Source organism: Physella acuta, unplaced genomic scaffold (genome assembly GCF_028476545.2).
Source record: "Physella acuta isolate Inbredline_101_S28 unplaced genomic scaffold, ASM2847654v3 ptg002288l, whole genome shotgun sequence".
In the NCBI taxonomy this organism is placed as follows: Eukaryota; Metazoa; Mollusca; class Gastropoda; family Physidae; genus Physella; species Physella acuta.
This window is the reverse complement of record NW_026733786.1, coordinates 74232-146320: the sequence shown is the minus strand read 5'-3', so window position 1 is coordinate 146320 and position 72089 is coordinate 74232. Positions and strand designations below refer to the sequence as shown.

Genomic DNA, 72089 nt, shown 5'->3' with positions numbered 1-72089 from the left:
AACTGATGGTGTATTTTGACATTGATATTATGCCTTGCAACAAATGAAATGGATTGTTTTAGGTCAGAGACTTAATGAATTCTGCTTTTAACATTACAGTTAATATTATATCAATAATAATGATTCTTATCTAATTCATATTATTGCTGTAGAATAACACAAATGTTGAAATTTTTAAACAAATGGACAAAATTTTAAAAAATATATTTATTTAGAAGAAATTGCTGAACGCTAGATCTTTATAGTTAATTTCTTTGTCAATTAATTGTTTACATTGTTACCTTATTTCTAATAAACTGCCATTAATTTTGTGTGTTTTGAACGGTAAAATTTTACTCAGGCTGAAAGTGGCCATACTGAATTAAAACATTTTCTTCTATTTTTCACATAGTAAGTCTTTGGATGCCTCCCTATGATAAGTGTACACTGTGGAACACAATAAGCTGATGCTAGTGTGGCATCATTGTTTTATGGAAACAGTGCATTTTGAAAATATTAAATCATTATAAACAAGTACATATCTGTTTTTTTTTTAGAATTTGGTGTTGTAATCACTCAAGCCTACACAATCACTGCAAAAATAACCTACTTTTTAAAGTTATCAGTTTCATCTGTTCTTTGGAAGAAGGGGTTTGACCCCTAGTATTAGAATCTTATTTTAACCTTTTTTGACTTCAATATTTTATCTTTTTTTTTTAACTTGATTAAAATAGTAGTTATTTCATTGCTTGTTTTTCTTTTTAAAGTGCATAACTTCCTTTCCATTTAAAAACTGATCCATATTTGTAAGTTTTTTTAATGGGTTGGAGTAGCGTGATGTACTTGCTTTTCTTGCTGAACTTGAAACCTGTATAAAAGGACCAACTTGTTACATTTTAAAATTTTTCATAGACTTGAAATAAAGTTTGTGTTTGTAAAAACGGAGCCTTCATGCTTATGTGATGTCACCTGGCAATAATTTTGGTGTGATAGTTTCAATCAAGGTAATTGTGAAACCAATACGAAATAAAATTTGATAAGTTATGTTGCTTTGGCAGTGGAAGTTGTTGTAAGTCCTCCTATGTGAACAAATGTATTTGTTGTTTGATCAATCATTGGTATGTAAAAATGTTGTAAGTATTGTTATATGCCAGTTAATGTGTTAATAAATATAACAAGTTAGACATGTGGAAGTTGTAGGGACAGCTTGAAACAAGAGTGTAGTGGGTTTTCTTTTGCTGATCTATTAATAATAGCAAAAAAAAATTAATAAAAAAAAAGTCAAAGAATATCAAGTCTCTTGGCAAGTCAAAGAATATCTATTAATTTTTTTTACACAAAAATATATCAAGACTTTTTTTTTGGCAAGTCAAAGGATATAGTCCTTTCTGGAAGTCCTATTTGACCAAGTACAAGGTCTTAAAAACCTACCATGACTCCCCATCCAGCAAACTATTTCTTCAAGGCCATAGTTAGTCGAACAGATCTAACCTTTACATCTATCGCTCTCATTTTGGTCAGATGGTAATAACAGAGTAAAACAATTGATGTTTAGATACTGTGTCTTCAGCTTTAACGTGGAACCCTGGGGTGCTTTTTGACTTAGGTAATTCCTACAGGGGTAAAACCATACAATAAAAAAGTAATAAAGTCTTACATATTTAAATTTTTTGTTGTGATGCATAATTTAATTGTATATGACAGGTTTTGATTTAATTAACTACTCTGGTACAAAATTCCGCATAGATTTAATTTTATCCGATTTAACGATTTATAAAAAAATATCTCCTATGTTCCCTTGTTATTATAGTGCTACTACTATAAGAACAAACGCCGGGTAAAATGTTTAGATACAATTGGAAGAATCGTATGGTATATGTTGAACTATGCTTTGGAAGTTATTTTTTGAATACTTTATGAATAGAATGGTTGATGATTTCAGTTCGAAATAAAAAAATTAACTATAGAATGTTTTCGTTATTTTTATAAACACAGGTAGCCTATAATTGGTAACATTGGCACCGAGAATTTTAGAAAATCTCTTTAGTGCATGATTTTAAATTACAAAAGAAGCTAATAAAGAAGATAAATGAATGTGTTGTAAAAACTGATATAGTTAACAGTATTTTTTTTTTAAATAGACTCTATATATGAAAAAAATACACACACAACCATACAGAAACAACATAACCAAAATGGAATGATAACACAGTGTGTGTATTAAAACTTAACACAGAAAGTGCATAGTAGTTATGAAATTTAAAACAATTTATATGAAAACAAATTATATCCATGTAAACTGGGGGTGCCATTTGAATCAGTACTCAAACAGCACAGAAGTGAGACAAAATATTTTTGAGTGCCATTTGAAACAGTATTCAAACAGCCGTCAGACCAATTTTTTTTAGAAAGTCTGTGAATCCAGCCGGTTGGCACACAGCATGGCCCCGCCCCCCAGGGCCAGAAGCACAGCCCCAGCGATGCAAAGAAAAGCCGAGTAGCCGACATCAAAGCCCGCCTGTTCGTAGGTCGAGTGGACGTCCACACCCCAGACGATGATCAGAATGGTGATGGCCGTGACTGTAAGGATTAGAAAGTTAAGTTTAGTATTTGGATTCGAGTTTGTAATCTCGCCAAACTTGTATGTAGTGGTGTATGCAAGGGGGGTTATAACCCCTCCCATGGTCCCCCAACCCCAATAAATAAAGCCTATATATACTATATATATATATATATATATATATATATATATATATATATATATATATATATATATATATATATATATATATATATATATATATATATATATATATATATATATATATAATTGTATACAAATGGGAAAATTGTTGAAGCCCTCCCATGACCAATTCCTGGCTACGCCACTGCTTGTATGGACACATATTGACATCTTTATTTTTTAATGTCAAGAGTATTAATTGTACTAAGCATATTTAATACACTCAATTTAAAGTACTGTAGATATTAACATATTTTCAAAGCCATATAAAGAGTTTTAATCGAAATATATAATATTTGTAACCACACATCGTCAACTATATCACATGACGTGAACGAACTGTAGAGTGTTCGACCTCTAACCCAAAAGTCTCGAGTTCTGATCCCGGTCGTCCCTGAGTCAACCCAGCTCTGGTGGGTACCTGACTTACGTTTGGGAAGCCAAGGCTGACCACACTGACCAAGGCTGATCCATTTATATGTCGTGACTACGGAAAGAGGTGAACTCTTCTTCCCCCCCCCCCCCCCGGGCCCCATACACACACGCGCGCACACACACACACACACAAACACACACACATATGCATCCAGTACGTAGAAAAAGAATGGCTAATAAAAAAAAAAAAGGGCTCACACGAAGCGAAACATGCAGCCGCTGACAGCTTTGGGAGCAAAGTGATCGTGTCTTTATCCATGAGTGACCTGACGATGTGCACCCCTGACACGACAACCCCGGTTGTCCCCTGGAGCAACCCGATGATTGACAGGGCCTGACACGCCTGGTAACTGGCTGGGAGAGAAAAGAGGTGTTCTGGCATGATGTGAGATATAACTAGGTCCTTACAATATGGCATGATGTGAGAGATAACTAGGTCCTCACAATCTGGCATGATGTGTGAGAAAACTAGGTCCTCACAATCTGGCATGATGTGAGAGATAACTAGGTCCTCACAATCTGGCATGATGTGAGAGATAACTAGGTCCTCACAATCTGGCATGATGTGAGAGATAACTAGGTCATCACAATCTGGCAAGATGTGAGAGATAACTAGGTCCTCACAATCTGGCATGATGTGAGAGATAACTAGGTCCTCACAATCTGGCATGATGTGAGAGATAACTAGGTCCTCACAATCTGGCATGATGTGAGAGATAACTAGGTCCTCACAATCTGGCATGATGTGAGAGATAACTAGGTCCTCACAATCTGGCATGATGTGTGAGAAAACTAGGTCCTCACAATCTGGCATGATGTGAGAGATAACTAGGTCCTCACAATCTGGCATGATGTGAGAGATAACTAGGTCCTCACAATCTGGCATGATGTGAGAGATAACTAGGTCATCACAATCTGGCAAGATGTGAGAGATAACTAGGTCCTCACAATCTGGCATGATGTGAGAGATAACTAGGTCCTCACAATCTGGCAAGATGTGAGAGATAACTAGGTCCTCACAATATGGCATGATGTGAGAGATAACTAGGTCCTCACAATCTGGCATGATGTGAGAGAAAACTAGGTCATCACAATCTGGCAAGATGTGAGAGATAACTAGGTCCTCACAATCTGGCAAGATGTGAGAGATAACTAGGTCCTCACAATATGGCATGATGTGAGAGATAACTAGGTCCTCACAATCTGGCAAGATGTGAGAGATAACTAGGTCCTCACAATCTGGCAAGATGTGAGAGATAACTAGGTCCTCACAATCTGGCATGATGTGAGAGATAACTAGGTCCTCACAATCTGGCAAGATGTGAGAGATAACTAGGTCCTCACAATATGGCATGATGTGAGAGATAACTAGGTCCTCACAATCTGGCATGATGTGAGAGAAAACTAGGTCATCACAATCTGGCAAGATGTGAGAGATAACTAGGTCCTCACAATCTGGCAAGATGTGAGAGATAACTAGGTCCTCACAATATGGCATGATGTGAGAGATAACTAGGTCCTCACAATCTGGCAAGATGTGAGAGATAACTAGGTCCTCACAATATGGCAAGATGTGAGAGATAACTAGGTCCTCACAATCTGGCAAGATGTGAGAGATAACTAGGTCCTCACAATCTGGCAAGATGTGAGAGATAACTAGGTCCTCACAATCTGGCAAGATGTGAGAGATAACTAGGTCCTCACAATCTGGCAAGATGTGAGAGAAAACTAGGTCCTCACAATCTGGCAAGATGTGAGAGATAACTTGGTCGTCACAATATGGCATGATGTGAGAGATAACTAGGTCCTCACAATCTGGCATGATGTGAGAGATAACTAGGTCCTCACAATATGGCAAGATGTGAGAGAAAACTAGGTCCTCACTATCTGGCAAGATGTGAGAGAAAACGTGTTCCTCACGAAAACTGGATCTCCTTACTAAAAAGGCATCACTGGATTTTATCAGAACCCAATCCTCAAACTAATAAACATCGTTATGACAATCATGTGAGACCACTTAGCGACCAAAGGGATGCAACCACACCTCTCTATCATACTTGGTTTCGGGTGATTCCTCAAAGTCTGGCCCACGACATCCCGACTGCTTCTGCGTCACTGACAACTGATCTTCCATTGTTTATTTTGGTCTACATGGGACTAGGAGACTAGAGACTCGAAATTGGAGTCAGTAGAACGTCCCTGAGTCCATCCAGCTCTGATGAGTACCTTACTCACGTTAGGAAAAGTAAAAGGGACTGGGCATAGTGCTGACATACATCCCCCTTCATATGCCAAGGTTACAGTAACAAATGAACTCTACTTCACTTATCCCTTTAACCATAAGGTTCGAAAAGGGAACAATTTTGGCCTACATACTTTCCCCTTTCATTGGGGAATCCAATCTATGCCTGTCTGGTGGTGTTGCTAATAGGGCTTGTAAAACTACGGTCTCGAAATCTACTAGCTGGCAAGTACGAGAACGAGAAGTTGCGACCTACTTACAAGTCCTATTGTGATGTATGGTTATTGTAAGCGAAGTACGAGAACGAGAAGTTGCGACCTACTTACAAGCCCTATTGTGATGTATGGTTAATGTAAGTACAAAATACACACTATTAGAGTTTCTTCCCGCGGAGCCCCCCCCCCCCCCCCCAAGAAAGTCTACCGCCCCCCCCCCTCGAAGGAAATGGAATTTATATAGAAAACATATATTTTTACTAGTGTCCGCCCTCCCCCCCCCGAACGAGATGGATTTTATATAGTAAACATACACTTTTACTACTGTCCGCCCCCCCCCGGAAAATTTTGACCGCCCCCCCCCCCCCCTCCGAAAATATCAAGTGTCGTCCCGTCCCCCCCCCCCGTCCCCGCAGAAAAAGTCTGAAAGAAACACTACACACTATAAGAGTATATAAAAGTACCTGTATTGAAGGAGCTCCCCACGATGCTCACACAGACAGAGGCGGCACACTGGGACCACAGACCGTAGGCCGTCTTGAGCGGGGGGTAGACGGACCAACCTGGGGTCACCACCCCTATGGCATGCAGCAATACCCCTATGGCTGCCAGTAGCACAGCCAGGATCATAGCTAGCCTCCACGAGTCGGACATCCCCGCGGGTCACGTCTGACGTCACAGCGAGTCACGTCTGACGTCACAGCGGGTCACGTCTGACGCCACAGCGGGTCACGTCTGACGTCACAGCGGGTCACGTCTGACGTCACAGCGGGTCACGTCTAAGGTAACAGCGAGTAAGGTCAGAAAGCAAAAAAATAAATCAAATTTCATTATAGGTTAATTGGATATAACATTTATGACAAAGGCTATGGAAGCTAATCCAGAAAGAAAAGAAGGCTGAAATAGGAGTAGACGGCGATATGGCGCATAACAAGTTGACACGTCATACTTAATAATTGTGTTGGGGAAATCTTTTCCTGGATGACGACGAGGAAGAAGAAGATGCGGTTAACGTTTATAGAGTAATTTGATATAACATTTTAGTCAATCCCCGGCACTGTGGTGTACAATTATTTTCATTGGTGAACGTTCTTTATCAGTTAAGTTCCGTCATGAGCATGCGTTATATATTCTTTCTCCGGGGATCGACTCTTCTTATATATGCCTGGTACGGTGTATGCGATCAAACACAAGTCCAGTTGAAGATAATAAAAATATTTTTATTTACCCATAAATCTAATTCTTCTAACTACAACTAACTCTCGACATCTCCCTACACGCTCCCATGGCCAACAATAACAGTACACTATCTACATTTTAACTCTCTACATCTTTCCTCTAGCGCTACCTATCTTTAACTGCCGACTCACGCTTCAGTGGTCAACTGACCGTCTCACGTGACCGGTCATCTCCTGTAAATCTACCTTACTACACTATGCTCTGTTTCTGCTATCTTCTGCTTGACCTCTATGACGTATAACTTGCGTCATTACAATATTTATATATGTACAAAAGTGTGTCGGCAAAAAGTTCATGGTTGATAAATTCGAACAGTCTCGAGTTCAAACCCACTGGCAGATAAATCTCGATCCCCTTCAACACTAAAAATTAAGAACGAAGAAGAAGAAGAAGTGTACAGCCTCCTGGATCGCCTCTTCTAACTCTAAAAAATGTTTATCTATTAAGATTATTATTGTTTTAATAAATAGGCGTCTAAAAATAATGTCTACCGTAAGTTATCAAACTGAAAATTAAATTTTCATTTCTGAAACGTCAAATTACACACACAATGGGCTAATATATATACAAATGTAGCAGAAAATTAGCTGTTGACTTACCAGATAAACGCACATTCCTTATAAACAAACCTCAAGTTGGAGACCACAGTTATGAGAAGCTCAAGTAAAGATTACATTTTAGTCCCTCAATGCTGGAGATTTGAATCAGAATTCAGACCAGCGCCTTGTTTGTGAGATCAATAGTTGTCGATGAAAATTACCATCATCGATCTAGCAACATTCATTATTTGGTACACGAATTTATTCAATAGACTGAAATATTTAGGTGCATTGGAATAGGTAGACAGGCAGAGCAACTAAAGCACCTTATATACTATCGAGTCCCATAGAGATGGATGAATGGATAGCATCTTGATTATACAGCTTCTATGAATTTGAATTAAAATTAAAATCCAGTCTAGTAAAAAATGCAGCCTTCCCACGGCGCAGTATTCTTCACTGCTGCTGTTCTCGAATATTCTATATGTCTCTGCTGAAGCGTAAAAGATCGATACACAAGGACATCGATTGATAAATCGATCACTTAATAAACAGCTCGGTAAATGTGAGTAGAATACTTGTTATTTGAGTAGCTTTAGAAACATTTGACTATTTTTGTTTGATTTACCATTGTATTAGCTGGTTAGTGTCTTTTATAATAATAAAATTATATATAGGCCTACATAGGCCTATATATATGTATATATATATATATATATATATATATATATATATATATATATATATATATATATATATATATATATATATATATATATATATATTATATTTATATTTATATATACAGGCCTACATAGGCCTATATATATGCATATATATATATATATATATATATATATATATATATATATATATATATATATATATATATATATATATATATATATATATATATTTATATATATATATATATATATATATATATATATATATATATATATATATATATATATATATATATATATATATATATATATATATATATATATATGTTACGGTCAAAGCCCGAAGTGCAGCCAAACCCCGGATTGGCCGGCCAATGCGCGCATTGGCCGGTTCTCTTGGCCAAAGCACGAAGAACTTAGCACTAAGAGCGTATTTCGTATATTGGCCGGCCAATGCGCGCACTGGCCGGGACGCATTGGCCAAAGTCCGAAGAGCTTAAACTTGACAGCGTATTTTGTACATTGGCCGGCCAATGCGCGCACTGGCCGGGATGTCCTGGCCAATGTTCTATCTAAACTAAATTGTGATCGCGTTTTCATTATTCTGGGTGCTGAGGACACAGAAACTGGTGGACTCTATTTCACCTGCCCATTGTCCCACCAAGTCCCGATAGGCAACTTTATCATAGTAGACTACCCGTTATTTAGTTAGATAACTGTGGGTTTCGGGGGGGGGGGGGGGGTCATCCATAAATGAAATCACGTCTGGCACTTATCACAAAATAACCACACCCCACACTCCAGAAGACGTTTTTTTTTCTTTTAAAAACACCGGTTTCGGCTGAGCATGGGTCTGACCACACTATCCCTTCATATACTGACGTCACAGGTAAACTACTATACTCTACTTCACCTGCCCAGTGTTCCGCCAAGTCTCAGACAACATGTTTTTATCGTTTAAAAACGATTCCGGCCGAGCATGTCTCTGACCACACTATCCCTTCATATACTGAGGACAAAGAAACAGGTGAACTCTACTTCACGTGCCCTGTATCCCGCCAAGTCTAAATAAGCAACTTTATCATTCACATTTAAAAAAAAATGAAAATTCACATGATGTGTCTAGAACTCGTGCCACCCGCATGGAAGCCTATTACACTAACAACTTAGCTATCTAGGCTCGTGACATTATTGAACGTTTTTTTTTGTGCTATATAATAATACTTTGAGTCTCCTTATGAAACTTGATTTAGGCGCATAAGCCCTAGATTTAGATCTAGATCTACTATCTTTAAAATTAAATTTTATCTTTTATATTTTATTTTTAGCCAATTGCATAACTATACAAACAAAGATTTATATAAAATAATAAAGGTCTGAAATAGTTTAGTATAGAAACTCATTATTATCTAGATCTAGATAGAATTATCTAGATCAGGGTTCTCCAAACTCTTCAGCCCGAGGGCCTCATTAACTATCGAATATCAGTTCGGGGGCCAACGCAAAAAAAAAAAACCCAACGAAATATAATTTCTATAGTAATAATGTATAAAATTCAAGTGCCCCCTCCCCCGGTAAAAAATGTGATAGAAACACTGTCGGTGGCCAGAAATACAATCAAAGTCCAAGTTTGCTCTCAAATTATCTTTCACGTATTTTATCCTTGAAAATTTTTCTTCACACAGGCACGTTGTTCTAAAATATGAAAGGTACTTTGATGAAAAAGTTTTAATTTTAGGAAAGTCTTTCATGGGCAGAAACTTATAAAAACCCACACGCACTTCTGTGAAAGTGTCTCTAAGGAGGTCATTTGCTTACGATTCAATGACCTCCAGCTGCAGTTCATCTGGAAAACTGGCCACATTTGCTTCACTTCTTCTGCCTTTAAATTCTAGTCAGAAAACCGCTGCTGAAACTGCAGCTGGAGGTCTTTGATGATCTCGCATGCAAATGACGTGGGTAACTCGGTGGTTGCTTCAGCCGTAAAGACCTTGCACTGCTGATAGTGCGTCAAGTTGTTGGCCTGTACTTGTTTTGAAAACATGACAAGTTTAGATCTGAAGACCTTTAGGTGGGTGAATAGAAGCTAGATTTCCCTCTCTTGTAGTTTTAGGTTCAGAAAATTTAAAGGACTAGTTATGTATGCAGCGGGGGCCAATTTCTATACCCACTCTTGTTCAGGCATTAATGGCTGTAGATTGCCTTTACTTTCCAGGAAATCACCAATTTCCTTTCTTAACTTAAATACTCTGCTCAGAACTTTCCCACAACTTTTTTTTTTGGACCCATATTGTTTTGAATTTTCTGGACAAAGTTCCTCAGCCACCTCTAACAAACATTTTTCCATGGACATAAAGATCTCCGCGGGCCGGATGAGAGGACCTCGCGGGCCGCATCTGGCCTGCGGGTTGTAGTTTGGAGACCCCTGATCTAGATTTTACGACTGAATTGATTAAGTCTATATTTTTGCCGTAACTCTTGCTAGATCTAGATCTAGAACTTAGATAGAAAATCACTTGTATTCTTGAATTAGATGATCCGTGAAGCTAAAAAGCAAAGAATTATATCAAGTATTTAAGGACTAAAATAGTTTAATAAAGACATTCAAAAATGTATTCTGATTTTAAAAGGAATTGTATTTTTATTTAATGAATATTGGTTTTACCTAGAATCTAGATCTAGTTCTATAAATAACTTTCTTCAACAGCTGATCTTTAGATTGCAGAGCTAGAGAAATGTATTGTATAAGTATACAATAAATGAAAAAGACTTTTGAAAATTGATATAAGTGTTGGAACGTATCGTTAAAGTTATAGCCGACAGAAAATTAGCTTTAGAACCTGTTAAATATTGGAATGGGCAACACAGTCCTCCATGGAAGCCGCCATTATTGTACTAAAAAGTAAACGAATCGTGTGACGTCACTATTCACTCTAAGTAAAGTCATTGTTCTGAACTTTTATAATTAATGTGGTTAATGTACCAATGAATAAATCAATAAATTAATTAAGGTCTTTAAATAAATTTGTGATTAACAGTCTGTCTGAAAACAAAAATTGTTCTCTACCTAATTACTATTTTACAGCTCTACACATGAGCAGATTCTCTCCTGTAACCAAACGGACAAACAAAAAAAAAAGAAAACAAACAAATAAATATTCAAACATGTAAACAAACTTGAGTTTTAGTAGTATATAGATAGATAGATATACAATAATTGAGCTTTAATTTGTTGATTGCACTCGAAATAATCATTTAAAGAATCCTACAGCTTTTGAAGCTTTTTTTTACTTAATTTGAAAATTGTTAGATAGGTTTTAGAAAATTTTGGAATCATCATTATATACAGATTTAAGTTGATAGAGGCACCAATGAATAACAATAAATCCTGGAAATCATAAATTAAAAACCCATACTTTTCTGGAATAATCCACGTGAAATTGTATATGAAAGTAACAAGGTACACTGGGAACAATCTTAGTGTAATCACACAAGCGCAGAGTAGTAGTGTAAATTTAACAGCTTTTAAATCTTTAGTTCTCTTTTCAAGAGTGTTGGACGAAATCCGTTTGATGTTTTTAGAAGATTTGACTAATTTCATTATCATCAAAATAGAACAGACAGTTATTGTTATGGGCGGGAAGCCCATGTCTAATACAAGGTCAACAAAGGTTTCGTAGTAAAAATACAAAATTCTGTTGTCAATGGCAAACTTAGAAAGAACATATGATGCAAATGTTCTGTTGTTACCGGGAACATAAAACCATACAACCCTAAACGGCAAACAATAAATAACAAACAATCCAATGAATGCTAAGACCAGCACAATTACAGCGATTGTTGTTCTCTGTGTTGTGATCAACTGTGCCGCCTTGAAGGGAAACATTATAGCTATCGTCCTCTCTATTGCCATAACGATGACGATGTAAGAGCTAAGAGCTAGTGTACAATTGATCCAGGGTTCAACGTAAACGATGTGAAAGGTGTTTACAGTTGTTGTCAAAACGACATCAAATTCACGTATCAATAATACAACTACTTTCATCATATCTGTTATTAGAAAAAGTATGTCGGAAATCGACAGTGCGACCATTAAAATGTTAGTTGACTCCTTTAATTTATGAAACTTCATGATGAGAAGTATGAAAATATTGCCTAGGACACCATATGCACAAACACTCGGTTTGATAATATAACTGATTAAAATGTTAATGTAAATCCTTGACTCTCGTAGAAGAGCATGGCCATCTGTGTTTGTTTGTAGCACTTCTCTAGAACTGTTTAGTAGTAAGTTGGTTCCATTGATTGCCATTTTTTCTCTGCGTTGGCGCAAACTTCCACTATTTGCTTTATATATATATATATATATATATATATATATATATATATATATATATATATATATATATATATATATATATATATATATATATATATATATATATATATATATATATATATATTACAGAAAATCCATCTCCTACACAAAAAATTTAGGATTTTTCAATTCAATTGTCAAGACGATCGTATTATGTGGAGCCGAGACATAGGGAGTCTCCAAGACCATCAGAGATACCGACCTTCATTAACAAATTTCTCCGACAGATTCTGAAATTGAGGTGGCTGGACGTAGTGTCTAATACAGACCTATGCAGAAGCACAAGGCAGGAGCAGGACAGTGCAATTAAGAAGGAGAAAGTGAGCCTTGGTGGGACACTCAAATGTGACACGCCAGGCGCTTGAAGATAGACGTTTATATACGTCTTCTTGAAGAACTGGAGACAGAAGGGATGTTTTAGGAGACTGCAAAATCATTAGCCAGGGACGGAACAAAAGTGAAGGTTATGGTTGAGGCCCTATGCTTCAAATAGAGTAAAGAGAATTATGTCAAATTAAATCAAATGATTCAAATATGATAACACTACCTAGTACGTGAATAAAACATTTTAGTAAGACTATAGCGATAATGCTTACATCGTTGAAAAATACAGCAACAAATTCTTGGTCAAGTTTATTATTTGTAATGTTTAAGTACAACTGCAGAACATAATTAACGTTGGCTGGAGGTTTGCACATACAAGGAACGAGTGGGGCGACATGGTATTGCGTTTCGCTACTTGCCCAAAGGTCTCGAGTTCAGATCTCAGTCGGGACTCGGGACTGTAGGATGATTTCATCAACTCTGATGGTTTCCATCCCTTCCTATGCCGAGGTCAAGAAACATATTAACTCGACTTCATCTGCCCTAAGGATTCGTAGGTTGGAAATGGAAGCTGTAATAAACAGGGAAAGAAGAGGTGAATATCTAAATTACGGATGGACATTTAGCTAGGTATTGAGTTTTCTGTACATTATGCGATTCTTCATTTTCAGCATTGATTTCTGACACCCTTCTACAACTATCTCACTTTGGTGTAATCCACCAAGATAGTTTATTTTAACAACAATAGTTACAAAGATCAACAAGCTGTATGCGACGCTAATACATCCTAAATACCTTGCTTAAATTTGTGCATTGTCATCTGCATGGTGCAGATTAAGTAGAGTTCATCTGTTTCAATTACCGCAGCATACGAGCGATTAGTGTGGCCAGTATTATGCAAGTAGTTTTCCTAACTTGAGTCAGGTTCCATCTGCATGGTAACTGTCATACTATCATTTCGACCAGCTGGGCGCATACACTCAAGTGCAAATATATTGGGGTAGTTAACTAAGCATTGTATAATATTAATAAAGTTATAGTACGCAAATTATTTTTAATATTTAATGATACCCTAATTCAGCCAATTCCATTGCTAAAGAAACATAGATTTATATACAATCTGCTGCTGGCTTAAGTATAGTTTATCTGTAGATGTAGCTCTAGCTAGATCTACAAAATCTAGATAAATACCTTGTGTTCTCGAATTTGATTATCTGTGTAGCTAAAAATCCGTGAAGATTTATATCAAATATTTGAGGACTAAAATACCTTAAAAAAGAATTTATTTATTGTGTTTTTTTTTTGGTTTGGCCTATTGGTTGATCTAGAATCACTAGATATTGGTTAGATAAATTTATTGTATAGTCAAATTGGAAGAACTGCCCTGCGTATTATATTAAAAATTGATGATAGTGTTGGAACCTAATAAAAATAGCAAATAAAAGTATTGTTAAAGCTATAGCCGATAGAAAATTTAGCTTTATAATTCGTTAATATTTTGAATAGGCAATATGAAAGCCGCCATGTTTGTTGTAAAAAGTAAATACATCATGTGACGTCACAATTAATAAAGGCATTGTTCTGAACGTTTATAATTAAAGTGGTTTTCCTACCATTGAATATATCAATAAATTAATTAACGTCTTTAAATACATTTGTGATTAACAGTTTGGTAAAAACAAGATTATTCTGTACCTAAATACGTATTTTAAAGCTATATATATATATATATATATATATATATATATATATATATATATATTGTGCAGATTCTCTCCTGTAATAAAACAGACAAACAAACAAAAAAAAACAATAAATAAATATACAAGCTTGTAAACAAACTTGAGGTTTAGTAGAATTTAACTAGATAATCTAATTGCGCTTTTAATTTGTTGTTTGCACTCAAAATTATCATTTTAAAAATCCTACAGCTTTTGAAGTTTTTCTGTTGAAAATTGTTAGGTAAGTTTTAGAAAATTTTGGACTCATCATTATATACAGATTTAAGTTGATAGAGGCACCAATAAATAAAAATAAATCCTGGAAATAATAAATAAAAACCCCATACTTTTCTGGAATACTCAAAGTGAAATAGTATATGAAAGTAACAAAGTACACTGGGAACAATCTTAGTGTAATCACACAAGCGCAGAGTAGTAGTGTAAATTTAACAGCTTTTAAATCTTTAGTTCTCTTTTCAAGAGTGTTGGACGAAATCCGTTTGATGTTTTTAGAAGATTTGACTAATTTCATTATCATCAAAATAGAACAGACAGTTATTGTTATGGGCGGGAAGCCCATGTTTAAAACAATGTCAACAAAGGCTTCGTAGAAAGATATCCCTATTAAGTTGTCAATGGCAAAGTTAGAAAGAACATATAATGCAAGTGTTCTGTTGCTAATGGAAAAATAAAACCATACAACCTTAAACGGCAAACAATAAATAACAAACAATCCAATGAATGCTAAGACCAGCACAATTACAGTGATTGTTGTTTTCTGTGTTGTGATCAACTGTGCCGCCTTGAAGGGAAACATTATAGCTATCGTCCTCTCTATTGCCATAACGATAACGATATAGGAGCTAAGAGTTAGTGTACAATTGTTCCAGGGTTCAACGTAACAGATGTAAAAGGTGTTTATAGTTATGCCCAAAAAGACATCGAATTCACGTATCAAGAATATAACTACTTTCATCATATCTGTTATTAGAAAAAGTATGTCGGTCATCGACAATGCTACCATTAAAATGTTAGTTGACTCTTTAAACTTATGAAACTTCATGATGAGAATTACGAAGACGTTGCCTAGGATTCCATAAGCACAAACACTCGGTTTGATAATGTAACTTATTAAAATGTTAATGTAAATACTTGACTCTTGTAGAAGAGCATCGTCATCAGTGTTTGTTTTCAGCACTTCTCTAGAACTGTTAAGTAGTAACTTGGTTCCATTGATCGCCATTTTTTCTTGCTGCAAACTTCCACTATTTGCTTTTATAGAATTATAATACAGAAAATTTTAGATATAATAACAATCTGACTGACTTCAAAAAAATTCAGTGTTTGAAAATGTCACATACTACTAAAATTCAAGTTGTTTACATGTTTCTACACATATTTTTGTTTTGTTTGTCTGTTTGGTTACATGAGAGCATCTGCACTATGCGTAGAATTGTAAAATATGTATTTATGTAGTGAATGATGTTTTTTTAACACCAAACTGTTAATTACAAATTCATTTAAAGAAGTTAATTAATTTATCGATATATATTTATTGGTTATTGGTAGGAACACACGGGCTTTTATACTTAAGGATGGTAAAGAAGATTTTTTAGAACCAATGACAATAACTGGCTGAATTCAAAAGATTCAGTGTTTGAAAATGTTGTGAATTATCTAGTGAATTTTGGTGCTCATTGGGTTGTTGGCTAACTGTAGGCTATCTTTTTTAGTTACTGTAAATTTTTTGTTGGCTAACTGTGTGCTATCTGTTGGCTAACTGTAGGCTATCTGTTGGCTAACTGTATGCTATCTGTTGGCTAACTGTAGGCTTCCTGTTTGCTAGTTGTAGGCTATCTATGGCTGTTTGTATGCTGATGACTAACAACGAGCCGAATCCTCAGCCATATCCACATATCTGTTTGACCACGTCACATATGAAACTTTACAATCTAGACCAAAACTTACGTTAAACCAAGTATTTATTTATATTATAAATCCAGGGATTTAATGTTTATAATTTTATGTACAGTTGTTATATTAGTAAGATTCATTATGTTTGAACTGATGAAATATACAATTTTAAAGCGATAGTTAAAAGGTATCTATTCATAAACCAAAGCGAACGTTACGTTCAGTTAACAATCCACAAGTAGATGATAATGATCTTTGTGAGACAAACTATATTTTTAGATTTTCTTTCTGAAAAACGCATTATAACTATGACTCATAGAAGTTAACACGTTAAATGTTTATGAATAAATATGTGAGATTAGTCTGAAAAATAACTTTGCATACTTTTCCTTCCTTTGAAGAAAATAACAGTCAGAACAATAATAGCTAGAACGTGTTAAAGATTAAGTAGCAACATATATAAGTTAAAAAGCTTTTAGGAAGATTTCTTCTTAGAGAAATCTGAATCATCGGAAAATCGCAAGCATTTATGATTCAGTAAAACCACATAAACCCACTATCTTACCATAATAACAATAATACATGTAATTTAATAAAGAATGAGGTTGTTATTAAAATTTTCTATAGCTTCATGTAGCAGTAGATATAAATATTATCGTAAAACAGCTAAGCGCTTCAAACGTAATTGACGTTAAAAACATTTTCATGTAACGTCATGTCGGAAAGGAAAATGAGTAGCAAAAAAATCGATAGTTGCATGTTTGTTTAGAATGACATTGCCGACTTCGCCAATTATAATATTTAGTAGGTGATATCATGCGGCTGTTGTCATCATTCACCTAGGGTTTAAACTTTTAAAAATTTGTTTGATACGTAGCCATAAACCAAATATCTATTGAAAGCATTAAAAAATGCAAAATATAAAACAAAACAAAATGCAAATATTATTTACATCTGAAATCTTAATAATTAAAATTTTTTGGTTGCGATACATACATTATATATATATATATATATATATATATATATATATATATATATATATATATATATATATATATATATATACTATATATATGTATATGTATGTGTAGGCCTATATGTATATATATATGTATATATGTATATAAACATATATAAATATATATATATATATATATATATATATATATATATATATATATATATATATATAATTTGGCAGTATTGCTTTGATCATTCATTTAATGTAACGTTTTGAAATTAACGTTTTGTGGTTCATTTCTTTTGATGATATTGTGGTTAAGAATTTAGAGTCAAATGTTACGATTTCTATTCGAATAGTGCCGTTAGCTTTTGCTACTTGTGATACCTAGTTTCACAAATTACCAGCGATGTCAAACTTGCTTTAACACATTCACCATCAGTTTAATTACCAAACAACTATTCCAAGTAAATTGCTTTTAGGAATTCCAATTAAACCGACACAACCGATTGAACAGAGTATGATGTTCACGAATCTATGACTAAATCTTAGCTCATAACAAGCATCGTTTAATTCCGTTGTTATTTCAAAAGCAAACTAAGTTCTATAGAAAAAACTCCATAAATTTCATTCAAAAGTTGAAGCTAACAGCAAGGCAAAAAGATGAAGAAAATAGGAAGGACAAAGAAAAAATATTGAAAAAGATTAATTTGTCGGACGTTTTCTTAAAATGATTGTTTTAGACACATGGAAATATTTCCAGATGTTGTTATTTAATTTCAAAATTTAATAAGTCTCATGTTCGTTCTAAAGAAAAAATGCATAAAAAACGTTGTAAAAACAATCTTTTATGTAATAATGCACTTAAAACAGAAAATAAATGATTTTCTTTAAATACATAATGATACACGACTATTTAAATATTTATAAAGGAAAACGTGGTTCATTATATTATTTTTTTTTCTTTCTTTCTATTATTTTTTTTTAAATACTTTTATTTGCAATTAAAACAAGTACATCAACATCAAATTTTTTAACATAATTTTGAACACCAAATGAAAACGAAAGGTTTTGCAAATGTACATAATGAATATTTACATGATGTCATGTATTTGATTATAAAAAATTGCAAAGGATGACAGTAAAAGGGGTGAAGGTCAAATGAAAGTGTCAGAAGTCTGGGTGGGGAGAGGAAAGGAAATTTTTCAGAGAGGGTCAATGGGACACAACTTAAGTTGACTAGTTGAAAGGGTGTTGTAGTGGTCGCATTGAGTTTTCAAAAGGTTGCAGTGTGAAAGATGAGGGGAAAGAGACAAGATTTAGAACTTTAAATAAGTTCTGTATATTGATGTTGCGGTGGGTGGTGGGGTCGTTGGAATAGTGGTTCATTATATTAGCTATTGGTTACCATTACTAATATTTAGGAAGAGAGCCACGCTTTTCTTTATAGTTATTTAAATAGTAGTGCATCATTATTTAATTAAAGAATTTTTTTTCCTTTTTATTGAATTATTGCAAAAAATCTTGTTATTACGTTTAATGCACTTTCAGTACTCTAAAATGTTTAAAACAATAGAGTTTCATCACTAAAAACTAAGGCGCACCAACCTACCGATTTAAAAAAAAAATGTTTATTAATTCATCAGGCGGGAGTGATCTCCCCTAAACTTTTTCGAATACTCTTATGTAACACTACGGGGATGGCAACTTGGGATATAGACATGATTTTTAATCATTTCTACTTTCTCGTATAGGGAGTATAAAGGAAGTATTGTAAATAGTAAAATAAAAATTCGAAATCGTGATTTTCACAAATCTCGACGTTTTACACCTCCCTGAGTCGAAAAACATAGTTTTTCAATTTTGTCTGTATGCCTGTGTGTGTACGTATGTATCTGTGTATTTTTTGTGAACACGATACCTTAAGTACTGTTACAGCTAGGTTGATGAAATTTCATAAGTAAGTATTATATCAAATTTGTAGATCTTTGTTTTCAGCGATTTCCGTTAACCGGAAATGTAATTTATTCTACTTTTGGTTTTTCAGAAGCCTATAACTTGAGTACTGTTCCAGGGAGATCAACAAAATTTAATGTCATATTGCACTGTTTTCAAGTCTTGACCCACGTGCCAATATTGAAAGAATTGGTTAGTTAGACGTGCCCGAAATTTTTCTCGAGCGTTTCGATCTATGACGACAGATAGACAGACAGAAGCACGACACGGGAATCAAGTAAAAGCTTGTAATATAAAATATGGAGCATGAAACTTATTTAATAGAACATTGGCTGGTTCTCTGGGCATTTCCAGCATCATTTATAGGAATGGGCTTTGGGCTCTTATTCCAATCATGCTACATATTAGTTACAATCAGGTAATATTTATCTTTGAAACCAAATATAGAAAACTACTTTGAAGAATTAAAGCTTAATTTTTAAAATCTATTTTTAAAGCTCACACTGACTGTTATTTTTTAAATGATTGCTCGTTTTTTAGTTTCTGGCGAATATTGTCACTCAATATTGACCCACTTCTAATGCACATAAATCGTTTTAACTTTACAGATACATTAGTCTCTGAAGACAACGCAAGAATGTATAATTTTACAACCTAAAATCTTGGAATCTGGATTATGAATCGTTTAGCATTTTATATGTGGCTGTTTTTGTACGCTACCTGTCGCTAACTGATCTTTTATTTTACAAATCTTAGTCAAAAAATAAAATGCAGGTAAACGTCTGTATATTTGCAGTTTTACCGTACAGAAACGGACGGGATCATTATCAAGTAATAAAAATATACAATTATAGATATAAGCCGTCGAAGCTAGTAACTCGGTTATGATTCATCTCAGTTTTTAATTGCTTTTGAGAAACATATGTCACTATTTCAATTGGTTACCTCTGATTTCGTCATATTTCAAGTGAGTAGGACAATGCATTCTTCCTATTGATTGTTTGATGACCTGGTCAGATTAGGTTAATTAGGTGAATTAACCGTTTTTAGAGGTTGGTGGATGCATCGAAAGCCGCATAGATACAACACTGTAACATCGAAGTGTAGCAGACGACAGGCTTGAATTGGAGAGTACGCTATAACCATTAAAAATTCATTCCAAAAATTCAAATACCATGTTAAATATTCATTTATTCAATATATACGTTTTCGTAACAATATCATGTTGATTGACTGGAGATTTTAAAGTTATGGGGATTACCCTATGTTGACCCTCAATCGTTTTACCTTCTCTAATAATTTGTAAGCTGGACTATTTGTTGACGCAGAAAATTAAGTACAACAAAATTGTTATTTTCAAGTGAGTCGTGTTGACTCCACTAGGACAGGTGTTGATTTCTGAGGCCAAAGTAAAGAATTTTATTAAATCCATGAAGTTGATTCTGCTGTTTATTGGAGCTTATTTTTAAAATTGTCTGATCCGATTTTCTAACATTATTTGACTTGAATTAAGTATTTGCCAAGTAGCTACCATTAACTCAGATTTGCAGTATCAACACTTAATCGACTAGATTATACAATCAACAACGTTTATTGATGGCATACATCATTGCAGGACGCCGTTGCCTATGATTATTCCATTATTTCGAATTTTTTAAAAGTTCTCCAATGAGAAAAAAGATTACAGAACGTGATAATCTTTTGTTATATATATAGCAGGCAGTAGCATGAAATTAACGGCGTGGCCTAGCAGTTGAGAGCTAGAACGCTAACACAAAAGTCTTGAGTTCGAATTCGGGTTGTACTTCATCAGCCCTAATGTGTATTGAGCACAAGCATGAAAAGATAATGTTGATTAAGAAATTATCTAATAAACTAATGTTATCACCGAATGACTTTGCAAATAAGTAAGTCACATAAAATATGCCAGGAAGAGTACAGAACATTGAAACACAAATATTTCTGTTGTTTCATATTTTATTTATACAGTGTGAATTATTAAATTATAATGATCTTTGTAAATGCTAGTTTTGTTGTTTATAACATGCAGAGAGACATGAAATCACTTGTGAAATATTGGCAGATAGTTTTATATAAATCCAAAGTTAAAAAAATATTTTAATATTACATGTCTAAAAAAAATGTAAATGCGATTTTTATTAGACATTCGGTTATAAATTGTATTCAACAAAAACATAAAATTATCCAATAATGAAACAAACCATGTCAATGTCTGTCAGCATTGAAGGTTGTATTCAAACTCTATGTTTACTTCTACACTTCTACCTGGGCTTACAACAAGACACCATTAATGTTTAACTTTTCAGCGTTTGCCGAATCTTCTGCTGAAGTAAGCTTTGACCTTCTGACCCAGAGTCGTATAGAACCAGGTTTAACCACCTCGTTTGTTCATAACGTTGTCAGACAGTTGTTGACGACATTTGTCGTATTGCTTGAACCAGACAGTTGGTGACGACATTTGTCGTATTGCTTGAACCAGACAGTTGTTGACGACATTTGTCGTATTGCTTGAACCAGACAGTTGGTGACGACATTTGTCGTATTGCTGAATCAGACAGTTGTTGACGACATTTGTCGTATTGCTGAATCAGACAGTTGTTGACGACATTTGTCGTATTGCTTGAACCATTTTGTAACATTTTCTAACTGGTGAATCCAAGGCCTATTATAGTAAACTTGAGCGTACGCATAGCAAGGTGTGTGTGTGTGTGGGGGGGGGGGGGGCTGCTGGGTACATATCCTGCCATCAACAAAAAAAAAATAAATAAAAAAAATAAAAAACACTCCGAAATCAACATTAACCCTCTCACACCTCTACCACACGTCACTAACTGTAACCCTATGCGGCCCGTGAACACATCAGGCCAACAACATCAAATAAAAGGCCGATATCATCTTAACCCTCTCACACCTCTATTACACGTCACAAGTTTAACCCTATGCGGCCCGGGAATACACCAGGCCAACAACATCAAATAAAACGCCGAAATCATCTTAAGCCTCTCAGTCCTGTATTACACGTCACTAACTGTAACCCTATGCGGCCCGGTAACACATCAGGCCAACAACATCAAATAAAACGCTGAAATAATCTTAACCCTCTCACACCTCTATTACCCGTCACTAACTGTAACCCTATGCGGCCCGGGAACACATCAGGCCAACAACATCAAATAAAACGCCGAAATCATCTTAACCCTCTCACACCTCTATTACACGTCACAAGTTTAACCCTATGCGGCCCGGGAACACATCAGGCCAACAACATCAAATAAAACGCCGAAATCATCTTAACCCTCTCACACCTCTATTACACGTCACAAGTTTAACCCTATGCGGCCCGGGAACACATCAGGCCAACAACATCAAATAAAACGCCGAAATCATCTTAACCCTCTCACACCTCTACCACACGTCACTAACTGTAACCCTATGCGGCCCGGGAACACATCCTGCCTCCAGCAGCCAGGAAGACGCCGCTGATCCCGATGAGGCAGCCTCCAGCTATGCTCAGGATGAACGAGTAGCCGAGAGTGTAGCCCTCAGGCTTGAGCTTCTCTTGGACAAACAGGCCCCAGACTAACAAACACACTGACACAAACACAGCTGAAAAAAAAATAATATTGATATTAGGTAAGGCTAAAAAAGTTTGAGCTCTTGTGATAATTTGTCGCACACTAATCAAGAAACGACAATCAGTTTCTTTCATGCATTTCTTCGGGGGTGGGAGGAGGAGGGAGGGGGAGGGAGGGGGCGGGGTTGAGACTCCTAAAAAAATCTACCGCCCCCCCCCCCAACGACATTGAATGTATATAGAACATATATACTTTTAACTGTGTCCGCCACCCTCGGAAATTTTAGTCCGCCTCCCCCCGAAAATGTCAAGTGCATCCCCAGAGAAATAAGTCTGGAATAAACAATGATGGCAACTGGAAACAAAAATCATTTTTACTTCAGAACATTTCGCAGCTTTAATATTCAATCAACCAGTCTATTATCCCATAACCTTTATTTGGGATTTTGGGGCACCACATTTTTTTTCAAACTTTTCCACCATATGTCTCAGGTCCTCTGCCTCTGTGACTACATTTGAAACAGGCAGCCCAGTCCTGTCTTTGATGTGATTCATCTAGTGAGTCATTGTCTTCCCCCTCTTCTCTGTCCTGGAATTATTCATTGCAAGATTGTTTGGGGATAGGTCAGGGCAGATTAAGCTTGAGCGGGGCTTCGGCTGATATTTTTTTGGGGCCCCTATATATATACATATATATATATATATATATATATATATATATATATATATATATATATATATATATATATATATATATATATATATATATATATATATATATATATATATATATTGTTGATTTTCACTATAAAACCTAAAGTTCTAATAGCTTCAATAATATATATATATATATATATATATATATATATATATATATATATATATATATATATATATATATATATATTACTGAAGCTATTAGAACTTTAGGTTTTATAGTGAAAATCAACAATTAGGCAGTAAATGTGGGGGCCCCTAAAAGACGGGGTCCCCTGACTGCCGTCCTCTCAGCCCCCCCCCCCCCCCCACTTCATCCGCCACTGGGATAGGTCATTGGTTCAAGTGACATACCATCTCAGCTTTTTGTCATGACTATGTTCTGTAGACTCTCAATGGGCCCGATCGTACTAGCAATGCTTTCACGAACTTCTTCATATTGTTTTGATAACTTTAGATTCCTTGAGTAAATTTCTGTTGAGCTATCATCTCACAGTTTTTACGTTCTTGTTAAAATGTGTCTAACCCTAAGATTATATATATATATATATATATATATATATATATATATATATATATATATATATATATATATATATATATATACATATATAATCTTAGGGTCAGACTTTCAAAGCAGACAGGGAAATTATGTTCTTCCAAAAGGTATAGTATCTGGGTAATTTTCAGTACACCGTCCCTTGAAAAGATGCATTCATTACATCCCTTGATCCCTTGAACAACGGATACATTCATTACCTCCCCTGAACAAAAAATACACTAATAACCTTTTACCACTTCATTGAATTATTACCTTCCTTTTAACAAAAAGAAACTTTGTTTCCTCCAATGTAAGAGCAGCTTTCCTCTCTACCCCCTCCCCCCGCCATTTATGTTTACACGTTCATTTAACTTTACGCACTGGGATAAACTGGTCTGACGCGTTTATTATCTTGTAAACAATAAACAAAGACAGCTCGCCCTCCCTGTGTGCTGCTGGTCATAAGGCTAGACAGAAATGTAAACACTTCACCTCGCGATCTTGGCCTGGGCATACGTGTTAAAACTTGCCACACGGTATCGATGGCACAGCGAGGGGGTGAGTGGAAGGGGGGGGGGGTCAACACTTGGGTGTCATGATTACACACATATATACTTACACTCACACACACACTCACGTATACACTCTCACACACCCACACCCAAACACGTATCCACACACATGCTTACTTATATTTATATATAATATATGCAAGATGTGAATGGCGGTGGAGAGGGGCGATAGTGATTAACAGTCTAAATTTATAAAGATATATTTATGTTGGGATTCGTATTGTAAATTTATCTTATATATTTAATTATAACCCCAACCTTTTCCTTATCGGCTGTAGATAATCCGAACATTTTCCTTATCGTCTCTAGATAATCCCAACCTTCTCCTTTTCGGCTGTGAATAATCCTAATCTTTTATTTATCAGCTGCGGATAATCCCACCCAATCTTTTCCTTATCGGCTCTAGATAATCCCAACCTTTTCCTTATCGGCTGTAGATAATCCCAACCTTTTCCTTATCGGCTGAAGATAATCTCAACCTTTTCCTTATCCTAAACTCACCTGCCATAAAGCACGAGCCTGCAGCCAATGACGTGAAGAGACACCTGGACTGTTTGCTGCGCATGCGCAACCCTGCCATGACCAGTGCCAGGAAACTGAAGACGAAGCCGAGAATGGCCAAGACACTACATACCTGGACATATACTGGAATGTAGAAAATTGACATTATCTGATACATATACATGTCAGGTAACCTAATACACATACATGTCAGGCAATCTAATACACATACATGTCACATTATCTGATACACATGCATGTCACATAATGTAATACACATACATGTCAGATTAACTATGACAGCTGTGATGTTGGAGGATTACGATTCTACCCCCACACCCTCTCCCCGAAAATGTTTTTTATATACATACATCATATATACTTTAAACAGTGTCCGCCCCACTGAAATTTAACCCCCCCCCCCATCCCTTCTAAAGTGTAGTCGGCTATAATTGCGTGACGTCGTTTATGAAAAAAAATCTTCGGTACCTCTTGCTTCCAACTAGATTATTGTTTGAATGATTTTATTTCGCGTTGAATGACTCGGATTTGCAACCTGTCTGTTCTGATATGCAGAGTTTCTTCCAGGCATCTCTTCGAAATTTTTTTTACCCCGAACGAAATGAAATTTATATAATTTGTATAGAAAATATATACTTTTAACAGTGTCCGCCCCCCCCCCCGAAGAAAGTCTACCGCCTCCCCCCCCCCCGAAAATTTCAAGTGCCCCCCCGGAGAAAAAAGTCTGGAAGAAACACTGCTGATATGAAACACGGAACAAAAAGACACATTTGGCCTACCTGAGTAAAATTGTTCTGGCAACGACTGGCACATGAAGTTATCACACAGTATCCAGAAGCCCAGGAGGGTGGAGTTGTTGGCGCCGTGCAGCATTGACCACCCGGGGGTGGCCGTCCCCGTGATGTGCAGGACGGTGCCGGTACACAGGGATATTAGAGCCAGGCAGGTGCTCATGGTGACGTCATCCACGTCCGGCATTGTCAGGCGATTACTGGAAACATTCAGGGGAGATCATTGTAAAAATTTATAACAGGGAGATAATTGTTTAACAATCATTAGAAAATTATTGCTGCATACAAAAACATAATAAAAGTCGTTTCTACTAACGCCTTATATCTGTAAAAAATTACATACACAGGATAAGATACTTAAAGTAGACGTATTCTTTACCACTGATTTATATAAGGTTAAGAATGTGCTCTAGGAAAAAATAATGTGAAGTTGATAATACGAGAGTTATAGTGAAGTTTTGTTTTAGCCTAAGTTTTATAGAAAAATTAGAATACATTTTGTTTCAAAACTGTAAAACAATAACAAAATTGCATTAATGTTTGTGTATTCATTTGTGCTTTTTGCGTTTGCGTTTGTGTTTGTGTTTGTATTTGTATTGTGTTTGTTTTTGTTTTTATGTTTTCGTTTTCGTTTTCTTTTGTGTTTGTATTTGTTTTTGCGTTGCGTTTGAGTTTGTGTTTGTGTTTGCGTTGTGTTTTTCTTTTGTGTTTGTGTTTGTGTTTAGGTGTGTTCTTTTCCCAAGTTGGTACACTTAAAAAAGAATCACATTGGCGGAGCAACGGTATACGGCAAGTCTATATATATCTATGTATATTTATATTATTTAAACATATAAAACGCATATATATGTATACACATATATAAATGTATGTATTTATATATTAATATATATACATGCTTATATATATATATATATATATATATATATATATATATATATATATATATATATATATATATATATATATATCAGGTGTAAAGCTGACGCACGTTTTGCACTTGCCGAACATTATCCCGGGTGCAGGTTTATCTAGTGTTTTACAGGCTAACATGTGCAAGCCTCTCAAAGATAGAAAAGACGGCCAACTTACCTGTACAACAATTTAACAAAGCAGACATCGGCTAACAAATCCACACGTTTTAAACGTGGAACCTAACAGGTCCACAAAAACTTCCTCCACTAGGATTTGAACACTGGACCATCAAGTATCAAACTGCTTGACATCTCAGTTCTCTTCTCAACTCACCAACTCCTGAATCTGATTCTAGACACACACGCCTTTGCTTAAACTAATATTTTTCTACACAACGTTTTACAACTTCATTTGCTTATCGTGTAATGTTAAGAAAAACTAACAATCCTTAACTCTTACATCCTGACTGTTTATAATTAAAAGAGTTGTAAAGTTGGGGTAAACATCTGCAGGGCAAGTTATTCCCCACACACCGTTCAGACAGTGAGTGAAATCGTTTCTAGCCAAACCAGATTTGTAGATGGAAGCGTGGCATTGGGTGCGACTGGTTGCTTTGTTTTAAATTGTTAACGATAGGACTGTCTAATTTGTTTAATTTGTTAACAATACCATTGGTTAATTTGTTATAATTTGTTAACGATTTGACTGTCTAATTTGTTTAATTTGTTAACAATACCACTGGTTAATTTGGTTAACTTGTTAAACACACGACTGGTTAATTTGTTTAATTTGTTAACAATACCACTGGTTAATTTGTTTAATTTGTTAACCACACGACTGGTTAATTTGTTTATTTTGTTAACGATACGACTGGTTAATCTGTTTAATTTGTTAACCACACGACTGGTTAATTTGTTTTAATTGGTTAACCACACGACTGGTTAATTTGTTTAATTTGTTAACCACACGACTGGTTAATTTGTTTATTTTGTTAACCACACAACTGGTTAATTTGTTTTGTTTTTTTAACTATAACACTGGATAATTTGTTTAATTTATTAACGATACAACTGGTTAATTTGTTTAATGTGTTAACGATACGACTGCATCTGATATGGGAGAAGATTTAAATATGCTGTGGTGTCATTCAGATGTGAGACGAGGGGGATTGGGAGTAAAAAAAACAGGCAAAATATTGAAATATATAGACGACCCCATAGGGCCATTACTTACTGTATTTTCGGTCTGTGTCTTGTAGGTAACTGGTGAATGTATTTGGAAATAAGAGACATACTATGCGTTTTATATGTGATGCCGAATTCTCAATACAAACATTCACACATACAGTCACACATACGCATTCAAGCACAAAAACGATAATACAAAATAACGAATACACACGCACACGCCTACTCATACGTGGAATATCACACGTCTGTATGTACATATTCAAATTCATTCAAACAAACCATAAGACACTTGAACACGAACACATATATAAATATAATCAATCAATCAATCAATCAATCAATCAATCAATCAATCAATCAATCAATCAATCAATCAATTAATCAATCAATCAATCAATTAATCAATCAATCAATCAATCAATCAATCATTATATAATTGACACAGTTAAAAACCACTAGCCCCTGAAGCAGTGATCTCTATTACGTTCCACAAGGAAACAGTAGGGTAGGAAATAAAAATCTTTCAGATAAAAGAAGCCAACAGGTCATTAGACTCTTCTATCCAGATTTCCTTTACTTATTATTTATTACACAATGTTGATAAACCTTTAATTACAATAATCCCACCAATGATTTATATCTGAATTATTATCGTGTTTGGCGTGAGAAAAATATATCTGTAATTAAAAGCACATATCTCACGCTGAATGATTGCGATCATCCTTGCGTGTTAAACGTGTTTACCGGAGCACTAACAGCTTGGTGTAAAAAAAAGAGAATAAAAACTGCTCACGGTGGTCTGTCGGAGTTGTACAAGTGCAAGACTTTTACACTGGTGAGTACTTCAATGTATGCATTTCACGTGTATGTAAGGTAGCTTGGTCTAGCGCTAGTCTGGTATGTGTGGAGATCTATGCCTTGGTTTGAGTCCCGATGTGATGTAGTCTTGTTTAGACTAGGGCAGGGGTCGGCAACCTTTGGAGACTGAAGAACCAAAATTTACAATTTACAAAATTTCCCAGCGTTTAAAGAGCCACTAACATTTTTATTACAATAGTATGATCTTTTAATAGGATTATATATATATATATATATATATATATATATATATATATATATATATATATATATAAATATATGTATATATATATATATATATATATATATATATATATATATATATATATATATATATATATATATATATATATATATATATATATATATATATATATATATATGTTACGGTCAAAGCCCGAAGTGCGGCCAAACCCCGGATTGGCCGGCCAATGCGCGGATTGGCCGGCTCTCTTGGCCAAAGCCCGAAAAACTTATAACTAAGATCGTATTTCGTACATTGGCCGGCCAATGCGCGCACTGGCCGGGACGTACTGGCCAAAGTCCGAAGTACTTAAACTTGACAGCGTATTTTGTACATTGGCCGGCCAATGCGCGCATTGGCCGTGATGTCCTGGCCAATGTTGTATCTAGACTAAGTTGTGATCGCGTTTTAATTATTCTGGGTGCGGTTTCATTGTGAGTAACGTATTGTTTAGCTCTTGTTTGTATTGCATTCTATATGCAAGGCGACATGGATCAAAAGGGCCGTCAGACCATGAGACAGACATAGCAAATGGCTGTCAAAAGAAAAAAATGCAAATATCGAACCAACGTTTGACATGAAAACTATGTTTTTAGATCATTTGACTACAGTACTGCATGAAAAACCAAACAATAGCTTTATTCTCAGCAAAGACAAATACATTGCTATTATAGAGGACGTTAAACAGTCTAAAGCAAAGCAGACAAAAAAAACTGTTGACTATCGTCGACTAAACAAATATGATGTTATTGAAGTTGACGGTAAAGAAAAACTTATTGTACCACTAACGGAAGACAATGGTGCTATTTTGTACTGCAAGCACTCAGAAGAGTTGTTCGACTTGATCAATGAAACTCACTTGAAAATCGGACATGGAGGTCGCACAAGGATGGAAAAAGAGCTCAAGAGAAAGTACAAAAATATCACCAAAGAAATCATTACTATGTATCTTCGGTTGTGCAAGCCTTGTCAGACAAAATTGTCTAATCCCAAGAAAGGTCTTGTTTCCAAACCTTTGATATTTAAAGAATTTAACTCAAGATGCCAAGTAGATCTTATTGATATGCAAAGTAACCCAGACGGCAAATACAAGTTTATACTCAGTTACCAGGATCATTTAACCAAGTTCATATTGTTGCGAGCTTTGGAAACCAAAAGAGCAGAAGATGTTGCTTACCAGCTGCTGGATATCTTCACGACTATTGGTGCCCCAAGTGTGCTTCAATCAGATAATGGAAGAGAATTTGTGAATCAAGTTATTTCTGAACTAAAGAACATGTGGCCTGAACTTAAACAAGTTCACAGAAAACCAAGGCATAGCCAAAGCCAAGGTTCAGTCGAACGTGCCAACCAAGATGTTATAAACATGATGATGACATGGATGCAAACAAATGAATCAGCTCATTGGGCTGAGAGTCTCAAATTCATTCAATTTATGAAAAATCGTTCTTTTCATCAAGGAATCCAACAATCACCATACGAAGCCTTGTTTGGATGCAAAGCAAAAGTGGGACTTCAAATCTACCAAGAGAGGCTCTCAATAAAATAGTTACTGAGGAAGATCTTGAGAACATTGAACAAGAAATGGAAGTTGCCATAAATGCAACTACATCCTCAGCTAACACATCTACTGCCGTGGCGGAACGTCCAGACCAGTTGCGTGACAATAATGTGGCCAACAGATTCTGCATAGTTTGTGAAAAACATTTTAGTGCAGCTCAATCTTGTGGATCCTGTGGCAAAGATGTCCATGCTATTTGTGGAGTACCCAATGAAGCAGACGAAGGGTACGGAGGGAACATTACCTGCAGATTGTGTCACAACAAATAAGACATCATGGAACACAGGTCAGCAGCTCATACTGGCTTGCAAAATCAAGGTGCTAAGATGCTTAAAACATCAAATACAAAATTTAAAGATGGTGAAGTGGGTGACAATGTACGCATCCGTGTTCCAGATGTTGACAGAGGTCGCGGTGATCCCCGAAGCGTGATTGCAGTTGTCATGAGCGTCGAGGGCGGTTTTTACAAATTAGGAACGGAACATGGTGTTCTAAAACAACTGTATGCTAGAAGTGAGTTTTCAATTCTTCACGAAAAACTGCTCTTATTGTCGTCATTTGGCACCGAGGAAAAATCACTACGAAGCATCGCATCTTCACAATCATTGACTGGGGGCCAAGGCTACACTCGCTGCAATTGCACAACCAAGTGCACAACAAATCGCTGCAAGTGTAAAAATAACAAGCTGCTATGTAATTCTAAATGCCATAAAAGTTCAACTTGTTGTAACAAATGATAATATTGATTGATTGAGACTATAGTACAATAAAAAAATTTGAATGTTTCTGTCATTTACTTTAATTAATAATCAATAAAGACTTAATTTCATGATCCTACCGGCATAAAAAAAAACAAAAATCTGCTCATGATCTTCTAATTAAGACTTTGGCCGGTCCACCATGGCCAGTCCGCGGACTGGCCGGGACTGGCCGGCCAAAGGCCGAAATCAAGAGCTATTTCAGACTTTGGCCGGTCCACAATGGCCAGTCTGCGGATTGGCCGGCCAAAGGCCGAAATGAAGCAAAGTTTCGGACTTTGACCGACCTATGGGAGGCGATATTGGCCAATGCGCGGATTGGCCGGCCAATCCTAGCATTGGCCGACTTCGGGCTTTGACCGTAACATATATGTATATATATATATATATATATATATATATATATATATATATATATATATATATATATATATATATATATATCAATGTATGTTGTTTATATTTATTGTAATTTCGTTCATTACCGAGTGTCGCAGACTAATATTTTTATGAGTTTTAAAAATAAAATAAAGTTATTATTGATATTTGTGCAAGGAGCTGAAGAGTCTCATCTTTACATCAAAAGAGCCACATGTGGCTCGCGAGCCGCAGGTTGCCGATCCCTGCCCTAGGCAAAACTTATTAAACGCCCCCTTTCACAAAAATTAATTACTAAAACATATGTATAAGAAAACAATTCAGTTAAAGTGACATATTAATTTATTATTAATTGCATACACGTTATAAGTAGACATCAAAATCAAATTTTACTTGCCTCCTTCGTCACAAAAGTTTGTACTAATTCCTCCAACTCCTGTTTGCAAGCGTAATCACATTTTATTGAAATTGTTGCTAAGTCCACGAGTGTAGTTTTTACTTTACGACATAGCCCACCCCCTCTTTAAAAATATTAAGTGCTCCTCCCCCCTTCCGGGGGGAAAAAGTCTGGGGAAAAACCACCAAAAAAAGTTCTTGCATTGTTGGACTCTCTGCAATCATCCCAAGGTGAGTTCCAAAACGGAACTAAATGTCTATAGTTATAATTGTAAAATGTCTATATTGTGTGATTATGTAACGATTTTTTTGTTTTTGAAAAATAAAAGGTTATATTTGTTATAGATTCCAGCCTAAAATTGTTATATATGAATCTTTTAGGAGAGGGTGAAAAATAAAAAATGCTAAAACAAGATACCAAACTAATTTGTTTAGAACTTAAGCTCTATATAATATTTGAAGTAGCAAATAATAACTTAAAGTAGACTTTAAATGTAAGCGGTCAACCTAAGGTGCAGGGATTTGAATTGAATGTAAAGTTAAGCAACGAATAATCTCCCATTTAAATATTCAAATAACAAAATTTCATTAAGGGAAATAACTTTCCCAAGAATTGCTAATTTAACCAAATGTAACTAATACAAGTTACAAAAATACAATGTAACGCTCTAAATTTCATTACGTAATATTTGTATCAAATATTTTATATTAACTATGTAACCTTGTAAAAACAATATATTTTACCAATTGAATACTTAAACTGTAGGTTTTGTTTGAAATTCTAAAACCGGTAGCTTTATTATAACATACTTCTATTCAATTTAGATGACACGTTAAATCTTGCACTTACTTAAATCAGAATTCTATATCTAGATATATTAAATGAAAAAATATTATTTCATATTTAAATCTATTTTTTTCAAGTTATATATATATATATATATATGTATATATATATATATATATATATATATATATATATATATATATATATATATATATATATATATATATATATATATATATATATATATATATATATATATATATATATATCTATATATATATATATATATATATATATATATATATATATATATATAATCAAAATTATAATATTGAAATAAAAATGTTAGTGGCTCTTCAAAAAATCAAAAAACTTGGAAATTTGGTGAATTATAACTTTTGGCTCTTCCGTCTCTAAAGTTGCCGACTCATGTAAAAAAAAAAAAAAAAAAAAAAAAGGTCCCTAAAGTAAAGGGATAACTTTAAAAAAATAAAATACTGGTAACTGTTTAAGACATGAGTCGGCAACTTTAGAGAGTTGGGTTCTATACTTTTTATTATATTTATGCAAGAAAACGCTTGCTCGCATGAATGTTGACCCGAAGATCGTCAGCACTCCAAAAGGCAACTTCTTCACCTCACTGTAGCATCCTGGAAGACTATTCCATCTGTCACATAATAGAGCCTCCACTCGCGGCATTTCTTTTAGAGCAGTCCACTTGTGCAGTGAAACGTGCATGTTTTACTGGACCTCCAAATCTTCTAACTTGCTCTTAATATATGTGAACTTACCACTCCACAAATGTTTGGTTTTCAAATCTAGCAATTTCATTAGAAGAGAACCAGCATCAATTCTAAATAGCTCAAAGTTAATCTCATTTGTTTTTGTGTTGAGAGGATCTACTATGAACGACAGAGTACTGCATTTCTTTTGAATTGCTTAAATCTCTCAGTAAAACATCCTTCATTTTGTTATAGTAATGATGAAGTAATTCATGTTAATAGTAGCGTTGGTTTTATCACATTTATTTTCAATTTTTTCTATATAAAGTAATTTACCATTCTCAGTGTCTTCAATAAAGTGAAGTAATTTTTTTTTTCGAAGCAAACTTCTTCAAGCAAGGCATATGCTGGTTTTTCCTTTCATTGCATTTTTACATTTAGATCGTTTAGTTTTTTTGTGCAGTTTCTTTGTGATATCCTCCTATAAAGTCGAATGTTTCAATTTGGGATAGAAACGTTAATAGGAAGTACATTAAAATAGGAAGTAGTTAAAATTCTAATAGAAAAGCGAGTGCTTATTGTTTATGTCTATTATTATATCGTTCATTACCGAGTGTTGCAGAACAATATTTTAATGAGTTTTGAAAAAAAAAGAAAATAATTAAAATGTGTGCATGAAGCTGAAGAGCCGCATCTCGACACCAAAAGAGCCGCATGCGGCTCGCGAGCCGCAGGTTGCCGACCCCTGAACTAGGGGAAAGTCGAATATACACATACTTCTTTAGCCGGTCAAACAGATACAGATAAACTCTACTTTATCTATCACTACCAATATTTAGGTATACAAAGGTATTTACATATATGATTAAAGTATTTCACTCAGGTTTAAGAATAATTTTATCAGGTGAGGTGCCGTAGTGATGGATGTTATATGCAAACTACAATGAGTTGAACAATGTAACAGTTTCTACATGTTTCTCTTGTCTGATTTTCTTTCTCTTTTTTACTTTCTCGTATATACGAAGTATAGAGAAAGTCTTGTAATCGTGCAAAAAAAAAAAAATCGAGATTTTTGCAAATCTCGACGTTTTGCATCTCACTGATACGGAAAAACATAATTTTGCAATCTTGTCCGTATGTCTGTGTGTCTGTGTGTGTGTCTGTGTGTGTGTGTGTCCGTGTGTAAACACGATAACTTGAGTACCGTTACAGCTAGGTTGATGAAATTTCATATATAAGTATTTTATCAAAATCGTAGATCCGTATCAACTTTTGAGCGATTTCTGACAACCGGAAGTGGTACTTTTTCTACTTTGAATTTTTCAAAAGCCTATAACTTGAGTACTATTTCAGATAGATAAATGAAATTTCACATGTAAGTAAAAGATCTAATTCTCTACCTTCTGTTAAATTTTGAGTAATTTCCGTTGACCGGAAGTAGTAATTTACGCTACTTCCGATTTCTCAAAAAACTAATGTAAATTTTTAAAGTAATAATAATATTGCGCACTATTATGCGCTTTTTTATTTCGCGTTCACTTGGTGTGCAATTAATTTGTCTACGAGATTTTATTCTATTTTTAAAACTTTAAGTATTTAAAATGGATTAAAAATCATGTCTATAGAACTTGTAAGTTTATCGTTCTTTCTCGCGTTAATTCGTGTCTGGTTAGCCAGGGAGAGATAAAAGTTTTCGAACTAAATCAATTGTTGTGAACGGGGTTTCCCATTGATAACAAAAAACATGGCGGCTATTTGTTAGTAGGTCCCGCTTCAAGATTTCAAAATCATCAAACGTTCCAGAAATGCAACAAATGTAAAAACTTTCAACGCTGTTTTGTTCATATGGATGGGAACAAACACATGTGTATGCATTTTTTAATATAAAAGTTTTGTGGCGGTAAGTATATTGATTTTATTTCTTTTGTTGATAGTTTGTCCAAGGCTAGGGGACATTACTCTGACTGTACTCAGTCTTTGCTACGAGACTTAAGATTCCCAGACCTAGACCTAGATTCTAGAATCTACCTACTAAGATCTACATTGCTTCTTTAATCTAGTTCTAAGAGTATAAGTTCATGAATTAGAATATATTAGATCTAGATTCTAGATCTAGTATTTTAGTGATCTAGATAAAATATTAAAAATATTAAGAAAAGGATGACGGTAAAAACTAAAACAACAGGAAAATGAGGATGACTTCCAGTCTCACTCAGCCTACGACTTACTTATTATACTTATTAATCGAATCTAGATCTAGATATTAGATCTAGCTAGATATCTAGAACTTAGACAACAATGTTAATGTTAATAGACCTAGATCTAGCTAGATTAATGAACTAGACTCTAGTACTGATCACTCAGTGATTACTGTTTAATATTTTAGAAGTAGGCCTATTATATATATTAGTAATTAGTTTATTAGAAGTAGCTTGTAGATAGATGGCTAGACTAGATAGATAATATCATAATACTAGATCTAGATCTAGATAGAGATAGTAGAATAGATCTAGATCTAGATTCTAGTTGCAGATGGTAGTATGGTAGGCCCTAGATCTAAAATCTAGATCTAGAGAATCTAGTAGATCTAGATAGATTCTAGATCTAGATTAGATCTAGTTTAGGTAAAACCTACCCTAGTTAAGTTTAGTAAGAGCTAGTAATGCCTAGTAAGGCTAACCTGTTTTTAATTTTAAATTAATTTTTTTATATCTAGAATCTAGACTAGATCTACTCTAGCTATTTACTAGATCTAGATCAGTAGCCAGTAGAGTGATTAGAGTAGTAGTAGAGTGTAGTGTAGAGTACTGTAGACTATTGTAGAGTGTAGGTACTAATAACTAGACTGAAACTAAATTAGACTAGAATCTAGATATCTAGATACATTTAGGGCTTACAGACTTATCAGACTACAGTGTTGCAATGAGTAGATCTAGTAATATATAGATTAAATTTAGTTTGAAATTGTTACAGTAGTGCTACTACTTTTCTAAGTAGTAAGTAGTGTAGACTACTAGAAGAGCAAGATGATAGATCTCCATCAAGCTACAATAGAGTTTAGTTAGTAGTTAGTTAGTCATAGTAATAGTACCAAAAGCAGTGTAAGTAGCACAGTAAAAAAAAAGTATTACTAGGCCATCTATTATTGTATTAGGCCCTTTTATTTTTAGCAAGTTAAAGTTTGGTTAAGTACTAGTCTTCTAGCAAGTTGCCTAGTAGTAAACTTATAAACTAGATCATGTGTATTAGTACTATTAGACTTGTAGGCTAGTCCTGTTAGTCTAGACCAGGGACTATAAAATCTACAATTGATAACTTTCGGCCTTTTAGTATAAGCCTAATTATTAATGAATTACAGGGTACAAAAATTAATAAATTGGTCAAGAGTCAGTATGGTTACAGTTAGCTGATTAATAGAATTAAGTTTTAGATCTATTGACTACAATTTTTAGTTACAAGTAATGAAAATGAAACTAATAGTTTTGTAATAGTTTAGATATGGTTAACTGCAAACCAGATATTTTAGTTTTTAAGACAAGCTAAGTAGTTAGAAAACTGAACCTTTACAATAAATTAAACCTTTTATATATATATATATATATATATATATATATATATATATATATATATATATATATATATATATATATATATATATATATATATATATATATATATATATATATATTAATATCTCATATTAGTTAAATAATTATTTTAATATAATATATGGATAAACTTAATAATTTATTATATTTAAATTCCCTAGGTACTTGGCAAGCAATTTTCTCACACTTTACTGTGGCTATTGGTGCTGATCTTGAACTAAAGGTGAGCTGAATTTTTTTTTTTATAATAAGCCATTTTTCAGCTTAAGCTCAAGTTTGAAATCGATTCAGTGTTCTAATTCTTAAAGAATATGTTGCTACTAAGATTATATACTGTAAGTATTAATATGTATGGCTTGATAGTGGGACTGTCAGACAGTAGCTTTCACATTTCTATCCTAAAAGATAAGAGTTCAGATCCCTGGTTTTAGTCCTGGTATGATGTCCTAAGTCTCATGAGTACCAGCTCTCATGAGTACCTGGCTCAAGATAGGGAAATTAAAGGTGGCTGGGTATATACCTCTGAACACTCTAATTTTACATGCAAATGTCACAGAAACAGGTGAATTTTAATTCAACTGCTATATTGGCTGTCTGTTTTAATCAATGATTAATTTTTTCATATTACAGAAAGTTGTTAAAAATATTATTTATTTAATTTCTAGGTAAATGGAACAGCATGGATGTGGATTTTTAGACACAAGGAAGCTGAATTTAACTTTTAATGAAGAATTTAAATGATGATTGTCCATGAAAAGAAATATTAATCATATACATTGTAATGCTGTATTGATGCATCTTCTGTTTTAAGTAATTAAAAAACCATCCATTTATGAAATTATTTTCATTTTTTTTTTCAATTTTAAAACTGTAGTTCTGTTTTGTTATTTGAAAACAATGATGAAAGTATACTGAACTGCCATTGAGATATTAATATAAATGCTATTGTTTATAGTTTAATTCTTTCAGAAGCAACTATATTGACATCAAAACTGAATCTTTATTGTACACTAAGTATAAAAGCTTACCCGCAAACCAGTCCATGTCAACAATTTATTGACATTCAAACATTAAATTTTTTTAAAGGTGATTTTTCTTAAATAAAACAGACTACTTTCATATGGGATAAGAAACATTTAATTTTGAAATTGATTGGTTTATTAAATTTTAATGGAGCTGAAACTAAAACACTGGGTACAAATTTATTATTACTTTGTTTCTCAGAAAATTGCAAATTTTGAACATAAGAACTGTGGGAAGTAGGCAATGATGTTAAAATATCTCTTGAAACTTGAAGAAATTGTGGAAGGTTTAGAGATAGAAACAACATTTCAGAAGATGATGTTTGAAATAATGGTAAAATATCTTTAGCAATTGTCACTGAATAAATATTTTCATTAGACAAATCACATTTAGATATAGAAGAATAAGGTATGTCTTCAGATTTTCTTATCAGCGAAGATCCTGGGTGATTCTCTTTGTTACCATCGGTCAAACGACAAGCCAATTCTGGAAAATTCATTGGGTTCTTTGCCTGGGCAGCTAAATATATTTAAATTAAGTTCATGCAAGGCTTTAGAAACATCAATTGGATAAAACTCTATAATTTCATTAACTTTTTATTAATATCAGCTCCAAAGGAATAATATAAACAAGTTACACATCATCAATAAATCAAATTTGCAGATATTTCCATTTCACCAAACTTTCTCTAAGTCATAATATATATTTTAAATTCATGGCATTTTGTTAGGCTAGATATGTTGACTTTTATTTACCACAATAATCTGATTATATAAATTAGGATTACCCAGCTATCATACATTCTTCTTTTTACTGCCCTCCTTTATGAGGGGGAGGTAAAAATCATCATAAAATGTGTGATGCAATTTACAGATGAACCCTCTCTCTCTCTACCCCTCCCCCTATATATATATATGTATATCTACATAATCTCTAAAATCATGTTGGTACCTCTACCTGTTTGAATGTTTGGCCCCTTTCCTTCAACTGTTTCTGTGTGGATCTTCTCCATGGGGGTCATCTATAAATGACGTCACGCATTTTTTTGACGATTTTTACCTCCCCCCCCCCCCCTCCAGAGGCGTAGCGACCCTTCCCGGCACCCGGGGACATACTTTCGATTTGGCGCCCCCTTGGGAGCAAATATTCGATTTGCACCCCCCCCCCCCTCAAACTTTCGATTTGCACCCCCCCCCCCCTCGAACTTTTCATTTGCACCCCCCCCCTCAAACTTTCAATTTGGCGCCCCCCCTAAGGTCGGCGCCCGGGGACATATGTCCCCCCCGCCCCCCCCCCCGCTACGCTACTGCCCCCCTCCCCCTACACATCGTCACAAAAAGCCAGACCCCCACCCCCTAAAATGACGTCACACAGTACTAGATTCTAGATCTAAATTACTACAGTTGCCTACACTCTAGATTTAGTTTTTAAGTTCTACAACAAGACTACACTAAACTTCGCTAGATCTAGAATAATCTAGATTCTATATATAAATTGATATTGAACATATTCTAGTCTACCTGTCTTAAAGTAAATAGCCTATTTAGTAATTTAGTAATTAATTCCACTCAACTACACTGTAAAATAAAAGAAACTAGATCTAGAATCTAGATCTCTAGACTACTCTGTATGTCGTATGTTACTGTCTAAGTCGGAATTTTCAAGAGGCTTTTTTTTAAGTCATAGATCTAGATATAGAATTCTAGATCTAGAAATCTAGACTCTAGATCTAGGCTATATATATTTATTGATTAAATTAGGCTTGATTTCAGATTTACGATTGAAATCTTTTAGGCCTATAAATATCATATTTTATATAGATTATAGATGTATTATTATTATACAGGTTGTATTCTAGATCTATCTAGATCTATATAAAATATAATATATTTGTGTGTGTGTGTTATTTTAAACATAATTTACTTAAAACAACTTATTGTCGGAGTTTTTTTTATTCCAAAAACGAAAGTAGATTTCATAACTTAAAAAAAAAAAAAAAAATATTCACATTTGGTTTGAAAAAACAAAAAAAAAACGCCAGCTGGCAACTACCGGAGCGAGAACTTGGTAAGCTACTTTAACAACTTACAAGCCCAATAGCCCGAGTTCCCATCCCCTGTTATTTTATATAAGAATATTCGAGAAAGTTTAGGGGAGATCACTCCCGGTTTATTTAACCACTGAGTCAGGTTACGTTTGAAAAATGGATGTTGTTTGTTACAGGTTTGAAAAATGGATGTTGTTTGTTACAGGTTTGAAAAATGGATGTTGTTTGTTACAGGTTTGAAAAATGGATGTTGTTTGTTGCAGGTTTGAAAAATGGATGTTGTTTGTTACAGGTTTGAAAAATGGATGTTGTTTGTTACAGGTTTGAAAAATGGATGTTGTTTGTTACAGGTTTGAAAAATGGATGTTGTTTGTTACAGGTTTGAAAAATGGATGTTGTTTGTTACAGGTTTGAAAAATGGATGTTGTTTGTTACAGGTTTGAAAAATGGATGTTGTTTGTTACAGGTTTGACAAATGGCGTCTAAAATGGTTTTAGCGTTTATTGCTGTAGCGTGTCTGGTATTCTGTGAGGTCGCTGGTAAGTTGCCGTTCCTTAAAACGTCTTTTAAAGTAAAGAAAATTTTTCAATAATGAGTATTGTTTTGTTTTCTATATGTTAATTAGAATTATTGGCTTTTTTTGTTCGTCTTTTAATTATTTGTTTTGTGTAGGCCTATTTTGTGCATATTTTACATTATATTATTCTATTTAGATTGGATTACTTTGTACTAAGATATTGTTTTATTTCGTCTCTTTACTATAACATAACCCAGACACGTTTTGTTTTGATTTTCATTTTGTTGCTTATCACACACAAAATACGTGACTATTAGTTTTCCTTATTGGCTAGCACTAACCTCCGTGTTTTATTGTTGAATTTGTTGTTTATTAAATAAGTTGGAACTTTAATCACATTAGCTAAATGAATTATAAGCCTCACATAATTTTCTTTAATTTAATTCAACATTTTCTAAGTTATAAAGTATTTATAAATATTATTTCCAATGTTTTTCTTCTTTAAGATAATAATTCCAGTTTAAACAATACCTACTTTGTATGCGCTATCGGAATTGTTGAATGCTTAAATATAGCTCTACACATAGATACAAATATATTTTACTTTTTGTTATAAATTTCTACCTATAACTATTTCTAAAGGGTTTTAACCTTACCTTTTTTCTAATTATCGCGGCTATCATTTTCTTATCTAATGATAATATTTCATCTCTTAGAGGTCCCCAATCAACAGATCTTCTCAATGTCAAATTCACTTTTCTTTTTCTAAAATCTCTTTTACCCCAGTTGTTGTATATTTATGTTCGTAAGTTTTATTGGCCATCGTGCCTTTAACCCTGATACTGTTTACATACTGCAAGCAATATATTATGCCTTGAACCTTTCTTTCTACATGTAAGTTGATTGAATTGAAATGGAAGAATAATTTTATTTTGTATACAGCCCGAGAGGGTGAAGGGGGTGGCAGAAGTGGGCATGAGGAGAAAGAGAGGCAGAGGTGCCCCTCTCGCTGCCCTAAAATCTTGAGACCTGTGTGTGGCAGTGACGGGGTGACCTACAACAACGAATGTCTCCTACAGGCGGCCAACTGCGGCAGGTCAAGGAGAAACAGGGTCAAGGTGACCTCATCTGGACCCTGTCAGGCCCCAGCTGGTGGACTGGGTAATGCAGCAAATGATGCACCAACGGATGCGCCAACGAATGCACCAACAAATGCACCAACGAATGCACCGACTAACGCATCGACTAATGCAGCAACTGATGCACCAACCGATGCACCAACCGATGCACCAACTGAAGCAGCAACAACTCAAGCTCCCACTAGCCCGTGAGGGGATGCACCATATCCCCACAACTGCTTCAGATTAAAAAAATGTAATAATCAATTCTAAACTATCTAGCTCACTTATTTGTTGAAATTAGTTTCAGAAAAATAAAACGTACGCAAAATTTAAAATATTTTCTATAACCTTCTATAACCTTCCTTACATAGAATGATGACAATAGACAACGATTAAGCTTCCTTCTTCAATCGCAACCCCTTCAGATAAAAACAAAATCAATTTTAAAAAATGTGATATTCAATACTGAAATGATACATATTTATTCAAACTATTGTCTGAAATAAAACTACAAAAATGTGAATATTACTTTTTGTGTGATTCTTTTACTTTCTCATTTACTCGTATACGAAGTATAGAGAAAGTTTTGTTATAATGCAAAAAAACCGAAATCGAGATATTCACAAATCCCTGATTCGGAAAAACATAGTTTTGCAATGTATGTCCGTATATCTCTCTCTGTGTGTTTCTGTGTGTCTGTGAACACGGTCACTTTAGTACCGTTATAGCTAGATTGATGACATTTCATATATAAGTTTTATATATGAGAAAATGACTGTTTATATATTTCTTATTTAAATGAATATTTTTTTTCAATTTCGTAGTGTGGTGGAGGGGTGGTGGAGGGATGGAGGACGTACCCAGCACCACCCTTCTTTCACCCCCACTCGTTCCACAGAAGTTAATGTGAAATAAAAAAAAAACAGAATTAGTGTTGGATTAGTGTATTAAATCACACTGCAGCGTACCGAATTCTATTGGTTTGTATTCTGCTGTGTTGGATCGAACCGGTTGATCTAGTATTATAACGTAGAAAATCCTATTGTATCGTAGTATCAATTCGTGAGAGTATGGGTTGGTTTTTCATAACGGTTTGTGCTGATAGATTGGGAGGGGGGGGGGGGGGATATTGACGTCAAGGTAAGCTGGGGGGGGGGGGGAGCAGATAATAAGCAGATATTGTAGATGTGATAACCAAAAGATAAATTTTAGTAATACTTTGCTCATTTAAAAGATATTTATGCATTTAAAACATATGTTAAGAATATCGTATGCAATTGTAATTTTATCATACTGAATCGAATTGTGTTTTATTTTGTCTTGTAAATTAGTTTCGTGTTAAGGTGAGTTGTGGTTTTGATTTGTTTATGATGCTGTTCTGTTGTCTGGTTTTTCTGTTGGTTCTTTCTATCAGAATAATCTTTGTGGAACGGGATTAAGGTCTAAATACATTTTTTTTTCAAAACTCACTGAATGCTGCGAAATAAGAATATATTTTCTTGCGCAACATATGGAATAAGATTAAAGAGTAACTGACCTTTCGTCACGTCAATTAACAGAAATACACTTTAAAGTAGGCAGCTATTTCTACCTAATGTATAATCAGCTGTAAATATTTTCACAACTGTTATGATATTGCAAAAATTCCTTTAGGACATAACCATCAACTGAAATTAGGGAAAGTAAAGAAGCCTAGACTGACCTCTCTTATACATGACTGAATATACTACATTGGACTTTGGAAGCTGGTTAATGTGCTACTGGGTGATAATTTTTTAGCTAAAGCAAGTACTATTATAATATAATAAAATAAATATTAATGATAACATGTTTGAAAACAATTCAGATTTGTTTTAGGTTTGTGAGGAAGAGGTGCTCAACTTATACTTTTAAATTTTACCAATGATTTGTTTCAGTTAAGGAACAATTTGGTCCTGGATTGTTGTTTCTTGTAGCCATGTGTTGATGTTTATAGACAACAAAACCGGCGCCGGTTTTTGACCAGAGATTTGGGTGATGCGGGGACTAAATGAATTGTTTGATCAAGTTGATGACTGAGGCCAGTGCGGAAATCAGAGGCGTAGCGAGGGCGGGGCGGGGGGTGCGGACCGCACCGGGTGACACCATTTAGAGGGGTGACACCAAGGCAAAAAAAATGCAAAATGTTATGTACAGAAGAAAAATGCTTTTCTGCCTGTTCCATTAATGATTCATTAGTTAAATAGTCTTTTATGTACAAATCGTCATTTAGTACAAGGGGTAGGGGTGAAACCATGACGTAAATGCGCTTATTTAGAGAAAACAGCGCTACATCCAACTGTATTATTAACAGATTAAATATAAACATCGATACTATTACGTCTGCAGTGATTAAAGCTTTTACACATACATGTACGCGTATGTGGCATATATTTAAATTATAGGTCTATGTAGACATGCATATATGTAAATAAATAAATAAATACATAAATAAATAAATATATATATATATATATATATATATATATATATATATATATATATATATATATATATATATATATATATATATATATGTGAAAGTGGTCATCCGAGTGTATAATAAACTATGGATTAAACCAATGCGGTCCTGGTCAATCATTCATATCAGATGGTTATTTGTCTATAGATCCACGTAGTCAGACAAGGTCGACCCCGTCCTCATCTTGCATCGCTACATTTAGATTTGACTTGGTATTGCGCGAAAATGGTCTTTTGTTAAAGATCAGTCTGTATGCTACTTCTGTTTCTTTTGGTGTAATGCGTTTATTGTGTAGGTCAGGGGTCGGCAAACTACGGCTCTTTTGCTGTCAAGATGCAGCTCTCCAGCTCCTTGCACAAATATTAATAATTTTGTTATTTCATTTTCAAAACTCATATAAAATATCACAATGTAAAGAAAAACAACTTAAAACAGAATTAAAACACTTACAGAGAACATTGAGAATATGTGCAGTTGAAAGTATACGGACAGCTAACAGCTGCTTGGGCACCAGGCCCAGCCCCACAGCCCCGTGGCAACAATCCCATGCTTGCCACTGCCCAAGTGCTGACTTTTCCGAATGTTTTTAAATGGGGAATGTTATTTTATTCAGAATGCATATTAATTTGACCTGAGTAACGTAGCTTTTTTTAGCTTTTAGCTTCCTACTGTTGAGCCGGGTACTGGACTATGGGGTACGAGTTTACCCTGTGTTCAGTGGGGTGGAAGATAGGTCTGGTGAGAACCAAAGGACAGAAGCGACCGATTCACTGTTATCAAACCGATATTCAAGCCAGTTAGTTCAAGTTAGCCGTGCTGAGGCCTGCCTGGCTAATGAGAGACACATTCTGAGCCGGTGATGTTCGTAAAGAAAGGAAAAAAAAGTTAACAGCTTCTAAAGTGTATTTAGGATACTCCTATACTTATATTATTTGATTACTAAGTTTATTATTCTGGCGAAACATGTGTATGTTTTTATATGAATAAATATTATTTCATATTTAAAGCTATTTATTTTAAATAACAAATCACCTTTATTTACATAGTCCTAATCAATTATAAAATATTGAAATAAAAAGCTAGTGGCTCTTTAAAAACTAAGAAATTTCGAAAATTGTAACTTTTTTCTCTTCCGTCTCAAAAGGTTACCGACCCCTGGTATAGGTTCCTAAATGTATCTTTAATGTCTATTGTATTGTGTTTACTGGAACAATTCTGGTGTATAAGAATGTCGCTTGTTGTTTGATTTGGATGTTGTATATTTTTGTGTGCGTGTTCCCCAATATTGCTTGTGTCGCCAGTGTTTCTTTATGAAAGCGACCTATTTCATTTTGGGAAAGATGCATCTGTTTATTAGAGCAGCTCTGGCAAAGATGGTTGTATTGCATGCAGTATTGGTATTTTTCCAAGTTGTGTTTTATTTGATTGTTCATTGGGGTCCATCTTTCTTGGTGGTCTTTTGTCGAGTCGCGGGTATAGGTAATCCCATTAATTCCGAGTTTTTCTGTTATTTCTTTGAAATTTAAAAATTCATATTGATTTTTTAATTTAAAAAAAAAAAAGATTAATTTTTAATATTATTATAAAATTTAAAATTTAAAAATACAACTTTATTTGGTTTTTATACCAGATAAAAAAAAGGTTGTTAACGTAAAAAAAAACACATTTATTTATGAAAATAAAATGAAATACTCAAAAACGCTGCAAGAACTATTACCAAAGTTATTACCAAAACTTAATTTTAGAAAAAAAATTTCAAATAAAGCTAATCGTTTTTAATATGATTTAGAATTTGAGAATCATTACATATTTTATTTGTTGCTAATTTTACAGAGAGATTTATAAAACATTTTAATTTAAAAAATTTCAAAAATGAAAACAATAAAACAGAATTTAAATATCTATACTTCTGTCATTTTGTGAATGTTACACGACGTTTGGGGGAAACATAGTAATAAGTTTTTCCACTTAGTAGTTCATAAACATGTAATGGGAAGTAACTAGCAAAAATTAAAATACAAAGCAGAAAAATGTAAGTCTGACGATGTTCCTTTGTCAAGGCCATGATGCTTTGTACAGGATGTGCGAAAACAAAATGTCATGTATTTTCGAATGATGTTCTCGATACGTAAATATATTAGCAATTTTAGCTTCTAAGCTAACCATATAGCGAATAATGAATTAAATTTTCGAAAGTTTTCAAAATAATATTCAACATTTTTCTTAAATTTGATGTATAGTTTTATGTCCGTCAAACAATAGCCTAAAATACTCAGTTTGACATAGAAAAAAAAAAATTCAGTTTGACATAGGATTGTTTTTATTGTAACCTCAGTACAACGTGAGATCGGTTCAGTCTATTCGCTTTCTTAAAAATTCAATGCAGAAAGTTTTGCATCGTTAAATTTGCATTGTAAATACTATCTATTCACAATGCAGAGAAGTAAAAAAAAAATTCTTTCATTGGTAGTCAGTACTTATTTAAAATTATCGCTCAAAATAATTGTATCAGCGTGTAAAATATTCACACTATTTACATTTGGCATATTATGTGTACGCGAATATATTATACCTCGTATCTTTTTCTTACTCGTCTTTGTTTTATGTTGAGATAGTTGCAGTAGGGGCCAGAGGCGTAGCGACCCTTCCCTTCCCGACGCCCGGGGACATACTTTCAATTTGGCGCCCCCCTCGGGAGCAAATTTTCGATTTGCACCCCCCCCCTCGAACTTTTCATTTGCAACCCCCCCTCAAACTTTCGATTTGCACCCCAGCCCCTCGAACTTTTCATTTGCACCCCCCCCCCTCAAACTTTCAATTTGGCGCTACCCCTAAGGTCGGCGCCCGGGGACATATGTCCCCCCCCCCCCCCGCCCCCCCCCCCCCCCCTCGCTACGCCTCTGGTAGGGGCGTATACATAAAATAAAAACCTGAATGGAATTGATGAAAAAAAAAACACCTAAAATACAAATTCGCGAGAGTAAATCATTATGAATACACAGGGGTCGGCGTGGTCGAGTCGGTAAAGCTCATGGTTGCTAAACCCAAAAGTCTCGAGTTCAAACCCTCGGGCAGCTGGGGACAGCCACTCTTCTAGGAGAGAAAACTCCATAATTAAAAAACTGCTGTCTTGTAGTTTGTTCTTGGTTGGACAAAGTCTATAGAAGCAAATCGAAAAAGAAAAGCAGGCTGAAATCGGAGGCGTGGTAGAGTCGGCAAAAAGCTCATGGTTGATAAATAAGAAAAAAGTCTCGAGTTAAAACCCTCTGGCAGATAAGGCTCGATCCCTACCAACACTAAAAATTAAGAACGAAGAAGAAGAAGACACAGTATGTGCAAAGGTCTGCCGTGTGTAACTATGCGAACACTCACTAATACGAGTTTGATATTATTTTATTTATCATAGTTTAGAGTTAGACTCCCCCCTCCCCCCATTGATAGTAAACGGAACGAATCCGGACTTTCATGTTATCTATACATTTTATCTTTATGCTCTTCTTTTTCAATAAGAATGCATATTTATAAACCCACATATATCCAGGATTATGGTAACGCAGGACAAATTATCTTTGTACAAATGAGCTTTTTTTTTATAATCCCCGATTCTGCCCACAGTTTGATAAGTATGGTCGTAACAGGTCCTGATGTCAACCTCCACAGGTCCTGATGTCAACATCTACAGGTCCTGATGTCAACATCTACAGGTCCTGATGTCAACATCCACAGGTCCTTATGTCAACATCCACAGGTCCTGATGTCAACATCCAGAGGTCCTGATGTCAACATCCACAGGACCTGATGTCAACATCTACCGGTCGTAAAGTCAAAACCAACAGGACCTGATGTCAACATCCACAGGACCTGATGTCAACATCCACAGGTACTGATGTCACCACATACAGGTCTAAATGTCAACACTAACAGGTCCTGATGTAACTATGTAAAGGTCCTGATGTCACCACACACAAACAGGTCTTGATGTCACCACATAAATGTACAGATGTCACCACATAAATGTACAGATGTCACCACATAAGGTCCTGATGTCACCACATACAGGTCCTGATGTCACTACATACAGGTCTAAATGTCAACATACAGGTCCGTATGTCACCACATACAGGTCTAAATGTCACCACATACAGGTCCTGATGTCACCACAAACAGGTCCAAATGTCAACACCTACCTGACCTGCGTGTATTAATTTCAACACCACAACCCAAAGGACCATTCATCCGTAAACCATATTTAATTTCCGCTAGGCGGAAAACATAATTCTAAACTTCCCATCTAAACAATTCGTATATTCATATCTACATTTTTTTTTTAGAAATACTGTAGCAATAAATACATATTTTCCCGCCTAATAACTATAATCATCTATGCGTATAAAATTTGATTTCCGGAGTACGCGATAATTATTGTAGGAAATGGTATAAAACTGTGAACGTTTTGTTGTTAAGAGTTGTACATCCAAACAAGTCTTTTTAAAGGTAAGTTGTTTATGTATTTATTTTAGATTGATGTTGTAGGCGTATGGCATAGTCTGATACTAGTTTCGTGTGTACTGAGCTCAGCTGTCTAGTTTGTCGATGTTCACTGAATACATATCGGAATAGTTCTGACCACACTTAGACATAGTGCTGACCACACATAGACATAATGCTGACCACACGTTGATATAGTACCGACGACACATAGACATTATGCTGGCCATACCTAGACTGCTGACCTAACCTAAACATAGTGCCGACCACAACTTGACATAGTGCTGACCACAACTCGACATAGTGCTGACCACAACTCGACATAGTGCCGACCACAACTCGACATAGTGCTGACCACAACTCGACATAGTGCCGACCACAACTCGACATAGTGCCGACCACAACTCGACATAGTGCCGACCACAACTCGACATAGTGCCGACCACAACTCGACATAGTGCTGACCACAACTCGACATAGTGCCGACCACAACTCGACATAGTGCCGACCACAACTCGACATAGTGCTGACCACAACTCGACATAGTGCCGACCACAACTCGACATAGTGCTGACCACAACTTGACATAGTGCTGACCACAACTCGACATAGTGCTGACCACAACTCGACATAGTGCTGACCACAACTCGACATAGTGCTGACCACAACTCGACATAGTGCCGACCACAACTCGACATAGTGCTGACCACAACTTGACATAGTGCTGACCACAACTCGACATAGTGCTGACCACAACTCGACATAGTGCTGACCACAACTCGACATAGTGCTGACCACAACTCGACATAGTGCTGACCACAAATCGACATAGTGCTGAGGACAACTTAACATACCGAATGTACCGAAACAGATATGGGCAATATCATCAACATCATTCATTATATCTATTATTATATGTTACTTATGGAAAACATGCTAATATAACTTATTTATTTATGCTGACTTGTCAATATAATCTGGATATATAGATTTATAACCCTTTATGTCACTGAGCTAGACAAACTGTGTTTATACACTTTATTTACTAAAATATTGTTTATTTCAGCATTGAAAAATGGCGACAAAAATGGTTTTAGCATTGGTTACCTTATCAGGCCTGGTACTGTGTGCTGTCGCTGGTAAGTTGGTTTACTTATTTTTTTCTCCGGCGACAATACAAGGATATCCAATTTTTAATATTAATAGATATAAAAGTCGTAATTAAATAATTAATTTAAATATTATTTTATTAAACAACAAAAGGGGAGATTACTGAATTAAGTACTAGCGATAGTTCAATCATCGCTGTGAACTGTTATGTTTTATGAACTGGTTTAACGCGAACCACAGCCATAAAGAAAAGGGAAGATATTTGTTCTATAAAGATGGTTAGCGGCTAGTAGATTTTTTTTAACTGAGTGAAATAAATGAAAAAAAGGATTTACTGCTTTTAGAAAATAAAATATTGACATATTATTCAATTTTTTTTAAGTTCGTAATTACAAAAAATAGAAATAAAAAATGAAAACTCATTTGTAATCGTGTTTAAAGGAACTATAAATGAAATGTATCAAACGCATACGCTTATTAATGCACTATTTTGTGTTTTCCGTAACCCCGAAATGTAACTCCATTTTCTACCATATATCCCGTGTTAAGTAATGTATGCTATTGTACAACGGTCTTAATTTTTCAAAGTCGAACATGAATAAAAGAAAATGCAAAAAGAATGTATGACGTCATTTACATTTTTTTTTTCTCACAGCAAGAGGAGGAAACGGGAGGCAAGGAGGAGGCAGTAGCGGCCAAGATGAGAACGAGAGGCAGAGGTGCCCCTCTCGCTGCCCTAAAATCTCGAGACCTGTGTGTGGCAGTGACGGGGTGACCTACAACAACGTATGTCTCCTACAGGCCGCCAACTGCGGCAGGTCAAGGAGGAACAGGGTCAAGGTGACCTTACCTGGACCTTGTCCGGCCCCCGCTGGTGGACTGGGTAATGCAGCAAATGATGCACCAACTAACGCACCAACTAACACACCAACTAATGCACCAACTAATGCACCAACAAATGCACCGACTAATGCAGCTACTGATGCACCAACTAACGCACCAACAGATGCACCAACTAACGCACCAACCGATGCACCAACTAACGCACCAACAGATGCACCAACTAACGCACCAACCGACGCACCAACCGATGCACCAACTGATGCACCAACTAATGCACCAACTGATGCCCCAACTAACGCACCGACAGATGCACCAACTAATGCACCAACCAATGCACCAACAGATGCACAGACTACACCATACGTCACAACTCCTTTTTAATTAAAAAGAAAGAAATGTAGATCTAATAGTCAATACTGAAACAACACTTATTTATTTAAATTTCTTCTGAAATAAACGTAGGCAAAATTTGAAATATTACTTTTTGTGTTATTTTCTATTATCTTTATCACATAGATACTGACAATGGACACAAATTATAGTTGCTTCATCCATCACAACTAAGTAATTTAGATTTTTTTTTAAATAATTAAATTAAAACATATTATATTCGATGCGGGAATGATACATGTTTATTTAAATTATTTTCTGAAATAAATTAAGCCTTCGAAAAATTTGAAATACTTCAGTAATTTTCAAAAATGGTTCGCTACATAAGGGCTACAATAAGAAAAAAAATTTACAGAATTATAGTTGCTTCACACGCTAAAGATTGATAACTTTTAAAAATTAGATTTGTTTATTTATTTATTTATACGCTTATTTATTGATCTAATTGTTCAGTTGACAAAATAATTGTTTTTTTAAAAACAAAATGCAATATTACAATTTTTGCTGCTGATGATTATTTTTCCTTTCCCGTATACAGAGTATAGAGGAAGTTTTGTAATCGTGGACAAAATTCACATGAAATTTTGGTAGTTTTATTTTCACCGTTTTACTTCTTAGTACTTTATCACATACGGAGTATAGGGGGCCTATTTTAATCGGGCGAAAACACTAAATCCATATTTATCAAAATTTCGGCGTTTCACTCGTAATCGAGTCGGAAAAACTGGGCTTTGTAATTCTGTCCGTATGTGTGTCTGTGTGTCTGTGAACACGATAACTTGAGTACCGTTACAACTCGGCTGATGAAATTTCGTATATAAGTATTATATCAAGTATTACATCAAATGTGTAGTTCTGTATCATCTTTTCAGCGATTGTCGATAAACGGAAGTGGAATTTGTCCTACTTTTGGTTTTTCAAAACCCTATAACTTGAGTACTGTTTCAGATAGAAAATCGAAATTTCACAAACAAAATTGTTTTAGTAATTTCAGTTGACCGGAAGTAGTAATTTACGCTATTTTCGATTTATCAAATAAAAAAAAAACGCTTATTATTATTTTCCGCACTATTATACACATATTGCTTGCTGTTCAGTTGGTGTGTTATTCTTTTTTCTACGAGATTGTATTGTAGTTCCCATTTAGCTCTATGAGCAGGTACGGTGTTGTTATTAGTTCCGATGACCACTATTTTTTGCTGTTCATTTTTTTTTCTATTCAAATTTTAGTCCTACTTTGGGGGCTTCTTTACTTACTAAGTCAATATCTAGTTAGGTTTGGGCATGTTGTTGTTAAACCTACGAATATCATTCAGTTATTATATATTATTACATTTTGTCTTCTTAACTAAATTGGAACACAAATTATCGTGTTCACATTTACCATCCCCTCCCCCTACACATACACAAACAAACATACAGACAAGCCTAGATTTTTCCAATTCGTGAAGGTTTGAATATATATTTTAAAAATTTAACCATAATTGCATGGCTTGACATAGGTCTTAGAGAATTTCTTTTTAATTTTCGAATGATTTTTATATTTTGAACCATTTTTCAAGCCTACTGTCTAAATCTCGATTTCCTTTTTTACTTTCTCGTATATACGAAGTATAGAGAAAGTATTGTAATCGTGCACAAAAATCACTTGAAATTTTAACTATTTTCACCGTATTACACCTCAGTCCTTCATCACATCCGAAGTATAGAGGACTTATTTTAATCGGGCAAAAATTATCAATCCAGATTTATCAAAATTAAAAGGTTTTATGCGTATTCCAGTCTGAAAAACTGGGCTTTGCAATTCTGTCCGTATGTCTGTGTGTCTGTGTGTGTGTGTGTCCGTGTGTAAACACGATAACTTGAGTACCGTTACAGCTAGGTTGATGAAATTTCATATATAAGTATTTTATCAAAATCGTAGATCCGTATCAACTTTTGAGCGATTTCGGATAACCGGAAGTGGTACTTTTTCTACTTTGAATTTTTCAAAAGCCTATAACTTGAGTACTATTTCAGATAGATAAATGAAATTTGATATGTAAGTAAAAGATCTAATTCTCTACCTTCTGTCAAATTTTGAGAATTTTTCGTTGACCGGAAGTACTTATTTACGCTACTTCCGATTTCTCAAAAAACTAATGTAAATTTTAAAAGTACTAATAATATTGCGCACTATTATGCGCTTTTTTATTCGCGTTCACTTGGTGTGAAATTAATTTGTCTACGAGATTTTATTCTATTTTTAAAACTTTAAGTATTTAAAATGGATTAAAAATCATGTCTATAGCCCGAGTTCCCATACCCTGTTATTTTATATAAGAATATTCGAGAAAGTTTAGGGGAGATCACTCCCGGTTTATTTTTTATAATTTTCCATTTCATGTACTTTCTCTATACTCTGTGCTCGAGAAAGAAATGTAATGCGCGCTTTATGAATGTTGCACCAAGTTGCACAGTTCTTGATCTACCGGGAAGTAGGTAAAATCAAAGAAAATGACTAGAAGTCGGAAGTTTTGAAATTTTAGAATGTGAGTATGATCTGTATGCCAAGTAAATTGTAATCGTCATTCGTACCTAGATTATATTTTTTTAAAGTGATAAGTATTATGTAAGTAATATCCTAAAATAGAGGAAAAGGATTTTAATGTAGAACAATATAAATGGCAGAAATTGATTTGTAATTTGGAGTTAAAGTCTAGGTCTGGAATACTAGATCTAGATCTAGCATACATGTGGTAACAGTGAAGAGAGAATTTTTAAACATAGTAATCAGTGTTTCTTGCCAGAATTAGTATATGTTTTCTATGTGAATTCCGTTTCTTTCATGGACGAGGGGGGGGGGGGGGCAAAGAAACACACTGATAGTAATATATTTAATTTTACCTATGGGACAATACCAGATCTACACAGTTTAGATTTTCACCCTCTCCGTATAGCTGGGTAAGGCCCAGTACTAGAATTATGCTTTAGGGTTCGCTAAAATTAGGGTTTGCTAAATTAGGGTTTGGGTTAAAGGTTAGAGATAATGTGCAGGTTAGGATTTGGTAAGCGAAACTAGAGAGAAAAAAAAATTAGATACGACCCTGTAGGAACTCGCTGATGTATCCTCGACAGTAGCGTAGCGAGGGGGGAGGGGGGCGGGGGGCATATGTCGCCGGGCGCCGACTTTAGGGGGCGCCAAAATGGGTTGGAAAAATAAATTGAAAGGTTGAGGGGGGGTGCAAATCGAAATCTTGAGGGGGGGTGCAAATCGAAAAGTTTGTCCCCGCGCGCCGGGAAGGGTCGCTACGCCTCTGATCCTCGAATACAAACAGCATCAAGTATTCACGTGTGTTGTAGAAATGATATTAGAAATAAAATATTAGCCGTAACCTGAAACAGTCACACTATAAAGATGCATAGTTATTTATATAGTGCTATGATAGTCCTCCGAAAGTTTGAGTGAAGGTTTAGGTTTTTGACGATATATTTACCGAATAAACATTACGTGAAAAGAAAAACCTATTTAAATCTTCCACTCTTAGCGTGGAATAGTTCAGACATAAAACATTGTACCTTAGTGCTAAATAACTGAATTCCGACATGGTGACCTTTTCCTGACACTTATCCAACATGGTGACCTTTTCCTGACACTTATTCATCATGGTGACCTTTTCCTGACACTTATCCAACATGGTGACCTTTTCCTGACACTTATCCAACAAGGTGACCTTTTCCTGACACTTATCCAACATGGTGACCTGACTATTTACTGACAGTTATTAAACAGGTGACCTGAGGTAATCCTTACATCAAAACTGGAACTCAATACTTTTTGGTCAGCACCTTCAAAATATAATTCTTTTGAAACTACTTTTCAGATGAACGCCTGTTAGGTTTTAAAAAAGATTTAAAAAAAATAAAAAAAATTGACAGCACAGAAGTAGAGACAACGTAGCACAAACGCAACATGACACAGAGCGTCATCGTATTTTGGTTACTCTGTCTCGTGGGACGCACACTGGGTAAGAAAGGAAATGCATACTTTGAAGTAGTTTTACAATGATCGATTGGTAACAGATATTCACACAACACCACGATCCTCTCGAGCTCAAATGATGAGTAAACTGAAGCATCAAAATTAAGTATAAATAACATTACTACACAATAGAAGGGTATTTAAAAACGAGCGCGCAACAATGTGTTGACGTTGAAGAGAAGGATAGTGACCAGAACAACAACATATTAAAATAATTCCCTTTAACATAGTTTAATCTTGCTTTCATGTTTATTTAAAATATTTAAATATTGTGTTTCCCTACTTTAAATAGTTCTCTGAATACGTTGATATACTAGACTTACATAATAGACACACGGGTGTAATTTGTCCAATAGCCGCTGTATGCTTGCCAATTAGGCTGCAACTATAATTTATCGCATTTGAGCAATCGCCCAACTCGTGCGAATATCCATTCGCGCAAAATCTCAGTTTTTACAAGCTTTTATTTAACTCACTTCCTCTCTCGACAGTCTGTCGACAGTCTGTCGACAGCTGTCGTCAGTCTAGATAGAAACGCAGGAGTGAAAATTCGGAAACTTCTACTTGACCGATACGATTCATATTTGGCACGTGGGTCAAGACATGAAGACAATGCAATCTGAAACTAAATTTGACTTAATTGGATGCCTAATTAATTTTTTATGAATTAATCAAAATTTGGACCGAATCAATAGGCATGTCTATCCAACCACACCACACGCGTCATCACGTTCAATCGCTGAGCCATCACCTTCAGTAGGCACGCCATCACGTTCAATAGACGCGCAATGGTTTTTAGTCATGTAACACTATTGTAAATAAAACATGTAAAGTACTGAAAAAAAAATTCATAAAAAAACGTTTTAATAACAAGCTTTTATGTAATGATGCACTAAAAAGTAGAAAATATATTATACACTACTATTTAAATTACTATAAAGAAAAGCGTGGGTCTCTTCTCAAATATTAGTGAAGGTATCCAATAGGTACTAAAGTACTAAAGTGACGCACGCTTTTCTTTATAGTAATTTAAATAGTAGTGTATAATTTATTTTCTACTTTTTAGTGCATCATTACATAAAAGCTTGTTATTAAAACGTTTTTTATGATTTTTTTTTACTATTTCTATTCGGGAAAAACGACTTTGTGGCAAACGGCTTTCGGCCAAAGTCTTTCTTTTTGTCTTTGGTCCAATAAAAATGCGATATGACTGTGTGTATTATATATGCATTTTTCTTTTATATTCAAGTGGGTGGTAGCGTTCGGGGTTATTACATTTTCTGATTGGATATGTTCACGATCCATACTTATACTACACGGGTAAATTCTGTTCTCAAACCTAAATGTAAAGACACTGCTTGTATAGATATAGATGAACTAAAGTCTTTGTTTGGTTGCCACAGTTGCTGTCAGCGTGAACGTTGGTCGCTCCGATGATTCGCTGCGTCTGGTAGGATTTCAGCAGACGAGAGAATTTGAGTACAGCTCCAACATTATCTGGGGTCAATATATGCGACCAAACAACAGCAGCTTCCTGCCGCAGTGTATGAGGGTCTACGTCGACTTTTGCTTTTTGAAAGATTGCGGCGACAGCAGTCTAGGTTGGATCAACGTAAGTTGAATTTTTTTTTCATCGGGCAGATCAACTAGTCTTAAAAATAAAAATAAAAAAAATTTCATCTGACATATCAAGTAGATTTTTAAGAAAAAAACAAACAATTTTTTGCAACCACGGCGTGTCTTCATCTAATGGAAGGGATGTTCTGCAGCACAAATAACTTCTTATATGGTACACGCATTAACGAGTGTTGAAGCCAATTTCAGCGTGCGTTACTTTCTTGATTTACTTTCAAAATTTTAGTCCATCCAAAAACAATTTGTCAGTTGTTTGATTTTGTAGCTTTTTATATTTGGTAGATTGCTATCCATAGCGCTGTGTCCTTCTCTCTCATACGATCATTAGCGACTCAAGATATTGCTCATTAGCCAGCCAGACTTAAACATGATTTCCTCTACCCAATTTACCAGCCGCTAGACACATGGCTTTTCCTTCCTCCCTCAGTGCATCACACTATCTGCTTTGGACACAATGGGCAGTTCTATAAAACCCATCTACGTTTTTCTAAATCCACCTTAGATAGGCTCAAGGTTTACAGCCATACTTCATGTAGATTTAGACCTGCTCTTAAGGCAGATTCACACATGTGTTCTCCAGTTTTAGACCTGCTCTTGAGGCAGATTCACACCTGTGTTTTCTGCTCTTAAGGCAGATTCACACCTGTGTTCTCCAGTTTTAGACCTGCTCTTGAGGCAGATTCACACCTGTGTTCTCCAGATTTACACCTGCTCTTAAGACAGATTCACACCTGTGTTTTCCAGTTTTAGACCTTCTCTTGAGGCAGATTCACACCTGTGTTCTCCAGTTTTAGACCTGCTCTTGAGGCAGATTCATACCTGTGTTTTCTGCTCTTAAGACAGATTCACACTTGTGTTCTCCAGATTTGTGCCATGCACACTCACCCGTGCCTTGACATCGCCTGTCCCTACAACAGTTCCGTCGTGAGCATCTTCACCTGCACGTGCGACGAGAAGGAGCACATATTCGTGGATATTTCCAGAGGGCCGCAAGAGATCGTGAGAAACGCCGCAATGAGGTTTCGTTTGGCCAGCACGTCAGAGCCCAACAGCGCGGACGTCCATGTGAGCCGGACTTTTGACATTGAAAATGAGCTCAGTAAGTTAGGCTTGAACTTGGACGTGGTTTCTATTTATGATAGATACCTGTTAGTGATTTTAGGGGTTAATTATATAGTAGGTTTAAACGATTAAGGGATCAAGTAGAATTCATCTGTTTATAAAGCAAAATATTTTAAAAATTGAAAAAAAATAGAAAGCGTATATTAAGTTTTGAAAATAAATTTAATTATCATATTAGTAACACTTCAGATGATTATTTTACCTCATTTTTATTTTATAAAATAAACCGGGAGTGATCTCCCCTAAACTTTCTCGAATATTCTTATATAACTCGGAATATAGACATGATTTTGTATTACTTAAACTTTTAAAAATAGAATAGAATCTCGTAGAAAAAAGAATTGCGCACCAAGCGAACGCCAAAAGAAAATGTACATAATAGTGCGCAATATTATTAGTACTTTTTAAATTTACATGAGTTTTTCGAGAAATCGGAAATAGCGTAAATTACTACTTCCGGTCAACAGAAATTACTCAAAATTTGAAAGAAGGTAGAGAATTAGATCTTTTACTTACATGAGAAATTTAATTTATCTATCTGAAATAGTACTCAAGTTATAGGCTTTTTTACAAATTCAAAGTAGAAAAAGTACCAATTCCGGTTATCGAAAATCGCTCAAAAGTTGATACGGATCTACGATTTTGATAAAATACTTATATATGAAATGTCATCAACCTAGCCGTAACGGTACTTAAGTAATCGTGTTTACACACAGACACACAGACACACACACACACACACACAGACACACAGACATACGGACAAGATTGCAAAATTATGTTTTTCCGTATCAGTGAGGTGTAAAACGTCAAGATTTGTAAAAATCTCGTTTTTTCTTTTTTGCACGATTACAATACTTTCTCTATACTTCGTATATACGAGAAAGTAAAAATTAAAAAACAAGATCCATAATTGTTGATCTCAAAACACGTGAAAGGTTTACCAACAGTACATACCTTGATTGGTAAGCTAACAAGGAATAAACATTTTCACCGAGCACCTATGCGGACAGACACAAGGCACTAACAGAAACAGGAAAAATGGTCACCAGACGTATACAGAGACCGGATTTTCGCTCACCTGACGCACAATGAAACCGGTAAACTGATCAACAGACGAAGAAAAAGACCGAATAGTCTCTAATCTACTGTAACAGATGAGGGTCATTAGCTTTGGACAGCAGCACATCTAGGAGAGGCAGCTCCTAAATTACACAACTGCTGCCTTTTAGAATGTTCTTGGATGGAAAAAGTCTATAGAAGCAAAACCAGAAAAAAAAACGTAATCTGAAATCGGAATCAACGGCTTGTGTGGCGAATAACAATTTGACACTACTTAATTGTGTTGGATGAAATACCATTATGAAAGAAGAAGAGGAAGATACCCCAGTTTGACATAGTACATTTGACAGCTGCCGTAGGAGCCCATATCCTGACATGACATAAACATGTATCTGTAGTTACTACCTCATACTCTAACGGGACATAGACATAGATATGCAAACATCAGCAGAAAAGAGGAGATAACGCTGAAGATCAGTCGTTGGTTTCTACATTTGTCGGCCCTTAAACAAGCAGAACAGTGCAGAGAGTTCTGAATATCAGTCGTTGACTTCCCTAAACATACAGATCAACGCAGAGATCTCTGAATATCAGTCGTTGATTTAAGATGAAGCTGATGATAAGCGGCCGTAGCTTGTTTTATAATTTTTACTTTGATTATACATATATATCGTCTTCGAACAAAGTGCATATACATGATACCAAGGCTGTTTAGTAAATAGACCATCCATTTCTATCGTTTTTTAAAATGTCTTTTAAAAGTTGATCCTTGCGACGCCAAATCATTTTCTTCAAGAACAATTCAGCCTGCTGTAAAGTAAATATGGCATTAATAAACATTTAATTAATTAATATTCAATCTTAAACACAAGTTATGTATTTTTCTAATAATTTTGGAAATGCTTTGTCTAAAATCATCTTAATAGAGTCGAGTTATTAAATAGTGATGCATTTTTTTCTAAAGTGGATCTTGTGGCTAGCAGTCTAACATTAGAATTCCTGGGCTTCGAACAGCCTTGTGATGACTGTTACAAAGATAGTGTAGTGTATGCGGCGTTTAGAGAGCATCAGACGGTGTCAGGATTCAATGAAACGTTCCAGCTGTTCGTTGACGTGTGCATCACGGGCAACTGTAAGAAGTCTGGGAGCTCATGGATGGCGGTGAGTTGTTTTTTACCTGACCATTAGCAAAACGGTGAGATTTCAGACGTAGTGTAGAGTATATGTTATGTCTCGCACCAAAAGGGTATTTGTAAGATTTCATGCATGGTGTAGTGAATCTGTTATGTCTTGTTGCAAATGGTATTTGTAAGATTTCATGCATGGTGTAGTGAATCTGTTATGTCTTGTAGCAAATCGTATTTGTAAGATTTCATGCATGGTGTAGTGAATTTGTTATGTCTTGTAGCAAATGGTATTTGTAAGATTTCAGGCATGGTGTAGTGAATCTGTTATGTCTTGTAGCAAATGGTATTTGTAAGATATTAAGATTTCAGGCATGGTGTAGTGAATCTGTTATGTCTTGTAGCAAATGGTATTTGTAAGATTTCAGGCATGGTGTATAGAATCTGTTATGTCTTGTAGCAAAGGCTCATTCGTTTGACTATTAGCTAAGGGTACTAGTAAGATTTTTAAGCAAAGGTGTAGAAAATCTGTTTTACTTGCAACAAATGGTACTTGTAAGATTTTAGGCATGGTGTAGACAATCTGTTTTGTCTTGTGTTTTGTCTTGTAGCAAAGAGCACTTATGAATCGCAGGTAGGGCATAACGAATTCGATTTATTTAGACAATCAGCAATTATCACAAGAACGCATGCATGATGTTATAATCTATTTTTGGTTTCGATATCGCTAGCTCTAGCACTACTCACCACAATAGCACCACTTAATGCCAGTAGTTCTATTCCCTAGGCATGCAACATCTAAATTTTTTCCAAATACTCCACGAGTTTTTTTTAGTATTCAGTTATCATACTTTCAGACAAAATCCCTATATTTTGTGTATTTGTAAAAAAAAAATTTTTTTTTATAAACCTTACATGATTAGGCCTATCTTTTTAAAATGTCATTAACAGATGATTCTTTTTAAAAAAAGTCTTTTTTTTAGGTGTATATATCGCATTTTTCAGCCTTTCTAACCATATTTTATTTCAGAAACACCAAACGTTGCTAATTTTGAGCGTTATACTCTTATGCAATTTCTTTTTTCAAAATCGTGAAATATTTATGTTTAAATAAACCAATAATTATTCATATCTGTGGTTTTTCAAATTCTCCGATTCCCAAATGAATTTTAAGTAAAGTCTTTCATCCACACTATTTTTTTCTCTTGGGGGGGGGCACTTAAGATATTCGGGGGAGGGGGTGGACTAAAATTTCCGGAGGGGGGGGCGGACACTGTTAAAAGTATATATTTTCTATATAAATTCCATTTCGTTCGGTTGAAGGGGGGGGGGGGGTGCCTAGAAGAAACACTGGTCTAACTTTGACGTCCACCCACTATTTCCACTTTCCAGGCGTGTCACATGCAGAGCTTCCCCAGCACCACCCTCCAATGTCCGCATGTTGACGAGAATGGCTTGTTCACGTGCAGCTGTGAGTGGGACGAATCCATCATTACCATAGACATGTCCCATGTCGGCGCCACCGTCTACAAGACAGCCAGTCTCCAGCTACGGATGGCCAAGACAGCGCTGTCCTTTTCTAAGGAAAATGTCCTGAAACGGAGCGAAATTTTTGACGTGGCCCCGGCTTTGAGTAAGTTTTGAGGAAAATGTCCTGAAACGGAGCAAAATTTTTGACGTAGCCCCGGCTTTGAGTAAGTTTTGAGGAATATTTTCTGAAACGTGGCGGAATTATTGAAGTAGCTAGAAGTTTTGAGTAAGTTTTGAGGAACATTTTCTGAAACGTAGCGAAATATTTGACGTAGCCCATGCTTTAAGTAAGTTTGTAAGTTTTGAGGATACTTTTCCGGAAAGTAAAAATGTTTTGACGGAGTCAAAAGCTGGTTTGAAAGAAATGTCTTAGTACGTACCAAAACTCCACAGCAGCAATAAAGTAATGATGTTACTGTAACTTAAGTAATTAAAGGGCTGTGCATGGCCATGGTTCTTCTTTGTTTGACTGGAACCCAACCACCGGTAATTCTTGGATTCTGAGATTTCATATGGAAAGATGTCTAGATTTGAACTCTAGACTTGTTTGATGGTAGCAGTGCCGGTGCCAAGTTATTTAGCGCCCTAGGCAAAAGTTATTAAAAGCTCCCTCCCCCCCCCCCGCAATTTTTTCGTGCCCCAGTATTATTATCAGAGACGTAGCGACCCTTCCCGGCGCCCGGGGACAAACTTTCGATTTGCACCCCCCCCCCCTAAACTTTTAATTTGTTTTTCAAACCTATTTTGGCACCCCCTATGGACAGCTCCGTAGGCGACCGCCTAGTTCGCCTTACAGGTAGCGCCGGCCCTGGATGGTAGCCGTATGCCCTATCACAAGACAACGGTGTCACTTGATAAATACACTACAAAAGCTAAGATTTAAATCTTTGTCACCTAATTTTCAATTATTGAAGAAGTCTCTGAGGGACGAAGCGGCCTAGCAATAGAGCGCTAGACTGCTAACCGGAAAGTCTCGATTTCGAATCTAGTTTCAAGTTTATGGAATGTCCATGAGTTTTTCATGTTAACAATAGCGCGCTATCACTCAATCATACACTCACCAAACTTTTTATGCTACAATTAGTCTATTTTTCTACTACTCTTTACGTGGATAGCGTGGTTGAGAGATAGTCCGCGTGCTTGCGAATTTGAAGCTCGTTTTTTGTGACCCCAGATCCAGCATTGTTGGCAAACCAAGTAGTCATGTAAAAAGGTCAAAGACTCATATGAACTGGCATGAATGTTGCTTGACTCTGTATCTTGTTTGACGTTGAAATCTATCTGGCGAGGTCATAATCTATACCTAGTTAAATTAGACCTGGATGTAAAAAGGGGTATATTACTAAAAATTAAATTAAATTATTTAAATATTTGGAAAAAAAATCAAGTATAAAGTATAAACTAAACCAAAGTTTTAATTCATTTTGTATTTTGCTATTATATTGAACAGGATTGATCAGCAATAATAAGACCAACATGCAGATCATAGGTTTCAAAGATATCAACACGGTCAAGGCCATTTTTGAAGGTAACAACGACTACGGAGCCTACGGCGACTGCTATCGTCTGGTGGTTGATACGTGTTTTCAAAAAAGTTGTTCAGACTCTCCGGGTATGTGGAACACGGTGAGTCAGCCCGTGTCTTAAATACACTGTGATAGATTGTAGAGGTCTAGCTAAACTATTGCCCTAATCTTAGACTTAGACCTCAATCCTAATCTTGATCCTAATTAAGTCAGATTAAGCCCGTTGGCGTTGTTAGAGACTTAACCTAAACCCTTGTCCTTGCAAGATTTCGAACCTAGACCCGCACACTAATCCTTCTCCGAATCTTGGCACCAAGTGCAACAACGGCATACAATACTGGCAATAAATAATAGCATATTTCAGTAGTTTAGTTTGAAAAAAACGTTCCTTTTATTTCACAAGTTGATATTGAATTGATGCAGATTTTTGTTACACTTAAATTGTCTTTATTCTTATTTCTTATTAATAAAGTTATGGTTAAAGTTAATATTGAATTGATGGAGTTTTTTCTTACACTTAAATTGTTTTTATTCTTATTTCTTATTAATAAAGTTATGGTGAAAGTTCATGCTGGGGTTAGGGCCAGTGCTAAATATTCGGGCAGTGTCACTCGTAAATCATATCCTGGAATAGGCCAATGCGTTTTTTTTTTAAACACGACAGTCTAAACTGCAGACGTTCCCATATAGGCGAAGACTATAACAAGCGGTTTTAGGAGATGTTTTATTTTCATCTCTGCAAAGAAATACCTCTCAAGAAGTAGACGTGCAAAGAACACCAAAGCACACAAAATTAATTTTAAAAGACATCAGTTTCAGTTTTGCAAGATGATGACCTGCAGAAACCTCAATCCCACAACCCATGCAAGCAGTTTTAAAGTACACGTTTTTCTTTTATAGTATTGCAAGCTGCAGACGTTCCCCTGCAAGATGATGACCTGCAGAAACCTCAATCCCACAACCCATGCAAGCAATTTTAAAGTACACGTTTTTCTTTTATAGTATTGCAAGCTGCAGACGTTCCCCTGCAAGGTGGTGACCTGCAGAGACCTCAACGAGACATCCTCCTCCTCAAACTGCAGATGCAGCGATACTAGCAGCGAGGTAGAGATCAACATCACAAGCCTTACCCCACGGAAACTAACTGCCGGATTCCTCAGACTTCGGCTAACGCAGATGAAAAGACCGACGTTGACGTCGTACGATCTGAAGATTGGCAGGAGCTTTGATCTCGTTCATGCAATCAGTTAGTTGTTTTTGCGTTATTTAAAAATTGTGGGTCATAGAAGTTTGGGAATGGAGGAGAAAGTGAAAGGGTGGTATGCATATTGGGGAGAGATTTTGTCTCGTTCGGGCACTCAGTTATTTTTACTTTCTCGTATAAAAGAAGTATAGAGAAAGTCTTGTAATCGTGCAAAAAATAAAATCGAGATTTTTGTAAATCTCGACGTTTTACACCACCCTGAGTCGGAAAAACATAGTTTTGCAATCTTGTCCTTATGTCTGTGTGTGTATGTGTGTCTCTGTGTGTAAAGACACGATAACTTGAGTACCGTTACAACTAGGCTGATGCAATTTCATATATAAGTATTATATTAAATTTGTAGATCCGTATCAACTTTTGAGCGATTTCCGATAACCGGAAGTGGAACCTTTTCTACTTTCAATTTTTCAAAAGCCTATAACTTGAGTACTTTTTCAGATAGATAATTGAAATTTAACATGTAACTAATAGATCAAATTCTCTGCCTTCTGTCGAATTTCGAGTAATTTCCGTTGATAGGTAGTAGTAGTTTTCGCTATTTCTGATTTCTCAAAAACGCATGTAAATATATAAAGTACTAATAATATTCTGCACTATTATGCACATTTTATTTGGCGTTCATTTGGTGTGCAATTCTTTTTTCTACGAGATTTTATTCTATTTTAAAAAGTTTAAGTATTTAAAATGGATTAAAAATCATGTCTATAGCCCGAGTTGACATCCCCTGTTGTTTCATATAAGAATATGCGAGAAAGTTTAGGGGAGATTACTCCCGGTTTTATTGCTTTTCTTTAAGCAATAGATCAATATTTAAACTTATGAGTGATAGAAATTCGGGAATGGAGGAAAAAGTGAACGTGTTAATTCAGACAAACACGGATTGTTGGAAATCAATTCATCTGTTTTAAAGTGTATTTTAGTTTGATGCTCTGTTCAGGTACCACATGATCGATATTATAACAGCCCCACAATATTTGTTTTACAAGACTTTACTGACAAAATTTGCAAATCTCGCACAGGCACACGTCGTTGTAACAAAAATATTTTCCCCTGCAGAAGAGTATGCCCTCTCCCTAATCAAGATGGAGATTCTAGGTGTGCAAGAATGCGTTCGGTGCTCCGAGCTGAGCAACCTTTTTGTGACCTTCGAGATTAAACCCTCGCACCGAGAATTTGTCGAGTGTCTAAAACTATACGTGGACGTCTGCATCTATGGCTGCCAAGAAACTTCTGGAATCTGGAAAGAGGTAAGGGCACATCTTCCAAATGAAAACATTGATGTCTAAAATTTAGAAAGTAAAATTACATTGAATTACAAACCTTGTTTTGTTTCAGTATTGGGAAATAAAAACATTGAATAACTAAAGGTATGTTTCTTTCACTAGAACCAAAAGTTGTTTTTTTGCCCTACTGTTAGCAAAAAACTAAACGTTGTTTTGTGTCACTATTGTCAGAGGGAAAAGTCGAATAACTAAACGTTATTTTTCTTTCTCTATTGACAGATAAAAACACAATAAATTAACATTGATTTATTTCATTATTGTCAAATACAAACATCAAATAACTAAACATTGAATTATTTCCGTATTGACAGATAAAAACAGAATAAATGAACTTTGTTTTATTTAACTTTTTTCATATGCCAAAAATCTAATCTAAACATTGATTTTTTTCAGTATTGTCAAATCCAATCATCCTCAACGTTGATTTATTTCAGCATTGTCATAAGAGAAAAAATCGAATCAGAACGTTGATTTATTTCAGTATTGTCATAAGAGAAAAAATCGAATCTAAACCTTTTTTTATTTCAGTATTGTCAGATGAGAAAATCGTATCTGCACGTTGATTTATTTCAGTATTGTCAGATGAGAAAATCGTATCTGCACGTTGATTTATTTCAGTATTGTCATATGAGAAAATCGTATCTGCACGTTGATTTATTTCAGTATTGTCAGATGAGAAAATCGTATCTGCACGTTGATTTATTTCAGTATTGTCATATGAGAAAATCGTATCTGCACGTTGATTTATTTCAGTATTGTCATATGAGAAAATCGTATCTGCACGTTGATTTATTTCAGTATTGTCAGATGAGAAAATCGTATCAGAACGTTGATTTATTTCAGTATTGTCAGATGAGAAAATCGTATCAGAACGTAGTTTTATTTCAGTATTGTCAGATGAGAAAATCGTATCTGCACGTTGATTTATTTCAGTATTGTCAGATGAGAAAATCGTATCTGCACGTTGATTTATTTCAGTATTGTCAGAAGAGAAAAAATCGAATCTAAACCTTGTTTTATTTTAGTATTGTCAGATGAGAAAATCGTATCTACACGTTGATTTATTTCAGTATTGTCAGATGAGAAAATCGTATCAGAACGTTGATTTATTTCAGTATTGTCATATGAGAAAATCGTATCTGCACGTTGTTTTATTTCAGTATTGTCAGATGAGAAAATCGTATCTGCACGTTGATTTATTTCAGTATTGTCATATGAGAAAATCGTATCTGCACGTTGATTTATTTCAGTATTGTCAGATGAGAAAATCGTATCTGCACGTTGATTTATTTCAGTATTGTCAGAAGAGAAAATCGTATCTGCACGTTGATTTATTTCAGTATTGTCAGATGAGAAAATCGTATCAGAACGTTGATTTATTTCAGTATTGTCAGATGAGAAAATCGTATCTGCACGTTGATTTATTTCAGTATTGTCAGATGAGAAAATCGTATCTGCACGTTGATTTATTTCAGTATTGTCAGATGAGAAAATCGTATCTGCACGTTGATTTATTTCAGTATTGTCAGATGAGAAAATCGTATCTGCACGTTGATTTATTTCAGTATTGTCAGATGAGAAAATCGTATCTGCACGTTGATTTATTTCAGTATTGTCATATGAGAAAATCGTATCTGCACGTTGATTTATTTCAGTATTGTCAGATGAGAAAATCGTATCTGCACGTTGATTTATTTCAGTATTGTCAGATGAGAAAATCGTATCTGCACGTTGATTTATTTCAGTATTGTCAGATGAGAAAATCGTATCTGCACGTTGATTTATTTCAGTATTGTCAGATGAGAAAATCGTATCTGCACGTTGATTTATTTCAGTATTGTCAGATGAGAAAATCGTATCTGCACGTTGATTTATTTCAGTATTGTCAGATGAGAAAATCGTATCTGCACGTTGATTTATTTCAGTATTGTCAGATGAGAAAATCGTATCTGCACGTTGATTTATTTCAGTATTGTCAGATGAGAAAATCGTATCAGAACGTTGATTTATTTCAGTATTGTCATATGAGAAAATCGTATCTGCACGTTGTTTTATTTCAGTATTGTCAGATGAGAAAATCGTATCTGCACGTTGATTTATTTCAGTATTGTCATATGAGAAAATCGTATCTGCACGTTGATTTATTTCAGTATTGTCAGATGAGAAAATCGTATCTGCACGTTGATTTATTTCAGTATTGTCAGATGAGAAAATCGTATCAGAACGTTGATTTATTTCAGTATTGTCAGATGAGAAAATCGTATCTGCACGTTGATTTATTTCAGTATTGTCAGATGAGAAAATCGTATCTGCACGTTGATTTATTTCAGTATTGTCAGATGAGAAAATCGTATCTGCACGTTGATTTATTTCAGTATTGTCAGATGAGAAAATCGTATCTGCACGTTGATTTATTTCAGTATTGTCAGATGAGAAAATCGTATCTGCACGTTGATTTATTTCAGTATTTTCATATGAGAAAATCGTATCTGCACGTTGATTTATTTCAGTATTGTCAGATGAGAAAATCGTATCTGCACGTTGATTTATTTCAGTATTGTCAGATGAGAAAATCGTATCTGCACGTTGATTTATTTCAGTATTGTCAGATGAGAAAATCGTATCTGCACGTTGATTTATTTCAGTATTGTCAGATGAGAAAATCGTATCTGCACGTTGATTTATTTCAGTATTGTCAGATCCAAACAGACCTCTGCGAGGACACAACCTGCGGATCTCTAAACAAAACGTCAATGCAATGCCACTGCTCCATCGAAGGCTCCACTATTTCCATCGACATATCTCGCACTAGCAGAAACCATTGGAGCGGGTCCTTTCTTCGGCTCCGACTTTCTTCAGAGGACGACCCTCTTGATATGAAAGACGTGGTTAAACTTAGTGACATTTTCAACATGGGGAAGGCCGTTTGTGAGTTGGGTTTACTGTATTTATAGTTAAACTGAGTGACATTTTCAACATGGGGAAGGCCGTTTGTGAGTTGGGTTTACTGTATTTATAGTTAAACTTGGTGACATTTTCAACATGGGGAAGGCCGTTTGTGAGTTGGGTTTACTGTATTTATAGTTAAACTTAGTGACATTTTCAACATGGGGGTGGGGGGGGGGGGGCGTTTGTGAGTTAGGTTTACTCTACATTATTAATAGCTAAACCTGGTAACATTTCTAATATGGGTGGGACGGAGGGGGCGTTTGTGAGTTGGTTTTATTATACATTTATCTTTAGTTAGATTGCTAACCGCTAACCCGAAAATCTCGGGTTTAAATCAATGGAAAGTCCCTGAGTCCACCCACCTCTGATTGGTATCTAACTCACGTTAAGGAAAGTAAAGGCGGATAGGCATAGTTCTTACCACATTATCCCTTCATATGCCGAGGTCAATGAATCAGATGAACTCTACTTCATCTACCCAACGTGTCTTGGACACAAACGGAATTAAGAAGAGATCTTTAGTTAAACACAGAGACATTGTCAACAAGGGGTTAGACCTTTATGAGCTAGTTTCATCATACATCTATTAAGTTCTCGTTTTTTATTGCAATTTTCGGGGAGTTGTAAGCTGATGTGTAACATCGTTTTAGAGGGGTTCTAAATTTTTGTGGAACGGTGTGGCCTAGCAGTAGAGCGCTAGACTTCTAACTCGAAAGTCTCGAGTTCGAATACAGTTTAAAGTCCACCCAGCTCTGATGGGTAACTAACTCACGTTAGGGAAAGTGAAGGTAGCTGGACATGGTGCTGACCACATTATCCCTTCGTATGTCTAGGTCATGAAACATATGAGCTTCGTTTGCGCAATCGGTCGCTAAGTCTAAAGAGAAATTTTGTTTTTTAAATTTTTTTTGACGACTTCTGAAGATGAGGAAGTAGAAGTTAAAAAATATATTTAATAAAAGATTGCTGACTTTTAAAGACGGCCTGTTATAGAACATTAGCCCATCAATTGATGTAGTTGAATCAATTACGTGAAATATTTGTGTTGTTGCAGCACGAAGAAGGTCGGCGAGTATATTGAATGGCTGCCAAATTTTGATCGCAGGTTTGTATTTAACTTTTATTGTATTCAGTTTATTTCTTTTACTGTTTTATTGTATTTTGACGTCGGATTAATATTATTACACTGTAACTTTATTATAATTTGATTACAAATAATGGTGGTGGCGAACTATCAACGAGACTTAATTAATAAGAACATTTTATTTTATTTCGTTAAGTTATTCAACACAAAATCTGAGTTTCCTTAGACTTTTCTTTCCAGATGTGTGGATGGTTGCTGTCACTAAGTGTCTCATCGTCCTTGTCACTCAGGTTTTATTGTGAAGGAAATAAGAAAAAGCGTGTTGTAATCTTTTTTTTAATGAATTGTAAGATTTATCGTTTGTTTGTTTTTATTTCAAATGATTAAAATTTTAAACAAATAAAAAATACAAAAATACACAAATTGATGAGATGCATTTTTAAATAAAAGAAATTACTGGTCATTCTTGATTGTGTGGTAAATAAATTGGATGTAAATAAAGAAACTGAAATACCCACAAGAACGGTTTTGTTTTTATTCGGAAAATTGGTTCTTGAGCTACAATAAACAGAGCATACTAGTAACAAAGAAATATAACAATAATCAAATAGCGCAAACCACTATCAGCGTGATTTAATTGCTGCACTTCAGTAAAAGACTTTTTTTTTTATAATCTAGCTATCCTCTAAGTAAAATATTATTAGGACATGTTGTATAAAAAGGAAACTTACTATGAAGCAAAAACGGTTCAACTGTAGTAGTGAAAAGCGAATATGTATAGTTATTAATGTATAGTTATTAATGTATAGTTATTAATGTATAGTTATTAATCAGCCTTAATTATCATCTTGTGGTATGGTGTAGATTAGTATATAGTATTTGTAGGCTTTAAAACGCAAGTAAGTTCTAAATGTAGACCTACGTTTTTACGCAATAATTTCTACCCACAGTCTATTTTCTACTGATGACATCGTTTAATTGTAGCATACTTTATTACAAGAATAATTATATTGGTGCTACATTTTTCAATGGTGCCATTTTCCGTGTCTGCCGTGGTGACCATGACCCCCGTGGGGTCCTCCATGATGTCTGTGATGACCCCGGAACGGATCCTCGCAGGGACCGCCCATGAAAAACCCACCTTGACCTAGTTGTTTGAACTCCTCCACACCCCTTTCACAAATGGCCAAATCGTTGGCGAGGTTTATCTTCAGGGCCTCGGCCATCTGTATACACGGAACTAGGCCACGGTGATTGCTATTTTTAGAACATAATTTTGCTGAAACGTTTTCGGCCCTCGTTATCAAAGATTTCAACACGTTCAGTCTAGAGTTGGGCTCGGCTGAATACGCTACTCGTAGATCGGTATTGATAGCGATAATTTCTTGCAAAATCTCGTTTTTAAAAGTAGATTCTTTTTCTTCTAGAGTTTCTCTGTCGTAGGCGGCCTTAGCTCTGACGAAATCTTCACGGATGAATGGCCTCGAATAAAACGGCTGACTTCGCACCATTTCCAATAAATCGGACAGACATCTTTCCCGTACCTCTGTTGACACGGACGCATTGTCAAGAAAAATTGCGCGGTTTTCAAACTCTTTCATCAGAGCCAAAAAATTGTTTGCGTTTCCGTCTTGGTTTTCTGTTTCCTTTTCTATACTTGCCCTGCTCAATATAGTTTGACAGTTCTGTCTATAAATTACAAGCAGCAATCCGTAGTTTTTCAGAAAACACCCGCCGAAGATTTTTTTCAAAGTATCAAGTACTTTGAAATCCTCATTCCGACAAGCTGTTTCGTATTTAACCACATACACAAAGGCGTGAAAACCATGTGGGACCATGGTCGTTGCCGTTCCCAAGTGTTCCAGAAAATCCTGCAGCTCGGTGTCCGAATCACCGATGCCAGGCGTGTCCACGACTGTCAGGATGACGTCACCTGTTGTCACAGTGCCCCGCTGGACGC

General features: G+C 35.2%; 7 protein-coding genes across 8 annotated transcripts in view; 5 read left to right on the top strand and 2 right to left on the bottom strand.

Moving 5' to 3' along the window:
- LOC131932818 (Golgi reassembly-stacking protein 2) overlaps positions 1 to 1027 on the top strand; it is a 16229-nt gene extending 15202 nt beyond the window's left edge. For both annotated transcript variants that reach the window (XM_059289723.1, XM_059289722.1), the window contains one exon: positions 1 to 1027. This exon is cut by the window's left edge and continues 1275 nt beyond it. The gene's annotated coding sequence lies outside the window, so the exon portion shown is untranslated.
- A 1178-nt stretch (positions 1028 to 2205) lies between these two features.
- LOC131932830 (uncharacterized) lies at positions 2206 to 7824 on the bottom strand. The gene is made up of 4 exons (XM_059289735.1): positions 7453 to 7824; positions 6079 to 6393; positions 3356 to 3511; positions 2206 to 2559 (listed from the first exon to the last, which is right to left on the bottom strand). The coding sequence occupies exons 2-4, from the start codon at positions 6266 to 6268 to the stop codon at positions 2384 to 2386; spliced, it is 522 nt and encodes a 173-aa protein (XP_059145718.1). The 5' UTR covers positions 6269 to 6393; positions 7453 to 7824; the 3' UTR covers positions 2206 to 2383.
- Positions 7825 to 22674: 14850 nt separating this feature from the next.
- LOC131932814 (uncharacterized) lies at positions 22675 to 27316 on the bottom strand. Its single transcript, XM_059289718.1, has 4 exons — positions 27166 to 27316; positions 26062 to 26273; positions 25262 to 25405; positions 22675 to 22962 (listed from the first exon to the last, which is right to left on the bottom strand). The coding sequence occupies exons 2-4, from the start codon at positions 26258 to 26260 to the stop codon at positions 22787 to 22789; spliced, it is 519 nt and encodes a 172-aa protein (XP_059145701.1). The 5' UTR covers positions 26261 to 26273; positions 27166 to 27316; the 3' UTR covers positions 22675 to 22786.
- A 1644-nt stretch (positions 27317 to 28960) lies between these two features.
- On the top strand, positions 28961 to 42712 carry LOC131932827 (uncharacterized). The gene is made up of 3 exons (XM_059289734.1): positions 28961 to 29013; positions 41027 to 41099; positions 42020 to 42712. Exons 2-3 carry the CDS (start codon positions 41036 to 41038, stop codon positions 42406 to 42408), a joined length of 453 nt encoding a protein of 150 aa, XP_059145717.1. The 5' UTR covers positions 28961 to 29013; positions 41027 to 41035; the 3' UTR covers positions 42409 to 42712.
- Positions 29858 to 37288, top strand: LOC131932822 (KRAB-A domain-containing protein 2-like). The gene is made up of 2 exons (XM_059289728.1): positions 29858 to 30535; positions 37241 to 37288. Exons 1-2 carry the CDS (start codon positions 29858 to 29860, stop codon positions 37286 to 37288), a joined length of 726 nt encoding a protein of 241 aa, XP_059145711.1.
- A 6391-nt stretch (positions 42713 to 49103) lies between the features above and the next one.
- Positions 49104 to 51614, top strand: LOC131932826 (endoglucanase-like). Its single transcript, XM_059289732.1, has 3 exons — positions 49104 to 49192; positions 50253 to 50325; positions 50952 to 51614. The coding sequence occupies exons 2-3, from the start codon at positions 50262 to 50264 to the stop codon at positions 51518 to 51520; spliced, it is 633 nt and encodes a 210-aa protein (XP_059145715.1). The 5' UTR covers positions 49104 to 49192; positions 50253 to 50261; the 3' UTR covers positions 51521 to 51614.
- A 3867-nt stretch (positions 51615 to 55481) lies between these two features.
- On the top strand, positions 55482 to 61131 carry LOC131932821 (uncharacterized). The gene is made up of 5 exons (XM_059289727.1): positions 55482 to 55536; positions 56954 to 57162; positions 58050 to 58284; positions 60334 to 60530; positions 61105 to 61131. The coding sequence occupies exons 1-5, from the start codon at positions 55482 to 55484 to the stop codon at positions 61129 to 61131; spliced, it is 723 nt and encodes a 240-aa protein (XP_059145710.1).
- The last annotated feature ends 10958 nt before the right edge of the window (positions 61132 to 72089 follow it).

Coding starts and splice junctions, on each gene's coding strand:
- LOC131932830 (XM_059289735.1), bottom strand. CDS start 6,268: ATGTCCGACTCGTGGAGGCTAGCTATGATCCTGGCTGTGCTACTGGCA. Junction 3,512..6,078: donor GGGGAGCTCCTTCAATACAG/GTACTTTTATAT, acceptor TTTCTCTCCCAG/CCAGTTACCAGGCGTGTCAG. Junction 2,560..3,355: donor GGCTGCATGTTTCGCTTCGT/GTGAGCCCTTTT, acceptor TAATCCTTACAG/TCACGGCCATCACCATTCTG.
- LOC131932822 (XM_059289728.1), top strand. CDS start 29,858: ATGAAAACTATGTTTTTAGATCATTTGACTACAGTACTGCATGAAAAA. Junction 30,536..37,240: donor GAAGAGAATTTGTGAATCAA/GTTATTTCTGAA, acceptor AATGAATTACAG/GGTACAAAAATTAATAAATT.
- LOC131932826 (XM_059289732.1), top strand. CDS start 50,262: ATGGCGACAAAAATGGTTTTAGCATTGGTTACCTTATCAGGCCTGGTA. Junction 50,326..50,951: donor GGTACTGTGTGCTGTCGCTG/GTAAGTTGGTTT, acceptor TTTTTCTCACAG/CAAGAGGAGGAAACGGGAGG.
- LOC131932821 (XM_059289727.1), top strand. CDS start 55,482: ATGACACAGAGCGTCATCGTATTTTGGTTACTCTGTCTCGTGGGACGC. Junction 55,537..56,953: donor TCTCGTGGGACGCACACTGG/GTAAGAAAGGAA, acceptor TGGTTGCCACAG/TTGCTGTCAGCGTGAACGTT. Junction 57,163..58,049: donor GCAGTCTAGGTTGGATCAAC/GTAAGTTGAATT, acceptor TGTGTTCTCCAG/ATTTGTGCCATGCACACTCA.
- LOC131932827 (XM_059289734.1), top strand. CDS start 41,036: ATGGCGTCTAAAATGGTTTTAGCGTTTATTGCTGTAGCGTGTCTGGTA. Junction 41,100..42,019: donor GGTATTCTGTGAGGTCGCTG/GTAAGTTGCCGT, acceptor TTTTGTATACAG/CCCGAGAGGGTGAAGGGGGT.
- LOC131932814 (XM_059289718.1), bottom strand. CDS start 26,260: ATGCCGGACGTGGATGACGTCACCATGAGCACCTGCCTGGCTCTAATA. Junction 25,406..26,061: donor GCCAGAACAATTTTACTCAG/GTAGGCCAAATG, acceptor TCTACATTCCAG/TATATGTCCAGGTATGTAGT. Junction 22,963..25,261: donor AGGCTCGTGCTTTATGGCAG/GTGAGTTTAGGA, acceptor TTTTTTTTTCAG/CTGTGTTTGTGTCAGTGTGT.